Genomic DNA, 71,911 nt, shown 5'->3' on the forward strand with positions numbered 1-71,911 from the left:
GCGGGTGACTAAAAAGGGCTCTTAGAGAGCTACAGAGCCATGAACATCCCAGGTGGCTTTCCTTGGTGATGCACTGTGGATGGGCACACAGAAGCTGTGGAGCAACATGTGGCCCTGCACTGGCTTGCTTCCCAAGGGTACAGCTTGCAACCTCTATTCTCCATGGAAAACATCCCAGAATCAGGACTCCCAGTTTAGACTCCCAAGCTCCTGATTTGTTGCCTGGTTTGGATTAGAAGGATGAAGTTGGTTTTTCTTGCTGTTCTTTCAGACAGGGCTAGATTTTCTCTGAAAGTGGAAAAAGCCCTCAATGGCAGCTCTTTGAGCTCAGTGTCTCTGGCATTTTGCCCTTTGTACTCTTTGTCAACACAATAGTATTGGCTTTCAAGTCATGTTTGGGAACCTGGACACCTGGCTCTTGCTGATTTACTTGAGGCAGTGTTTTTGACATCAGGTTTATGGGACTATAGTTAGAGACTTGGCTACCTCCAGTTAGATCCCTGAGTAACCTGAATTCACAAGGAAAAAAAAAATTGTCTGATAATTCTGAGATTCTGATTGTTGGTCAGGTTCTGTGTTGGAAGAAGAGACCCGTGTAGACATGGTCTAAGATATAATTTCCTGATGGTTTGTGCTATCATCTAGCAACAGCTTGATTCAGTTTGCTTCATCAGGAGAGTTACTATTTTTAACAATGCTTAGCATTGATTGTTTTTTCATACCAGTGAAATGGAAGGCAATACAGAACAAGTAATGCTGACAGCCATTACCAACATCACTATCAACAAAGATTTCTCCTGAACCATGGTAGCAAGGAGAAGAAATCTGTAACACTCAGATATCTTCCAGCCTAAATGTACATACAAAGCCTACCACCAAAGGTGATAAACGTAATATTTAGCTCAGGTTGCTTGTTCTAAGGACACATTTTGCAAGGAGAGGAAAGAGTGACTAGTTCAACACATTTGGGCTGACATTAGTCAAACACTGTCAAGGTTTGGTCTGTTTGTAGGCTGAGGTTGCTTCATTGAGGCATTTGAACGCCACCAGTTTCCCATGCTAAGATCAGTTCTGTAACATCTGTGAATGTTTTGGGTTATCTTTTTTCTTTTTCTTTTTTTTTTTTATGGTTTTGTTCCTTTTTTGTTTTGTTTTGGGGGTTTTTTGGCTTTGAATGTGTGGTAAAACATATTGGAAATTTGTATAATTGAAGAAATCTATTTCTAGCTCATTTGAACTGCTGGTATGTTTTTCCAGAGCACTGCCATATTTTCCTAGAGCTAGAATAAGCTAAATTTAGATACTTGCTTTCTTAGGACCCAGCAATGGATCAGCACAGCTTTGAAATTGAAGATGCATGTGTTTGTGCCTGCAACAGTCACTGAATGCTGGTTAACCTCACTTGCAGAATTCTGATGTGACTTGGAGTTTCTTGTCACAAGTACATCTCACAGGGTCAGATTGAATCCTGTAAATTGAATAAGACCTCAGCCAGAGAGAGGAAAAGAAAATTTGCTGCCATTTGAATCTGTGCAATACCAGCAGAGAAGTGCTTGAGCGGGGTACTGGCAGTCTCTCTGCACAGTGCAGCAGTGTGGAAAACAGGCCTGGCTCTACGCAGATTTGTAAGCAGTGGCACATGTCACACAGGATTAAGGATTTCTGGAAGGACATGCAATTTGTGGTGCTGCTCCCATTCTCCCTCCCAGCCGCCCTCAGTTCCCTGCTGGCCTCCTGCCTCCTGTGTAAAACTCCAGCTGAAATGGAGAAATGGGATGGGTGGCAGCATGCCAGCTGCCCGGGCATCCAGCGCCGCTTATCTCTCTGATGGACACCCTGCCATCCATCCCTGGGGTGACTCACTTCTTCATCACTTCTTCAGGCACTTGTGCCTCCTGTAGCTCAAAGAACTTACTCACCCCTGGAAAAATCTGTGCAAATATTGATATAGCCGCCTTGTTTTACATTTTGAAGGCTGGCTTTTTGGTTTAGGCAGCTTGGCTGCTGATTTGCCACTATCGTTACAACCTTTTTGACTAGAAAGTTGTGAGTAGAAGTAGTTTCTGCTTCTTCTGTCCTAAGGTGCTAAAGTGTCTGCTTTAGGAAGAAAAACATTTGGAAGTGCTTTGGAAAGTTAAATTTAAAGTTGTGGTCTGGGTTCTTAGTGCTGTCTGAAAACCAAGAGAACGCTCTGTCAAAAGATGTTGTAATGATTATTTGTTTCCACTTTGCTGAGTTTAATTTACAGCTGTTTTTGTGAGTTTCAACTGAAATCAGATTAGTTAACTTTAATCTGAAACTTGTGTCTAAATACTCAATGACCTAATTCATTAGCTGTATTTTATCAGTGTTTACTAAAAAATACTAGCAGTGATTTACAAAATTTTAAAAGAATAGGATTGCATTGTCATAGGAAATATTGAAAATGTTGACAGTTTTTCCCAAAGAAATTCTGTGCTTATTTAATGACCATTTTGGAGAAAAATCTTTCTATGAAGAATACTGACATTGGATATTCAAATGAACTCACTTATTTGACAGTAAAACTGGTCTAAGTGAATAAGAGTGCATAATAAGTGGCATGACTTTTGATTTCAGTAAGATTTTTGATACTGTCTTATATGATTTTTTTTTATTGCCAAAGGGAGGGAAATATGTCAACTATCACAAGGAGTTGATGCATAACTAATTAAAAAAGAAAAGCTGCATTCAAAAAAGAGTTATCCAAGTTTGGTTATCATACCAGGGAGATATTGCAAGTGAGGTCTCTGAGGTCAGTTCTCTGTCACTTCTATTCACTATTTCCATTAATGAGCTGGATGATGTAGTTGTATTTATAAAATGAGTGCGTGACACCAGGAGTTTTCAGGCTCTTTGTAGGACATGATCAGAATTAAAAATTATGTTGGAAAATGGAAGTAATGGTGCAAATCAGTAAAATAAGTGCCAATAAGATTTGTGCTAGAGGAAGAAGGAACCAAAGACAAAAATATAAAGTAGCTTTTCAGTTTAATTGCAGAAAAATGTGAAAAGTGACAGGTTCAAAGGCAAACTAAGTGAATCATCAACACACAATGTCTGTTTGGGAAAAAGGGTCACCTGAGTGTTATTACCAGAGGTGAAGTGTGTAAGATCAGATTATTACTTCTTCCCAAGTTATGCTGGTGCAGCTTCAGTAGAAGTACTTTGCTTTAGTTTTGGGCAGCTCACTGGAGCTGGCAGACAAGCTGAATATGGTTCAGGGAACAGCAGTGAGCAGGACAAGCGATTCAGAAACCTATGAAAAAATGTGCAAGGGATTTGAATTGTTAGTGTAGCAGGGATAAGGATTGGGAGACACAATAGGGATGCTTAAGGTATTTATAGAAAGCAAGAAGTGAGGTAGCTCTGGTAAAATCTATGCCCATGTGATTTCATTACAAAACTTGTCTATTATTTTTTTCTCTCATGGAAATGTTTAGTTTTATCTTACATTTAAATTATATTATCATATATTTCCTTTCTTTCTCTTTGTTATGTGTACTGTTATTGGTTGCCCTTTTTTCCTACTAGAATAGCATGTGTAAGACTCACTTAGATCAGTGTTGGTGCATAACAACCATTCTTTGAGGAGAAAATTGTGGTGAGAATGTTTTATTCATTATCTCCTCTGTCATAAATCTCTAGCTGGAGCAAAAATCCTGACCCTGAATCTTTCTCCAGAACTCGTGAGCCCATGGCTATTCAGTTCTAATTGTGCTTCTCCAGTGATTTATGGCATGACCTTGGGTAAATTGAACCTCCACCTCAATTTCCCTGTCTTTAGCTGAAGATACTAATATTTCTCCTGTGGACAGCCTGAGAGTTAATATGTGTAAGACTGTCTTGACAATGTCCAGTCCTCAAGCAGAATCTTAAGTTTAGCTGTCACATGCCTATGACTCAGTAGTTGAAAGGTAGTCGGTATTTATGGTGGGACTAAGTTTTGAGAGTTTGGGGATTTTTTAAAGTACTTCTGTAAAATCATGTTTTTCAGTCTTACATCTTGGAAAGGAAATTTTGATTTTTTTATTTTTGGGGCTGGCACTATCAAGCATGAGAGTAAAAAGCTCTGGAAAAGGTCTTTGTTTGTAAAGGTGGATTACTCAGCTGTAGTTGGACACTATAACTTATTACAATACGCTCTACTGGCAGCTATAATAATAGAGCAAGCTCCACTGGAGCTCCAAAAATCTGGGATGGGAGTCTGGCCAGAAAAACTGAAAGCCTTGAAGTACGTTCCATGGCAAGGAAAGAGAGGTTACTTCTCCCCTCAGGTTTCTTGCATTCAAAAGTGGTAATTACCATCAAAACAGAGAGAAAAGATAAATGCTGGATAAGCTGGCAAGGAAAGGACCCAAGTTTCTGTCCTCTACAAACAGGAATGCCTGCCCAGCACATATGATGGTGTCTCAATTTGATAACAAAACAGAAATGTGTTAAAAAGTAGTTGAGGAGACCCTGCTTATTTTACACAACATGAGATAATAATGTCCTATATATAGATAGAAGGATCATGCTGAAAATCCAATGTTTCTCTCAATTGTAAGCACTCTCTCATTAAGGAGTGGAAGTATCTTTATTTTGAAACAGGACTAATAAAATCTATGACTGCTTAGGCTCTTGAAAAATTTGCAGACTTATATGACGACAGCAGGTAGAGAATGGTATTTCTGGTGGGTCCTGACCTCTGCACCTTCATTTCATCAATTCACTGAGCCGAATGTTTAAAGTAAAATAAATACTCTGGTACAGCTGGAAATGTCTCACTGATGAACAACTTGGCCTTTTCCCTGTCCATTTCTCTTCTCTTGTGATCTCAGTTGATGAATGTTTTGTAATGTCCTCACATTTTATCTTTGTGGGGGACCCTTTCTCCAGAACTCAGAATTAACAAGATTTCTGTTCAGGAAATTAGGTAGACTGTGAATGCAATGATTTGGTATACAGGAGGGAAATAATAGTCAGGAAATTAATTACAGCATGTTACCATGTTTTGGTTTTGTTATTTTCCCTACCCTTTCCCATTCCCACAAACTCTCTGAAAGCACCAAATCTACTCCAAGTATTAGTCAGAGAAATCACTTTCTGGTTGCTAGCAAAACATATTTTCTCCATCAGTGTTTTAGTTTCATGCTACATAGAGTACAGTAGTTTCACGAATACAAGCCGCATGGATTATAAGCCGCACCCCCGGTGCCTCGACAATGTTGCTGTCTTTGTCAATAGATAAGCCGCACCCCGAATATTAGCCGCACTTTCGTTCGTCGCGAGAATCCGTGCGCAGCTTTCACAAATTGGCCAATTAGTAACAGGATCGCGGCATAGCGGGCTTTACTGGCTCGGGGCGGGGCCAGGAAGGCTCGGCCCGCTCATGGTTGCCGACGGGGCCGGGTGGCCCAGCTCAGCGCCACGGCTCGGCGGGGCTGGCCGGGTGGTGCTGCCGCCGCCGCCGCCGGGCTCGCTGGCCCCCCTCTCCCGTCAGCACCGCCCCGCTGCCGCGTTCGCTCGCCCGGCTGGCAGGGCTGCCGCCGCCCCGCTGCCGCTTTCGCTCGCCCCGCTGCCGCTTTCGCTCGCCCTGCGCCGCGCCTCGCGAGCGCCGCGCCCGCCCCGCGGCGCTTTCGCGAGCGGCGGCGGCTCGCGGCGGCGCTTTCGCGAGCGCCGCTTTCGCTCGCCCCGCCGGCAGGGCTGCCGCCGCCGCCACCAGGCTCGCCGGCCGCCCCCTCCCGTCTGCACCGCCGCCGCGTTTCCTCGCCCTGGCCGGCACTGCAGGCCCCCGCACCGCCGGGCTCCCCCACGCTGCTGGCCCCGATTCTGCTGGGCTTCCCCCGCTGCCAGGCAGCCCCACCCGCCGGCCTTCCTGCTTCTGCCATGCTCCCCTGCACTGCTAGCCCCAGTTCTCCCGGGCTCCCCCGCCATGCTGGCTCAGGCTCTGCCGCCCCCCCTGCCCCGCCCTGCTGGCTCAGGCTCTGCCGCCTGCCCCCCACACTGCTGGCCCCGCCTCTGCCAGGCTTTCCCACCTCAGCCGGGGCCGGCCGGGCTCCAGCTTGGCTTGGGGCTGCCGCGGGCTCTCACTTCCGTGTTGGCAGCTTTTAGAATTTTGTTAATAGATTAGCCGCCCCGGAATATTAGCCGCACTTCCGGGTTTCCACCAAAATTTTGGTCAAATTGGTGCGGCTTGTATTCGTGAAATTACTGTACATGTGGATTTTATGGCACATACATAATCCCACTAGCCATTCAAATAATTTGGGTTTTGGTGTCAAATGACGGAAGCTGGACATTTTTTCTAAAGGAGTTGCTGATGCACAGCTGAGTGCACACAATCATTGCTTTTAATTGTCCACAGCGTGCTGCACGCTTCTCCCTGAGAAGGCTCCATAGTGCTGGAGGAGCACTTTAGATGCAACTTCCATCTCACACCCCTTACCCCAACCAAGCCCCTTTCAGCTTTAAAATGTGGGATTCCTGCAAGCAGAGATGTTTTTCAGCTTCACTGCTGGGCAAGTCTTGCTGGAGTCCCTGGGAGCTGCTGGGCTTCCCTGCTCTGGAATACCCTGACCAAGACTCTGATTTAGCTCTGCTGAGTGCTGGCAGCTGGACCTGAGAGGGTGTAAGCCAGAAGGAGCCCCAAGAGGCTGGGCCAGAGCAGCGCTGGCCCCTTGCCCAGCTCAGTGCAGGCACAGCCCTTCCAGGGTGCCCCTGGGGTGCTGCCCTTGCGCTGCCACTGCTGCAGAGTTAAAGTCAGCTCCGGAGCCTGGCTCCTGAGCCACTGGTGCCTCGGGTAGGTCATGCTGGCAGCACCTATTGTTCTGGAGCACTTGAAGGGCATCCAAGTTTTGGCATCATTAGATTATTGCCATGGTGCTCAGGCTGCAGATCCTGTACAATAAAAGGGGTTTTACTTTATGTTCAATCACTATTAGCTTTTATCTGCAGATTTCATCTAGTCTCCATTAATGAAAGAGCAAATAATTCCAGGGACTAAATAGATGTTTGACCATTCAAATATATGCAAAGTGATATGATTTATAAATGGGAGGAAGTTGTTTCACAAGCCTAGAATTCCATTTGCTGTGGAATTTCCATTTAACAATGTGAATCCAGTTAAATCCTGAAATACTACACTTATGAGAGCAGGTTTTGTCATACTTCAGCTCCCTTTCAGCTGAAGGCTTCTAATGGCTGATATTTCTAAATCCCATTCCATTTCATTAGAGGGTGATTATCTATTAATACTATTAACACTGCTGCGAAGAGGAAAACATCAAGCTATTCTTCATGATTTTGCTGTCTGAAAAAGAAGGAATAGGCTTGAACTCCAGCAAAGAAGACTCAGGTAAGACACTGAGAAAATATCATGTGAGGAGCTGAGAGATCTGAAGAAACTGGGCATCTCCATCACTGAAGAGTGTTTTCTATTTTTACAGCCAACAGAATATCCAAGACTTGCTGTTGCAGGCTCCTGGCAAGAGAAATGCTTTCCCTTTCACTGAGTGTGCACATGGCATTCTGCAAAGCGCGGGCTATAGAAGGCACGACTGGCACAGCCAGGCAAGTGCTACTGTGATGGTTGCCAGGGGATTGCATCACGGCCCGGCTCTCCAGCGCTTCCAGCCCCGCGGCAGGCTGTAGCTCTTGGGGCTGCAGGCTCTGCCTTCCCTGGAAATGCTCCTCAGGCCAGAGTGGGCGGCTTCACTCAGGGCCAGGAATGGCAGAGACTGCAGCTCAAGAATCCCCAACTCCGGGCTGCTGAGGTGTTTTGAGGTGAATCAGTGACTCTGACACCGGTGCTGAACTCCTGGTGTACCGGCACAACTGAGCATTTGTCCCCCATTCTCCCCTCTTTCCTCCAGACCTATGTGTTGTATTCTGTTTACCAAAATTGCCTTATTTACAGCTACAGAGGCTTTGGCAGAGCTGAGTCTGGGTTTTGTCACAGCTGGAGAGCAGCTGCAGAGCACTCTTATGAACTCTCCACCCTGAAAGCTGAGGCACCAAAGACTGAAGGTAAAAACAAGCCCAGATGTTGTCTGAGTGTTTGACTTCTCTGTCCTGCCATCACTCAGCTTTCAGTGGTGGGTAGCTGTCAGAATTTGTGACAAATTAGAGGGACAGTTAGTTCTAATTCAAGTTGCTGTGGAAAAACTGATGTTGGGGGAAAAAGTAACCTGCACCAAATAAACTTTCTGCGAGGTGAGAAACTGCGTGCTAGTGAGGTTAGACATGCACTCAGCATATGATTGGAGAAGGGAAAAAAAGCCCAGTGCATTTTGAGAGGGGCATTTTGAGGTATCAGGTGATGGCAGCAAGAAATAAGGACCTTTCCCTCCCTGCAACCCCTGTGGTGAGCCTGGTCCTGGAAGGCTGGAAGGACCCTTAGCTGATGGGTGGATTCCACAGAGGTTGTCAGAGAATTAAATGTACCCTTGTTAATGACAGCCACCTAACTAGAGAGTGAAAAGGAGGCAAGTATGGATAATAGTCAAATGGTAACGATGGACATTTTCTTTTCAATGGAAGGAGGTATACATAGCAGGAATGAGATGAAAATGAGAAGCAAAGCCTGGGCTACATGTAAATGGAAAAATCTTAATGCTGGTATTATGGAATCATCTCCTCAGGGTGGTAGTGGAAGCCTGTAGTTTAGGACTCGAACAACCAGCCAGAGAAGGAGCATGAGGCACCACATGGCAGGGAACAGTCCTGCCTTTTGCACTTGAATTTCCTCAAAAGGCTCCTTTGCCACCACTTCTCCTTGAGGATCTGAAGGAATGTTTAATGTGGACGGCTCAGCCAGACTGCAGCTTTGGGAATTCTTATCTATCCTCAAAGTCTTATCTTTTATTTCAGTTGTTTAGATTTGCTGACTTCCCGTCTACCGTGCTTATCCAAGTTTATTGTTCAGTTTTACTATTCCTTGCTAAACAATTGCTCCTTTGCTCTTGATGGTGCTTCTTGAGTGGTTTCTCTGTTTATCTTTACCACCTTGTTCAGGTGTTAGAAGTAACATGCTAACCTTGGAGCTATCTCAGCAATCCAAAGATGCAAATTTTCCCCACAAATTTGCTGGAGTATTTTTACTTGTGTAACAACATTTTTATTTGTAGTGCAGTTCTGAACTAGCTATGATTCTTGCATTTCCCTACTCATTTTATTCTAGTTGGGGTTATTTTGGGGTTTTTTTTTTTTGCTTTTTTTTTTTTTTTTTTTTTTTTTTGCTTGGTTATTTTTTTTTCCCTGATCCTTTTTAGGCAAAAAAGGGTTAATTAGTCTCAGTAAAACATTGACAGTCACTGGGGACTGCTGCAACTGAGATGAAAAACAAGACTGCACCTGTATGCTGGCAATTTCAGATAGATTCTGGTCAACTATTTTTCTCTCCTGCTTTGTTCTGCCAGCTGCCTCAGTGCTTTGGATGCAGGTGGAAGGATGGACTTTGCTATCTATAAAAAAATTAAATGGTGAAGACCAACTTCCGTCTCACCTCCCCGGGGATCAAAGTGATTGCCACAGAACATGGCAAAGCAGGAAGCAGGCTGCACATGGTCTCCATGTGAAAGAAACAAGCTGAGAAATTTTTCCCTTTTTTCCTCTCTTCTTTCTACCTCACATCCCCCCCCCTTTTTTTTTTTTTTTTTGGAAGAGACAGATGATGCCTTGGGTTTTAGCTTTTATACTTATCAGATTCTCTGCTGCTTGGTGTGTAACTCTGAAACTTCATATTAGCTGTTAGTAAGTTCTCTTCACAGACAAAACAATCCCTTCCCAGCTAGAGAATCGAGGACACCTGTTACCCAAAAAGCATAAACAACGGTGAGGGAGAGGGGGGCAAGCCAGGGGGGTGAGATTTCATGGCCTGGGACTGTGGTTGGACAATTGACCCCAATATATAAATATTGATATTGTAGATATGTAGATAGGTAGAACCAAAACTTATAAAAGTGTAAAAACTTGTGACCGGATCCATGTTAGATTTGACTTGGGCGCAACTGCAGCCAGGCTCTTGCACTGCCCAAGGTGTATCCTTTTCAATAAGAACCTATTTTATTCCTTTTGCTCTGTCTAGTCTCTGTTCCAGGTCAGCCTTCCCAGGTATCAGTGAAAGCATGAGAGGAATCCCAAACTGATTGACCATAGCTGAAGGAACAAGCCACCACTGTATAGTACACACCTGCAATGTCACTACTGCGGTTCCTCGACAGAGGAGCTGTTGCATCTCCTGCAATAAGCAAAAGAAAGGCAAAGATTGCTTGGGAGCTCTGGCTGTATGTCTTCATGTGTGCCTATGAAAGAAGTTCTCACAGAAACTGTGTAGATTTATTTCATAATATGCCCTTGTATGATGGAAATGAGTAGTCCCACTTGCCTGTGAAGGTGCCTTTGCTGCCTGCTGTGAGCAGCAGAAAACACATGGACTCTTTGAAGGTGCGAGATCTATTCTCACAACAATATTTTACTATTAAATAATTCTCCTAGCAGCAAATCTGCTTGATACAACAGGAACTTTCTGGGGTTGTGCTATGTTGTGTCTTAGATTCAGACTCTCTTTGACGTATTTTACTGCTGTGATAGAAATGAACAACAGGTAATGAGAACTAGTATCTGAGTAAGATCTGAGATATTTAAATGTGTGTGGAACATAAGACTTGCAGGATAACAGTTTCCATGAAAGGGCTTTCAGCATGGGGAAAACCCCAAAATATCCATTGGAAAAGTTAAAGAGTTATGCACTGTTGGCGTGGGTTTTGAAAATACTATCAGAAGGAAAAGACTGATTTTCCCCCTCTTTTTTCAGTGACATGAACAGATGCTTTATTTAGGTTGTTTTCTCGTGTTGTTGTTTTACATCGCTTCTCTGCAAACCCACGCCTTCAAAGTGCCATTAAAAAAAAAAAAGAAAGAAAAGAAAAAAACCCAGAAGTTGCTAAATGAAGATCAGTGAGTTACAACAGCTGAAATAAACCCGCATGCATATTGCAATGGAGTGTGTGGGGACTTTGGAGGAGGTAGCTGGGTTGGGTTTGTGTAATTTTATTTTGAGCTGCCTGTGACCTTCTAATGCTAATCTGTCTAAACAGTGTATATTTAAGAAAGATTAACTAAATCTCACATGTCAGGGCATGCAGTACCCCAAAAAGAACATGTTTACCTCTTTGACACCACTGCAGAAAATACTAACCTGGTCTGCAGATAGTTCTCGCCAGTCCCTACAGCAGCAGGTACCACCACGCATGGTGTGTGTGAGGCAAAATAGGATAATAACTGGATGGAGGGTCTTACCTGCTTTAGTACAGACACAGAGTGCTCCTGTGCCTCGGTGCTGTTTGGCCTTTCTGACGTGCGGTGTCAGTGCCACCCTTAACTTGGCATAGGAGGTCTTGCCGGCGCTGGCTTTGCACCACCACTTCCATGTGCAGTCATGGGACAACGCTTTGTTCCACGTGCCTCATGCAATTAGTGAGTGCTCCTGTGCCTCTGATTGCCCGAGGGTGCAAGTGAAGTTATGCTTTCTGCTGCAGAGAAAATCAAAGTCTGTGCTATCTCTGCATTAGCTCAGCCATTGATCTAAGAGGCTGTATCAGGCAGTCTAATAAAAATATTGCTCTCCTTGTAAACCTTGTCTGACTCTGTAGTAAATGAGTTACTTTTCCTGATAACTGATGAGAATTTGCTTGGTGCTTGAATGGGCTGATGAACTTTCTATCCTCACTGTGGAGTTTTATCTTATGTTGGGCAGAATATTGGCATCATTAAGATAAATGACTCACTGTTTCTCTTTGGTAGGGAGAATTACATAAAGCATTTATGATCCTACTCATATTCCTCATTTTACATCCAGATGCATTAGTAAGAGTTAATTTTGTCTTACAGAGGATGAATTTAGGGTTGTGTTTAGAGTCTGCATTTTTTATCAGTGGTGCTATTTGTAAATTGGCAATTTTATGCTGTTGTGAGCTCATATTTGACATAATCTTCAAGTTATTTCAAACTGTTCTCCAATGCAGACGTGTTCAGTACAAGTGCTGTAATCTGTGTAAAATGGTGGAGCTGAAACCTGAAATACTCTAATCTGTCAGCCAATACTGGTAACAGGGAAGTGAATGCTCATTGCTTGAATAAGTGAGTGAGATTTTACCTCAAACGGACTGAGCCTGAAAAGCAAGTGTGATTTCCTGAAGAGATCTTCTTTCTTCCTTTTTAGATGCACAAACTTTGCATGGGCCCAGTTAGTGGAGAAGGCCAGAGTCGGATGCTATGTTGATTTGCTGTTAGCCTTTCCCTTGGCAAAGCTTTGGGTTTAGACCGTGTTGATGTGTCTTGTGTATGGGGATGGGCTGGGCATGGCATCCTTTAGATGTGTTTTGTAGTGTGAATGTAGAAATGTTCTTGGCAGGCAGGTTGGACTGCGCATGTCTGATGAAGAGGAGGGGTTCGATACTCCACCTACTTAGCATGCTAATGGATTCCCTAGGTCAGCCCTTTGTGCTTTACACATTTTAGTCTCTCCTCTGAAATATTACGATTTTTTATTAGGCAGAAATCCTGGAGTTACTAATGTCATCCTTGCCACACTGAAAAATGAAACCATTCAGTCTTGGATCCCTGTAGAAACTTACACAAAACTTTTTGTGTGATGAAAAACCTAGTTACCATACTGCAATAAAACTGTTGAAGAAATAACCAAATCCATAGGAATGTTATGAATGCCATAATGCTGATTTTCAAAAGTAGAAATTACATAATGAATCTTGACATTGACTTAACATAAAGGGACTGCCACAGCTCTTTAAATCCTAAAATAAGATCAAGTGAAGGTGTCATGTCACTTTCCCTGCCAAAGGTTTGTTTTGACTGTCAGAAGACAGTAGTGCACAACCATTACTTTTTTTCTTAACAGTACTCATCACTGAGGCTTTCCTTTGTGTGGGAAAAGTATGTGTCTCTAAGTGATACGGAGCTGTATTTACTTTCAGTCCCAAAGTATAGAGGTTTCTGAAGTACTGAAACAGTATAGAAGTGCTGAAACAGCATAGATGTTTCTGAAGAGGTTTCAGAGATCTCATCCCTATCTTTGCTCTAGCTGCAGTTCTCTTTTAATGCTATTGAACTATTTCAGCAGCCTTAATATGATCAGATATGAACATGAGGAATAAATGCTGATCTTCATGATGAATTAAGCACCTAAAATATAAATAAGTGTGGTTAGTGAAGCTTTGCCTATATTAATATGCTTGTTCACTTTACCTGTGCTTAACGCAGAAGGGCATTTTGCATATCTGTTCAGTAAAGGCATTTGCATCTTTTCAATTACTTTTCTTAAATGTAAACTATTGGTGTCAAATGTTGCCCATCTTTTGAATAATCAAAAGGTAAAAATTATCATTTAAAGTATAAATTAAAAGATCATTAAGGCTTGGGAGTGCAGTACTTCAAAGTTAGGGGAGTCAGAACTGAGGTTTGACATGCAATTAATTCACCCTCCCCTCACTCCCCACTTTGCTGTATATTCATTACAATACTAATCTTAATTGCACAGTCACATTTGTGTGTGTGCACACACTCATACACATATTTACATCTGGCTCCTAGCCAGTAATTCCCATTGCTTCCAGCTTGCCTTTACACCCACCCTGCCCCATGTCCCTCTGCACTGGTGTTGGGTAACCTGGTCCTTCCCATGCTCAGGCTCAGCGTGGAGCAGCAGGAAGGACCAAGGCAGCTCAGCTGAGCCTGGTGTGACATCGCATCAGCTCTGCAGCACGGAGCAGGGTGGCAGATGACCAAATACAGCCCCTTACCCTCAGAGTGGTGGCATGTCCTGCCCAGGAGGGGAACTGCCAGGCTGAGGTGAGCCCCTGGTGCTCCTGTGCTGACTGAAATGCTCAGAGGGCAAGACTTGGTCAAGCTTATATGAATCCTCGTAGGAATGAGAGTAACGAGTTGCACTCCTGCCTAAAATTTTGAGTCCCTGATCCACAGCGTAAAAACCTGGAGAGTTTCTTAATTGAAACCAATATAAGAATATTTAAACTGGTTAATTTGGTTTGAGACCAAATGACAGTGGGGATCCTAAATGGGTTTTTAATCACAGTATATGCAATGCAAAACAAAAAGTCAGTTAGAGTTCACAGACTCATGCTATGCTAACTAGGCCTACCAGGGCAAGGAAAAACGAGTTTTCCTCAACCTCATTCTCAGAAAGACCTGAACTGTTTTTTGCTATGACTTTTTTTTTTTCTTCGATATTTCTCTTTATTTGTTTTCCACTCCAGAGTGTGTGCTCTAGTCATTCTCCTACCTGTGGTTAGTATTATTCAAAGAACACACACTGTAACTGAAACTCTGAGTTCCCTCCAGCTAGTCCAGTATCATCTCGATTGTCTGAGAATCCTGAAAATAGTTAAAAATAAACATGTTTTTCAAAGTGGACAAGGCTACCTTCCTAAAATCAGCAAAAAAATCTTAACTAAGAAGAGTTGGTGTTTTCATCAGAACCATGTACATGTACACCACCTTTCCAGGCATCAGACCAACTACCCTGAAATGTGGTGATAATGTATGTAAATGTTTTTCTACTGAAGAGTATTCACCAGGTACAATTTTGGCTGAATATCAGCAATTTTGTGGTGGGGGTGCAAGGCATAAGAAGATGCAAATGGTTTAGTCTTCTCTGTGTGAAGAAGAAACATCTGACTGGTGTACAAGTTCTGATTTTTAAAAAATCTTAAGCAGTAACTTACTCAAGCCTAAAATAACCAGTGCTCAGACTGTTCATGTTCTGCAGTATTCTTAGCAGCCAATAAGTAATGGGTGTGTCTTTTTTCACACAACCTTGATGAACAATTCTGAAAAATAAAGCTGTGTCATAGATTACAGCGGTCCCAATGAGAATGCAGCAGTTGTGCAGCCCTGAAAGCTGTGGATTCTCTGATACTCAAACCACGGTGGGAGGCCAGACATTCACAGGATGTCCTGGAGCCTATGATTTTTTTTCAGTCAAACTTTCTAAGTCCTCCTGAAGAAGATGGCTGCGACACAAGTTGACCAAGCATGCTGTCCGATCAGCATGGACAGCTGTGGCTTTAAACAATGACAGCCATTGTTAGGTCAATTTTAAAGTAGGTCCTTAAAGTTAATGTGATTATGCAAATGTTGCCCTAACTACCATGGCTGTCTTATATCCTTCACAAATGAGCGCATTGTCACTTTTCATTATGTGCATACAGCCCTGGTGGTTTGGTGGTATCATTGTATCTCTTAGAAATGGACCATGTAAAGGCCATTCACTTGTTGGCACTGCATTGTGATTTCCCCAAGCAGACCAACCTTGACCCACAAATGAGGGTGATAGAGATTTTCAGGCTGAAACCTATGTGTGTTATTCACATGATTACTCCCATTGACTTGACTGGAAACTCTTGCAGCATGCACGGAAGAATTAGGTTAAAATATGGTTGTGAATTTAGGTCTAGTCCACTCTAAACCACGATGTATCTGAATGAATCTCTGACAGCCTTACTTCTAAGATTAAAGGTTTTGTGTTAAATCGCAGCATAAATTGAAAAATTAGCACATTATTCATTGGAGGAAAAAAAACCCCAAACATGTCAGACGACTTCTGTGTATTATTTTTTCCATGGTGCCTTTATGATTATTATTATTATTATTAATTTGATTTTAACCATGAAATACCCTTTCACAGAAATCTGTGATCACAAATGAGGAAGCTGAGAAATCTCAGGATTTGTATGATCTAGAAGGTGGTGGATTTCAGACGACTCATCAGTTGGGGGACATGACTGATTTCAGACTCTTGGTTGCATTGCTTTCAATGAAAACCAGTGACTTGCAGTTTCAGTTCTCATCACAGAAGATGTTCTCACAGCAATCTCTTGTTTGGATGGTTTTCTCTTTTTCTGAATGCAGATTCTGAAGTTTGTCTGAGTTCTGTCCTTTGTGAGTTTTTGTTCTGGTGGACAAGAGTCTTCATAAAGCAAGCGCATAGTACACAGCCCGTATTAGATTCAGACTGCTGCTTGGGATTTGGGCGTGCTCAGTAAAATAGCCTTCTTTCATTTCTGACAAAATACACAATAGTTCTACATACATAATAGATATAACAGAGAGAGAGAGAGATTTGCATGCACTTACTTGACGTGAGTGTAGGTAAGGGAAAATCATCACCTCCCAGGGAAGTCCTTTGCTGACTTGCAGCAGTTGTCTTACGAATACAAACTTTCTCAGCACATTGAAGGACTTGGAAACTGCAAGGGCAGCACATTCTGTTGCTTGGTTGTGTTATTCTTCATGCAACTTCTGAAAACATCCTCATCACTGCAGCACTTGAACATCACTCCAGAACTGGGGTGTCCTTGGCCAGCCTGTGTGTTCAGTCAGGACAAATCTGGTCAGTCCAAACCTACACGTGTAGCAGTTGGGCTCTCCTTCTTTCACAGAACCTGGTTTTACTGGAAAGGTTGGATTAGGGTGTGGAAACCTGCTTTGATGGAGCAAGGCTGAATCCGCAGCACCCTCAGCATGGTCTTCAAGAAAATATAGGGCTGCCTTTGGGACATTCACCCTTCTGGAAAAGTTCCTGTGCTCTAGACAAAAGGGGATTTCTGTTATTGGAAATCTTTTGGGAAAAGCTAGTTATGGATGTTAAAGATGAAAGAGGAAGAGCTTGTATCACTGACAGGAAGGCAAATGAAGGCATCAAATAAATCTCCACATTCACTCTGTTCAGTCTCTCACATAAAACCCAAGATGCTCCATTGATCAGCTGCCAGAGAGGATGGTAATATGTGGTTTTCGAACAGACAGCACAGCTAAACTAAGTAATGACAAAAAGGAGATGGGACTGCTGAAATAATCCAGTACCTTATTTTAATCATCAGGCTTGCTACCATGATTTCTGTGGCAAAATCATGGTGCAGGTGTGTGTTGGGTTCAGTCCTCCCTGATGATGCTGGGTCTGGCTCTGAGATCCGAGCAGTAGCTACTCCAGCTGGCTGCAATGAGGGAAAGCCCTGGATTTCAGAGCAGTGTTAGAGGAGTGACTATCACATTGGTTCTGTAGTTTGTACCATACAGACTGCATTTGAGCTTGTTACGGGATTTCTGCTAAAGGATGTGGCCACAAATCAGAGGTTGGCAAGAGAAGGATTACTCTAAACTCTTTGATTAAAGAAAGTTAAGGGTGGTTCTGTGTCAGTGATAGCTCAGGAGGGAAGCCTGTGAGTTGCTGCTCCTGGACTGCCACTGTGGGACCTTTATGGGGCAGCAGGAGAATGCATCCCCTTCCTGGGTAGGTGGGAAGCTGCTGAGAGGGTGCCAAAACTGGGTGTAACATGGCTTGTCTTGCCTGTTCCTTGTGGACCTTCCAACCAGGAGCATATTGCCTCCAGTAAAAGGCTTTTGTGTACCTCCCTGACTGGAGGGTGTACTCGAGATACAATCAGAGCTCGCTTTTCAGTGAGGGTGATTCTGAACCTGGGTACCAAGAGAATCACTGTGAGAGTGTGAGGCTCCTGCTGAGTGGGAGTGGCAGAAACACATCAGCCACGGACAGGGAAATGATCCATGTCTTTGGTCCTGGACAAGCATGTGCTTGGGTTCACTGCGTTATGGAGATCAGAGACTTCTATCAATCCTTTTGCAACAGTGTTTGGGCCTGAACCCCATCAGGGCTGTGTGCCTTGGTGAAAGAGAGATGAAGTGGGTAGGGGTACAAAGGGGATGGCCAGTATGAGCCGAGCAGGAAAGAAAAGTAAAGTATCATCTCTTTAATTTATTATTTCACTGAAGGGTATTTTAGGCCTTTGACTATGGCAAACACAGCTGTTTCTTAGTTTATTTCTTTGGTGCAAGAAGGCTTGGCTGAGCAGGCAGGAGCTCTAACCTCTTGCAGATTTCCATTTCCCAGCCAGTAGCACAGGCTAACAGCACCTTTATCTGAACAGGAAGGCTGAGCCAGCACCTCAGAGGTCTCTGCCTTGAACTGGTAGGAGCACAGATATCAAAAACCCATCACTGAAATAGTGATAGGCTCCCTGCACCGTCAGATAACTCCTGTGCTGATGTACACTGATGAGAGAGTTAATGAAAGACAAGAGAGGCAGCGGGCAGGAAAGCACACCTGCAGGCACCCTTTCAGGGCTCTCTGGGGGCTGACTCTATCAGAAGAGCCACGGCAGGCTTGCAGCTGGGCTGGCAGGAACCGGGAGGTACAGAGGTGGTCTCTATGGTTAGTGTAGAAACCTGTCTGGGGAGAGCTTCCTGAAACTTTCTTCTTCGTCTTCGTCGCTTCTCTGACAGATGTGTGCACAGAGCGCGTCTTGGAGCTGGGGTGATGAGTAGTGATTGAATCAAGGGGTAAAGGTTGCTTTTTTTGCCCATGAAATGAAATTTCCTTGGCTGTGAGTAGAGTTAGGCTGTAAATGTGGATCTGCGCAGTCTGAGAAGTGGAGGTTGTTTTACAAAGATTTAAAAAGTCAGCAATTATTCTGATACTCAAATGGATTGGAAAAATGCCTGCTAGAAATGTCATGTATCAAGAGGGATTGTAAAAAACAAAAACAAACTCAACAACCTGATCACCAATAATTTATGAAAAAATAATACCAGAGTGAATACATTTTGCAGTCCTTAACAATGAGCTGTTTAACCACTGCCAACTTGCAAATACAGCTGAAGGCAGAATTTGGACCTCTCAGGTCTATCTTCATTATCTCACCTCCATCAGTTGCTGAGAGCAAAAGCGTCACAAATTTATGCTGGTAGCAGGGTCTTCAGTGAAAACTGCTGAAACATCAAAGTCAAGTTCAAAGAAAAGAGGCAAACAAAGGGAACAAGTGCATTTGGTCAGGAAACATGACTTCCATTTGAATTAAGACATTACACTGGAGATTGAAAGATGTGACCAGTGTCTTTCCTTGGCCACCCAGGCAGAGCTCCACCACTGCTCCTGAGAAATGTCTGCTCTCATGACTGACTCCACCCATGCTAGGAAACAAGGGCACAGCAAAATGCAGACCAGTGCCTCAAAACCATTCTTTCCCAAGCTGAAACATTTTAAACATGATCCTTAAACACAAAACAAACTAACAACCAACAAAACAAAACAAAAGAAAAAACAACCTCCCCTCCCAAAAAACTCCAAAACAAATAAACAAACAAAAAACACCCCCAAAAAACGTTTTCAATAGATTTCTAGGAATTCCAGGATTTCTTTTTTTCTGTGCTTTGCTGTCACACCTGTCTGCTCAGGAATGAGGCAGAAATACAATAATACAATTAAATGCAGCAGGAGTAAGAGGAGGTTATGATTATGATGTTCACAATGTTTCAGAAACACCCTTTACCTATGTGCCTGCCTGTGTGGGCTTGAGGGAGGGCTGATTGCCATTGACTTAGCTGGCACGGAGAAGGATCAAGATTACAAATACAGAGAAAAAAACCTTCTGGCTTTTTTGAAGGATCACTCTATGCTACAGAATACGCAGTGCTGTGCTTGCTCTGTTTTACCCTGAGCAGATTTATTTTGGCTCCTAACTAAAATATGGCTCTTTCATTAAAGCTCTAATAATTCTTCCCAAAATCAATTCAAACTCTGGCCCTTTTTCAGTTTGGGTTTATAGCTGTCACATGGATCACACCTGAGGGAGTTGAATCCCCAGGATTCCCTGCTTACAAAGCTGAAGAATGACAGGGAATTGGCTGGGAAACACCTCATACTCTGGTACTTTTCTTTATTTTTTGCCCTGGCTCTTTTGCCTTTTCATTTTTAATTAGTGGCACATGCTGAAATGATAATTTAAATTCTTTTCAGAAATCAAAAGAATTCCCACTGACAACATTATTAAGTTATAATTACAGAGGATAAAAAGGTTAATAGGAATTTGAGCCAAATATCTACTCTCCATTAAATGAGAACTTGACTGAACCTGCTTTCCTTTCATTTTGGTAGGTTACTCTAGGTTTAAATGGGTCCAGGATGGCCATACATCTGTGCAAAGGGCTACTGCTAGGTCAGGTTGCTGTCACCAAGACCATTCCTATGGATCTGTCTCAGGACAGCTCTTCCTGAATGGCTCAAGATGGAATTTTGAGTCCCAGAGAGGTGGGACTCCTTTTGGTCCTCTGAAAGATGCGTATTTCAGACAGTGAGGGTCACACAGGGATATTTGTGTGAGAAAGATATGTAGGAGGTGGCACTTTACTGCAAAGGAAATGCAGCCACTGTTGGTGGAGGGAAAATAATCAGCTTCCTGGGCCTAGCGTCCAAAGAAAGTCTCTTTCTTCACCCATGCTGGGCACTACATGCATGCAAACCAGCCTGAACCTACTGAGTGTTTTGCATTTTCAGTGAAATGAGAAATGGGGAAAAGAAACATTTTCCTCTGTATTAGCTCTAAGTATGCCCATCAAGAAGACAAGTACTGTAATAGTTATATATGTTTGGATGTATAACTAAAATGAATCTTAAAGCAACTGAGGGTGTAGGGGAAAAAAACCCCCACTCCTTCTTCTGGGCACCTGCAGGCTGAGCTTCCATGGTTCCCAGCACTGGGATAATGGTGTGTTTAAGCTCAGCCAGGATGTGTGCAGTTACCACTGGAGCCATACAAGGAGCTTTGCCTTGAAGTCCTGTTGCAAGCTTGGTGTTTCTTTTTCCTTTTTTTTTAATTTAAAAGCTGTAACACATTGCCTAAGCTGTGTGGTATGCCTCAAGGCAGGCTTTCCCTCTTCCCACATTGCATGCCACCGAGTCCCACTGGGCTCTCGCGTCTTGCACAAAGGGTTTTTACAGCATGAGCCCGGCAGCTCTGGCACAGGCAGGGGCTCCCCCCGACTTCCCCTTCTCCGTAATCCATGCCCAGCCCCGGGTAATCCATGCCCTGCCTGTGGTACCCACTGAGAAACTGCTGGGGCTGGCTCTCCCTGGTCCCCAGCACTGGGTTGAGAGCCCAGGCTGCACAGGGGGGAAGGATGTGAAGCACACAAAACAGTTTGGAGGGGGCTGCTGCAAGCACTGGTCCCTTCTCACACTGAAAGCTAAAAGCACACGAGCAGGGACCTGTACAAAGGGTGGAAAGGGCCTTTTTGCTTCTCCTTTTCTGTGCACTGCATGGTTTGAGGGCCAGCCAGCATGTGGCTGCACCTGGGAGGACTAGGCAGGTGCTGGGTAAGGAGCAAAAAGGACCAAAAGGCACCTTTGGGACTCAGCACATAATCTTTCATTATGGAGTTGAAGTCTCTCATGAATATCAATATGACTTCGAAGCACTTGCATTGACTCACATTTTAACAACTTATTTCCAAGCTACTCAATAATTTATTTATTTATTTTCTGACAGGATGCCTTTTATTTGTTTGTTTGTTTTGTCAGGAATTGCTTTTATCTCTAGCCTTCCTAGGGCTGAAAGTCCCTCAGCATGTCAGCTGCGTGAGGCTCTTGCAGGTTTGTCCAATTACTTGCTGTGAAGCACAATGCACCAGGATTTCAAAGTATATTCTCACCTCTGTTTTCTTAAGACAAACATGAAAAGAGCCTGTTCTACAGTTATAAGAACTCCAGAATATTTTTCTCTTATTCAACTGGTTCCTGACCTGGTTGTCCTTAGATGAAAAAACAAATTAGCCAGCACTGCAGGATAAGGGCAGTTTTGCACAAAAGGTGCAGTGAGTCTCCCACTGACTGAAGCTGACCTGGACTTTGGTGTCAATAGAGAAGTGCCCTGAGACCACAACATGCTCAGTACTCACTGTTTTGTGCTGTGTTCCTTCCACTTCCTTAACCATCAATGAGAACCGAGGATTTTGAGACTATGGTGTGCAAAACTCTATTCCTCGCTTATCTAAGTGTGCTGGGAAAAACCTTCTTGGCTTGATTGTTGCCTTTAACACCACCGCCAAAGAAAACTGAAGACAAATAAGATTAGGAGGCCATGCAGGTTTAAGTAAAAAAGAACACACTTTATTTATCTACAAGGCAGTACATTGTTGTATAAAAAATTAAGTGCAGATAAAGCTGCACCAAATGCTATTAAGGCAGCAAAGTCAGAGGCTATTATAAAAACACAAAAAAATAAAAAAAATATAATAAAATCAGTGTTTTGCCATATCAATAAAGATCTGATATGGCAGTACAAAGAACCATGTATTTCTAAGAACCTGATTCAGTACACAAGACCCAAGTTAGGGACCAACTAGCTAGACATGGAACAAAAGAGACAACATGAACGAGACAGTGTTCTCCCAAACATATGAAGGTGCAATGCATGCTCTTACAAACCAATGAAAAACAAAACAACACATCCACACAAATAAAAATCTCCCAAGAACAGTGTTCAAAAATATTGCTTATAAAAAAAGGGGAAAAAACATAAATGATATTAAAAAAAATTAAAACAAAAAGGTCTGAAATGCTAGTGCATAGTCAATTAGCTAACATCAACATTTGTTTTTTTCCATATAAAGCTCTACTGCTCCTTTTACACTAGCAGCATGTCTACACGCTAAGGTCTGTAGCAGCAAAACACAGTATTCATTTGGCATTTACAAAATTAAATTACTGAATAAAAATATAATTTTTCTCATAAATCTATGTTTCATACAGTAATATTTTTAAAGCAAGCTAATTACCCACCCCCCCAACAGAAACACACAATGTATAATGGCCTAGAACCAAAACAGAAAGGAGTATTTCAAGAGGATGGATGTTTGAGTATTCACAATCTTGATCAGCTTTCCCATTTTGCACAGACAAGCGTTTGTAGTAATGCTTTTCACTTCGGTATTTTACACCAATTCATTTTGCTCAGTGATTTAAAATACATCTGTTTGAGTACCTGCTCTTTTATTATTAAAACACAAAATAAAAAAATAACAAACTAAACCCCGCCCCTGGCTAGCACATCACTGAAATAACAATACTGGTGTATTAAGTCTGTTTGATCTCAAAAAGTACAAGAAAAATTATCTTTATTATAAGACTGCACTTAAGATCATTAATTACTGATTCAAACTCAATACCTAATAATTTAGGCAAGTATCGTTAAAAAAACACAAACTCTTAAGTTGGGTGAAATCCAACAAGAATATATATGCTGAGTGACTAAATGCACTTTGTGCTGCTCCCAACTGTTGTACCACAACAAAGATAGGCTCTGCTCCCGTTCGTGAAAAGTTCTCATGCAGAGGAACAGGAATTTCCCAGTGGAGGTGAAGTGTTCTCAAGACCATAATGCTTCTCTGTGCGTCGACCCTCTCACATCACCAGAGTCCGGGTGGGGAAGGTGGCCATGTATTTGCGTGCCTGATCCGTCAGAGCCATCTGATCCTCGATCTTCCCGCAGGACGCTGACTCCCAGGTGTTGCTCAGATGCTACATTAGAAGAGAGAGAGATTTATTTTGAATGCTGTGTGGTTTATCCATAGTGCCAGTCAAAGCTGGGCCTGCTCACAATTAACTGTTCCATGAACAGACAGTGGGATGTTTTCTGAACCCTGAGAAACTGAAATCTCAACACAACAGGCAAAAAATGTCACCCTGACTTCTCAGTTAGTGACTAGATGATGTGCAGAGGGGACACCACAAACGATTCAAACTTTCCTGCTTCTCTCTCAGACAGTGTCTTTTCTATAAGGCCATATCTGTAGCCTTGCCTTTAATCCTTCAGGAAGGTCTAAATGAGAAAGTACTTGGCAGGTGACCTTTACAACAGAGCACAGACAGGCTACAATGCACAGTTAAATATTCCGTGTTATGACCATGCACAAATTCCTGCAGAACCTCCATTGTAAAAATGCAGCTGCTCTGTCCCGGAGTTCCCTAAAGGAACTGGACAACCCTGACAGCCTGAGCACTGCTGCCCGGGATTCCCGCGCTCAAAGCTGCTTTCACCTGTGTGCAGCGATCAGCACCCGCCCCAGAGCTCAGCTCCTCTGCCAAAGGAGAAGGGAGGGGGCTCGACTCTCAGCAGAAACAGCTTTTTAATTATCGTGTGAGCCATTTCACTTCTTGTGGTATTTATGGAGGTTGCAGACACCATTTAGTATAATGCTAAAATGAGATAAACCTATCTGCAGAGGGCTGTGTGTGCTGTATTTATTTACTCACTACACATGTGAGACATTTCTCATTGCCTTGAGCTATAAACAGCAATGAAATTTCAAAGCTCCTGGAATTTACCAGGATACACACTTTTATTTTTTCTATTGAACTCTCTCACTTACCCAGTGTGTCTGCCTTTCCACAATGAAATTTTGTGTAAGACTTGAATAAAACCTCTATTATCACACAGTTAGCTGTACAATACTCTGCACTCCAAAAATGCACACAATTGTGCTTATCTTTCCACAAGGGGATCCCAGTACTGCTGAATATTGAGCAGGTGTATGCTCAGGCTCCACCAGTATAGACAAGTCAGGAGAAACCTTTCTCTGTTCTCCATTGCATTCCAAAAGGATCATACTTGCAGTACAACAACTACATTGCTCAAAGAAATGTCCAAAGCCTTCCCAACCTCTAGGACACTGGGTGAATCATAATTAGTGGACTGCAAACCATCTGCTAAGAGCAGAACTGTGCTGGCGTGCCCATGGCTCTTCCTGCCAACTTCTAGTTGCTACCTTCAGCTTCTAGTAGCTAACTTTGCAAGAAGATCCTTAAATTATTCTCTGGCCTAAATGTTTACAGAATGCTCTTCTGAATGTAAACAGTGTTATCTGAGACATATGGATAGCAAAAGGCTGGGCAACTATGAAATACAGATAATTTCACATAACATGCCCTAATCAGGGCACCAGTACAAACACAGGGACCGAGGTTCCGGCCTTGGAGGGCTTACAGTCTAAAAGGCACAAACCCAGTGAATAACTAAGCAAGCGTGTTAAGTCCTCTGCAAACTTCTGCTGGGCTTCCCTAGACATGGTTTTCTCTTCTCTGTAGAGAAGTTCCAGATACTGCCTCTTCTCCTGGATGCCATTTCACAAGCAGAACTGCTGAGCTTCAGTAGAGTTCCCTTTCTGAAGGAGAACCAAGTCAGGCCTCAAATCATTACATTTCTGCAGTTTTTGTGGGAAAGTTACATCTGTGAAGTGAACAGACACACCATACACCTCTTTTCTAGAGCTGTGTACCTTGTGCTGTGGCTCAGCTGAGGGCACATGCCAGAAAGCAGGTGTGACACACTTTCTGCATGCCACAGACATGCATGCAATACACCACAGCTTCCTTCATGTTTTGGTTAAACAACTTCCAGCGTAACTTTTTCAAAGGCACCTACAAAAGCTGGGAACCTACAACTCCCTATTGATCCTCACTGGGACTCAGGCACCTGTGCGTATTTGCCCTGCTGTTTTAGAGGTATTTGCATGAGGAACCAAATTAATGCCTGGTATAATGCTGTCAGTTTTACTCAGAAGTTGGATTTGTTCTGTACGCCTCAAAAGCAGGTGATAGTTCCTGAATAGCCATAATTTCCACGGACAGAAATGCGTGTCTAACCAGAATGTTCCTGTGATCCCCCAAAGCTTCAATGCACCAGTCTAGAAATAAGAGATCAATTAAATAACTGAAAATATGTAAGGAAAATTTGTCACAGTATGTCAATTTCTAAAAAAATATAAGTAATTTCAGGTAAGGAGTGTCCCTATTTCATAAATTAGGCTTAATTGTTCGTATCTACACTGAGCTCTTTGTATTAACAGCCATGTGCTTAGTAGAAAAAAGAATCTGTATCCTGATATCACCAACATCTCAGCAGGCTGTTACATGTCACTCATTCCACGGAAAGCCTGGTCTTCATCTTTAACCTGATTGTCAGTGTGGCAGAAGCTGCTCGGGCAGGCAGTAACCCTGTGCCCTCTCACTGGGCTTGGCTGCCCTGGGGAGCACTGGGCAGCAGACACAGCAAGCAGAGGAGGACCAGCTCCGCCCCTCATTTGAGCCTGCTTGAAACAACTTCAGCTTTGCTGTAGAGACAGAAAAGTTTTCATCCCTATATTAATTTTCCCAGAAGATTACACTACTTACACATTTTTCCCCCATCCCTACTGTGACAAACATGAAAAGAGGCTAACTTTGCAGCTCAGTGATGATGGTGAGAGCTCTGCTCCAGTGAAGAAAGAAGAATTGGACCCAAAGTAGTAGGTTTTCATATTTACAAACATAGTTTTCCATTCTACCCTTAGGGAATTCAGATAACATTTAAATGGGTATTTTTAATAAACATTTTCTGTCTGAAGCCCTGACTCTCGGCAGCCAACACAAAACAAAGCACAATGCCTGTGCCTTGCCAGCCCTGCAGCTCAGTGCCAGAGGCACGTGTGAAAGTCATCCTGATGGAAGCAGTTTTCCTTCCCTCCTTGGCAGGGAGTGCTGGGTCCTACAACCCAGGCAGAGTGCCTTGCCAGGCCTGGTTATACAGCTTTGGGATCTTTTTGTAAAAAGGGATGGCCACAATGCCTCCTTCCACACCAGCACCGCAGCAAGTACTGACAGGGCTCTGTTTCAGGCACTGCCCCACACACAGCAGTACTCAAAAGATATATCAAAAGAAAAGACTCAGGCAGAAGGCTACAGGCATGCAAGAAAACAGCACAGAAACCCCAGTCAGAACACTTCTGTTGCAGAATGCTCATTGCACCCTCCTGACCACACTCAGAAGTCTAATTCTGCAAATCAATAGGTGGATGGAAACAAAATCTTTGCAACCAGAAGCCAGAAGGCCCTGACCCAAACTCCACCAAAATTGATGGGCATATTTTCACTGATCCAGTGGATTCATTCCAGCTTAAATTCAGTCATCTTAGAGTGAGGTATTCATTTTGCTACCTGAATTCCAAGCCAGTGAGGAGTGAAAGGGATTTCCACAGTAAATTCTTTCCACATGTACAATTTTTTCATTGCTTCACAGAGTAAGAGACTAGTCTTAATTTTGCTGTCAATTAAAAGAGTTTAAACCTATTCAGCTAGCACTTCAACTATTTTTCCCTTCCAAACACGGCAGTTTCTCTCTAAGTTAAATCAGGGAGTGAGGGGGGAGAAGAAAGTATAGTACTACAAGTTCCCATAGGATTAAATTACAGATCCATGGTACAATTCCAGCTATGTTAGTCTCCCTGTCCCCTTCCTTTTTCTCTCACTCTCTTTTTTTTTTTTTAACCTCAATAATCCTACCAGTACATCCTTCTCCTGGCAGCAAAACTACCTTATTTATCCTGTAATATGCCTTCAGCTGCCCTCAGGCAAATGTGAACTGTAAACAAACTGTCAAAGCTGTAACTGGGATATCCAGTTAAAGCACTTTAAATAAAAACTTGGACCATCTAGAGAACACAGACCAGAGTAAGGGAAGAAAACAATGTGGAAAGGTGCTTTTCTAACAGAACTAGTCCTTCTGCTCTTGTAGCCCAGACTGCTTTTTCATGTGCTGTCTCTATAGCTTAAGAAAGCTCCTGTGTTACAACACCTTTTGTGTTAGAGGCCAATGCAAAAACCAAACACTGCTGCAGTCCTGCAGTGCTGAGCTCCCAAACTGATCAAAGTCTAGTAGAAATCCTTGGGCAAAGAACAATGCTAGAAGACAGATTTTATATCTCTGCTCTGCTGGCAGGTAGCTTCAGCAACTCCAGCAAAGCTAGTGGTGTTACAAACATTCCCACTAATTTATCCAAGCTTTGCTGGTATTTAAATAAATTTTTTAAAAGTTCGTGTATTTAAAATATTTTAAATACTCAGACCATTAGAAGGTCTCTTATCATGTTTCCCTGCTGCAAAAAGCTCGATTTCTTGTCAGCTTTCCCTTAAATTACATGGTATAGATTGTCTGCAGAATGTACCACTGAAAAGAAGGCTTGCAACAGAAACGCAGCATTCCTGAAACAATGCACTAAACAAAACAATTTCCTAGCAGAATACAATAGACAGCATATGAATAGCATGGCTTTCTATTCCGTAAGGATGCAGAACTAGCAGAAACCCATTTACTTATCAAGACCAGACAGTAAAGACTAATTAAAAACTAAAGTGACCATAAATGAAAGTTTTATCTCATTTGACAAGACAGACCACTATTTCTATCCTTGTTGCTTTCCTCTGGGGCGCAGGACAGACTTCTCCGAAACTCTGGAGCTTTCTGAGTTGCTCAGAAATATAGCTTCCTAAATGTGAAAGAATAAGATGGTCCAACTTTTCAGCTTTTGTTATAAGCATCATACCAGAGCTAGAAAAATCTATTTGATGGCATTTTTAAGAGTTTTCTTGCTCAGATATAAAACTCCCGCTCAAGATGTGTGAGCTTTCCAAGTAAGATGAATGGATGAGATATGGAAGTGATCTAAGCACCTGCAACTCATGCTAGGATATTCTTCCCCTCTCCAGTTTTTTCCATAAGTAATGTCGCTTTTTTGGGATTTTTTTCCCCTCACAGATTAGAATATATTGCTGCAAATGTTACTAATAGTTAAACCGTGACTTTTCTTCCTGAGAGGCCATCACCAGCTCAGGGCAGCTTCCCATCTGTTTGCAACCCAAATTCTGCTGACTTGGGAGGAAAACATGCAATGGCCTGTAACTTTGAACCTTGTCTGGCTCCCTCAGCTGTGGCAAACATATCTCCTTCCTGTACACATCAGTCACTGGGGAGAGAAGGGGCAATACCAGCGAGGGAAACCCATGGGGCTACCTTCCCTTGCTGTGCAAATCTCAAACACAGCTTGCTTCCCCCTCTCCCTTGATTAAACAAAGAAAAGTATGAGATTTCAGGACCTTTTTCCCCCAAAAGAAGGAAAAAGAGAGAAAGCCTGCTGTTACAGGACACCATGATGCCTTCCTGGCCATTTTGTCTTACAACCAACTGCAAACAAAACATCTCACTTTCTAAACTGAGAAAATTAACCTTCATGACAGCTCAAACACTTGAAAAAAGGTTAACCAAGTAACTGTTTTAAAATCCTTTAAATTTACTCTTTGAAGAAAATGGCTACATAAACCGCTGAAAGTCAGGAAATTCGAGCTGAAATGTGTCATTCTGTGGTTAAAAAATGGAAAGTGACAGGAGCTAGGGGTTGAAGAACATTCTCTTTAGCTTGCAGGGCTTCTACCTTGTGTTGTTTCCTTTGTTACTGGGGGAAGAAGATATCAAAGCAGTACTATTTTCTTAAAAGGCTCCATTTCATGGCGTCTTTTGATAGCCTGCAGGGTTAGGTGGAAGGTCTGTGATTTAGCCTACTTTTCTGTCTGTTAAAATGTCTATGTTAGGATAGTTTGCATTATGTACCGCTACTGCTACAGAACATAATGTGAAATAAAATTCAACTTTTACATAGGAAGGGCCAGAAACAGAGGGGTTTTTATGTAACCTCTTACAAGGCAAAATTCAAGCACATGCTCAGTACAGATCACCTTTTTGTCTTGGTATTGGAATATGCTATCCCAAAATCTTAACGCTTTGAAAAGTTCCTAGTGAGACCAAAATCTCCCTGACATGCAACTAAGCGACAAAAATATAGGGTGAAAAAATACAGGTTTTAACTAACCCCATGAATACAAAGCAGAAATATTTGGGATCCATGCAATGGACTGTAAGTCTACCCCAAGGCAACATGTGGGTTTGATGAGACATTCCTGTTCCTGCCAGTCTGATAATACTCAATGCACAACCATGAGATTTGTCACACAGGGCAAAAGAGCTGGCTGAAAGATCTTACACAAAACTGCCTTTACATCCAGTGTCTTAGGGAGACTTAACAGGGGATTGAATGAGGATAAAGCCCAAACTCCTTTTGGGTCTGTGGAGGCTTCCTCTCCCTTTGCTCTATACAACACTGACAGCACCAAACTCCAGTGGCTACTTGACCTCACATGCCAAATGATGCAACATGCTGCTCCTGCTAAGTGATGGTGAATCACGTTGTGCTATCTGATTCGGTCATCAGCTGCTATTTACTAAATGGCATATGATCAGCTGTGTACCCAAAATGCAGTAAAAAATACCATTAGAGATGTCTTTGAACATTTGCTACTCTTGTTGTCTTTGGGATTTAACGGCAAACCAATAAGTAATCAAGGATTTTGATCAGTTTATCCATAGCCAAATATCTTTTTGTAAATGTAGTGCAAATTATTAAAGCAGTGGAAAACTGTGGGCTGGTAAATATATTGCCTCCCTCTCTTCTAAGTTCAAATTTAAAAGAAAATGGAATTTTAAGAACCAAGCTTATTAAAAAAACCCTTAAGTTTAGTGCTTTGTTTCTCTCTTCCCTCTCCATGCACAGATCCCAAGGGGCAGAGATTGCTGTAATTCTTTCTTGGACTGAAGTCAATGAGAATTTGCCTAAGTAAGAACAGTTGGATTGGGCCCAAAATATTAACAGCAGCAATGTCAACATATGCAGACACAATTAAATTTCACCCATATGAGTTCCCTCATGCTTAATGTCTACTTTCATGGGATCAGTGGATTTAGTCCAGCATTTGTTTGTGTCCATGCATGTGTTCATCTATAAGGCTGAGATACCAAACTCTAAACCAGGAAGGGTAGAAAGCAAAGGATAATAAGGTGCTAAAATCTGATCATGTACAAAATGCAAACAGTAAAAACAAGCACAAAGGCTAACATTTTCCATGGCTTTGCACCTTTTAGGCATGCTATGCCCTAGTCATAGGAGTCCATTTACACTGAGGTGGAGGAGGGGAAGCGTTAGGGACAGAGCAGCAGCAGTTTCTGCTGTGAAACAGAACCAGACTACATGTCCTTTCTGAGCTGCACGGGGCCACACTCCTCCCCTCTGACATAAGGCCAAGCAGCTTTAACACTACTTTTAACCACGACACCAAGTCCAAACCAGAGAGTGCAACCATTGGCAGACAATACTGCATTGTTATAAAAAGTCTGTATTTCATTCTGAAAAAGCTCTGTGCCACCCTCACAGAAACCCCAAGCCTCATTCTTCATTTAAGATTGTATTTCAGCTGAAAAGCTCAATGTTTCAATATTTTACCGTCATACTAGTACACCAAGAAGCTGCATACTAACTATTCCTTTTGAGGCTTTTTACAACTACTTTTTCTTTCAGTTCAACACACTTTAAACACTGAGAGGAGTTGTGAAGTCCTTTATAACTCAGTTCCTACTTAAGAAAAGGTCCTCTTTATCCAAACAATGAGCATACCTGACTTTAAACATGGTTTTTCTGAGCAAGGACTGAAGAATTGAATCCAGAATGATCCACAAATTGACTCATGTAAACTTCCTGAACAAAATCAGCATGAGTGAGGACAGAAGGTTAAACAAGCCCTTTCATTTACAGCAGCTCGTAAAGAAATTATTTTTAGATAGCAGGAAACATAACACCGGTACACTAAAGATCAAAAGATCCTATTTTACAGACCTCTCAGATCCTTCTTTTTTATTACAGCCAGAGTGCAGGCAACTACCACTAACAGGACAACACACAGCCCATGCTGCTTAGCTACCTGAAAACCTTGCCTATAATCTGTGAAGGAGCCCAGAGTTTGGCTGGGGTCGTGGTTCACAGACAGGTGCTGGGGCACAGCTGCCTCCTCCTGTGCACCCACCAGAGAGCTCCAGCACGCCCTTGCACAGCTGGAGACCCAGGCTCCTCTGCTATGAGGTGGGTCTGAATTCAGCCCCTATGTACTGCCCTAGATCAGGGGCAGTGGATCTGCAAATGCTTCTCTTGGCTGTCTGCCACACTGCAGCCAAGAAACACAGCCTCTGAGGGAAGAGCAGATAAACAATATGGAGTGTGAGTCTTTGGCCCCTACAGACACCCCCATGCCCAGGGGAGCCCTAGTCCCTGCTCTCCATTTCATCAAATGATTCTGCAGCTCAAAATACAAGCCTACTCCATGGCAAACTGTGCCAAATGAGGACACATGTAAAATTTTACTATCTCCTTTTTTAATGCCTGACTAGAAATGCTTAATCAAAACCAGTCTTTAGTCATTCCTTCCTACTGTAAATAAGCCCTAATGTAAATTCTAAATTCTGGAAAGAGGGAGGAAAGAAAGGATTAGCCATGTGGACTATCTGTCTGAAAGTCAGGAACTATGGAGTTACAATTTCCTTCCCGACAGTGACTCACACTGGGGAATGAGACACTTTCCTTTATTTCTCCCATGTGGAGAAGGGCTACAAAATCACTTAGTCATCTACCTCGGAAATACAGAAATTATGTTTTGTTTTCTGAATGACTTGCTGTGGGTTCCACCTAAACTAGAGCACACTAGGGTTGCCAAACTGGCTGCTAATGACTTTGGTGGGCTTTGGATCAGCTCCTGTGCAACAGCTCTATTTTAAAGTAGAGAAAATGTCTATGTTTGTTAACACTTGGCAAAAGCACAGACACATAAACCCCAGCCTCACATCTGACTTGCATTACAACAATTACACATTTAGCCTTCACTGGGGAAAGGCCATCCAGGTGCTGGGCAACACTGGCCACATCTGTGCCAGCCAGCCAGCGATAGTCTCTCCTCTCACCCCAAGGCCAGTCAGGTTCTGACCACCACCACACCACTCAAATCTCCAAAACAGCAGTGCCACCTACAAGAAATCCATAGAAAAAAACAAACCTCTGGTCCACATAAGGCAGTTCTACCAATTTCAAACTGCACCCAGCTGAGTTACAATACCCCACACACAGGGCTGTGCCCTCTTTAGCTTCCTGGCTCTGCTGCAGCCACTGTGCCCTCATGCTCCACAGGCAAAGTGAGATCCTCAGCCACATTCATCAGAACATTTTATTCTTCCATACCCAAAACTTAAAATCGGTCTGTGAGAAAGCATTTTATATATATGTGTGCATGCATATACATATTTTTTTATATACAGAGGACATGTTTATTAAAGAATAATTACCTGTAGAGGACTAGCTAGTGGCCTGTTTCTAGGTACTGCAACTGTTTTGTGAAAACTATCATCATCTTCAGACACAGGCATCTTTAAAATGGAACTGGTAAGAAGATTCTGAATAGGAAAAGAAAAAAGAAAAAGGTTTTCAGCAACTCATGAGAACAATCTGAATTGGAACGCATTGTAAGTAAATTCAGCGTGACTGCAGAAGTTGCTACACTGGGCACAGCCACAGATGAGGAGCAGACCTCAGCCTGGTGTTCCTGGGACTTGGCTTTGCAGGAGCATTGCCCTGTGCAAAGGTTTTCCATGCAGTGAAAATCCCAAGTTCAAGAATAATAGTAACACTGAATAGTCCATAACTCCTGGCAATGCAAAGAGAACTGTGCTCACGTAAGGTCTCCTTTGCAAAAACCAAGAGAGAATCTCTCTCTCTCTCTCTTTCACCAGTTTTTAACTCCATGATCTAGTCATTTCTACACACAGGTGCAGGCATCCTCCAAGTGTAGGCTCTTCAAAGTCTGTGGGCTGCAAAATGACTGCAACTTCTGCAACCTTTTATAGACATCAGAGTGATAATTAAAGAGTAGCATTTTGCTTTTTATGCTTAGTACTGGAAAATGACACAGAAATAAAGAAAATTGTGAAGAAAATCAGAAAAAAATATTCTCTTTGTCTTGCACTTAAGAATGAAACTGGGATGTAAAACAAATAATTCCTTTGATGGTGTGAAAACTTATACTTACTGGCACGTCTTCCATAGTAGACCCAGGTGTAAAGAGCTGAGTGTTCAGGTTTTCTCCATCCCAGTGATTTGAGCAAAAAAAATTTCCAGCTTTATCTGTTGGGGACTCCACCTGAAAGCAGAAAAGGCATGATTCAACTACCTCATAACTGACCAGGATATTTCTGACAGTTGCTTAACAAGTTGAACAAATATTCTTCACAGAGATGCATAATGCATGTTTATAGTAACATCTTTTACAGCAGCCTTGCTCTTTGCAGGAGAAAAAAGTTCAAGGTTCTCCAAAAAAATCCCCATCTAATAAAACTTTGAGTACTTGCACTCAGTGCTCTGTCAGTATTCAGGAGTTTAATCCCCTAGAAAGGATTGAGAATAAATGTATTTTTAGAACTTTAGTGACAAAGTAATATAATGCAATGTCCTCAAATGTTCAGGTTTCTAAGTCACTCCATGGAGCTTGGTCCCCATGGGGTTCTTCTATACTTTTCACCAATATTTGAAAGATTCAATCCAAATTCATGTCTAATTTTTCTTTTCTTTTTAAGTTTCAAACGAAAACTGCATTAGAACGGCCCAAGCAAACCCCTGCTGAAAACAGCAGAAAGACTTCTATGGAAATCAATGGGAGATGAATTAGACATGCCTAGTGTACTATATGGAACCGACACTAAGATCTTGGGGCCCACATGAAAGCAAAACAGACACAGCTATTTAATAGAAAAGGCATTGCTAGAAGTTTCTCAGCAAAGAGTTCTGAATTAAATTGCCTCAGGTAAGTTTGAGATTTACCTCTTGTTTGATTTTCTTCAGCAAAGGGGGTCCACTTTCATGTAGCCCAGCCACTATTGCAGATTCCTCCGACTCCTGCTTGATAACATCCTGCAGATCTTCTACAAGATGAGTTGGAGTTTGAGGCTGAAAGAAAGAAACGTTATATCCAAGTCCCAGAACATCCCTCTGCACTAATATCAAAGCAACTTTTATCATTGTTTCCTTCTTACCAGCATCTTCAAAGGACCGTATTTGATTTCCTGAGCTGCAAGTGCGTTTTTGAATGGAGTGGGTGTTCTTGGAGAGCTTTCTAATATCGACCTCTTGATTGCTGGAGTCCTGAAACTTTAAAAAGAAGGAGAGGAACTTTAAAGGAAGATGCATGGAAATACTACCTCTTTACAGAAATATGTGCATACAGGCAGTATTGTTGTAAGACTTCGGAAAATATTTCTCTGCGATCCTATAATCCATCTTGCTTTTACAGCAGAACATCTATTTGACTGTGATAAGGTCTAATGTAACTTTATTTTAAAAACTGGTGAACCTATATGCATTGTTTAACATACCTCAATAGTCATAAAGTGGAAGTTTTACTCCCAATTAAGAAAAATCTGAATGTGTGAGCAAGCAATTCTGTAGGAAGCATAGAATCTTAGAATGGTTTAGGTTGGAACAGTCCTTAAAGATCATCTAGCTCCAAACACCCCGCCACAGGCAGGCACACCTTCCAGGAGATCAGGTTGCCCAGGGCTTCATCCAGGGATAGGCCATTCACAACTTCTCTGGCCAGCCTGCTCCACTGCCTCACCACCCTCTCAGCAAAGAATTCTTTCCTTGTATCTAATCCAAACCCACCCTCTCACAACCTAAAGACTATGCTGACCCAGCACTTTGGTTGCAAAGTGCTGAATGCAAATATGAAGAAACGGACTCTTATGAGTTCGACAAGACAACAGACTTACACATGGTTTTCCTTTTGAGCTTTGAAAGCCTGGTCCCTGTGGAACGGGCTGGAAACTGCCATCTTATGGCCACAGACCGGCGTGGAGGTAAGGGCAGGGTTGTCCAGGTTCAAGTTTTCGTGATTGGATGAGGTGTTTAAGAACTGCAGGTGTGGAAAGAAAAAATTAACAGGAATGTCCAGATTACATGGCTGAACTGTTAAGGTGACATTATTGAAGAAAAGAAAAATAAATTATTTTCTTCTTATTGACATGAGTCACTCTCCTGACTCTATGATGCGAGTAGGGTTATGTGGGATACCTGACTACATTCTGAAAAAATACTCAGTGGTTTGGCTCATGAAGCTAGAGAGGGAAATTCTAAAGGAAATTATACTCTGTTCCAATGAGAAACACTTTCCACCACTTTCAGAGCTTGATTTGGATTTTCTCCAAATAAAGTTTAATTAAGACCAGTGTGCCCAAGAAACTGGGTGAAAATGATCAAGGGATGTTTCAAAAACAAACCCACAGGAAGCAGGGTTAAATTCCACACATATTTACATGGGGCATCTAGGGGCTATTAGGGCAGTAAATAAAGCGTTTATGACAGGAAAATAAATTTCCTATCATCTCCCTCAAAAGAAAGTACTTCATTTTCAGAGTATGAAGTGAAAGCTGCCACCTATGATGGGTGCATGGAATACTTTGGAATGGAAACTGCTGACTGAAAAAGAGGCAGCACTATTTGTTTGGAGAAAATTGCTCTTACATGTATTCTATCTAGTAATCTAAAATATTGTTTCTACTTCTAGTGTCTACAAATCTGTGAGCATAGCGGTATCCTTTATTCTGATAACAATTCAATGTATTCCATTCTAGATTCAATCTGGCACTTTATAAAAATGTGGTATGTAAGAAAATCTGGCTTTCACTGGAAAAATAACATATTATTAAAATAGCTAATAGGTAATGGGAAATATGGCAGGAAATCATAACATGAAATCTTTTACTGTACTTCATGAAATAGTGTTTCTTTGACATCAAGGACTAAAGCAAACCAATACAGACAAATAAAAAATCCAAAACACTTTTAAATAGTGCTACAGCTGTGAAACAAAGCAACCATCATCAGGAATTTGAAAGTGCATGCCAGGCCATTTTAACAGGCCATTTTCCACCTCATTCCTATTCCACTTCAACTCCCATGGCCTGGGCAGAGGATGGCAAGTGTGATTTGAATTTTCTGGTTGTTGTCAGTTTGTCTCACAACCTGAATGCTATTTAAATGCAGTTTGGGGTTTTCTAGGTCAATGAATCATACTGTAAGTGGACAGAGATGGAAAGTATCACAGATGATCAGAAATGTTAAACTCTACCAGTGGGAGTTAGCAGCAAGAGTAAAGCAAGGAGTCACACTCCCCTACAAAAAAGGTCCAAAAGGGCAAAAACCCAAAACACAAAAATCCAAGCCCCACAGATGAATTTAAAAGACAAGAATCAACAGTTAGCTTGCTGATTAACTAAACTCAGTGGTGAAGACCAGGAGCAGTGAGAAGATTCAAACACGGAGCGAAATCAACAAGCACAACGGTAATTAGTCATTTGTTCCAAAGGATTAGTTTCTAAATTGTTAAGACTGGGGTGACTTTTGAGAATTAGTAACATCTGTGCAGAAGTCTTGATCTACCTGCGAGGGAGAGAAGGGCAGGCTTTTGACAGGGGAGCGCTTAGGAGGAGTTGAGCTGCTGGCGTCAGCTAGGACCAAGGTGCTACCGTGGCCACTGGCTAAGGGGCTGCAGTGCCCTCTCCTTTTGCGAAGAAGGACCCACGGAGCTGCACTGCCCTGTGAGGCAGATAAGGTCTTTGGTGAGCCAAGAGAGCCCTGACTCGACATGACTTTGCTCAGATTTGTGGTGGGCTGTCCTTGAGGTCTACAAGCACTGGCCCCTCTTTGCTGAAGCTGCGTGACTGTGCCTGAGGGAGCTCTGCTAGCCGGAGTGTCTGTGTCTTCAAAGAATTCAAAACTGCTGAGATCACCCCATGATGAAGGATCCTGAAACAACGTGGGAGGCACGGAGCTATAAGACAGTGTATAGTGCCACCTCATGAAAATACAGCGCTAGGATATGCCTGTAACCAACAACAACAACAACAACAAAGTCTTTTCCAGTTCAATTCAGCCTGACCCTGTTCGTGGGAGCAGCAACACTGAACACAATTTGTGCTTTCAATACATACCTTGATTTTATCAAACTGTCTGACATCCTAGAAGTGTTGCTGGCAACACTAGTAGTGCTGCCGAGTTCCTAACGAGTGAGTCAAATTATGTCCTTTCTATTTGCTTGCCCACTGTTTTCTGCTTGGTATGATGATGGTGCCTTTCATTACAAAAAAGATGTGTGCTCTAGACCAAGACTGGCCTCTTCCTAACATGCAATGCTGCTCTGGATGTGCTAACAGGGAAATGATACCACATGAAGCAGACACCTCTGCTTCTGAAGGAGGTTGCCACCAACAAACATAATTCAATGTGCTACTTCTTTACATGTAGCATCCCAGAGACTGCAATAAGAAAGGGTCCATGTCAATGTCATCAGATACCTGACATTTAAATGTGTGTTTACAGTCATTCACATATGTCAGGGCAAGCTCCTTAAACTTTGAGAAGCAGCTATTGAGGCTACAACTAAAAATTCTAGAAAATGATGCAGATAAATGAGCAGCCACACACAAACCTATGGCATGTGTCCCTTCAAATATTGTCTCATTGTTTGAAATTTTTCATGGTATCTCTGATTCCATTTTAAGGAGACTGGAAATTGAGAGATTGCTTCAAGCTCCTACTGTGCATCTTGCCAAAACTCACACTCCCATTCCAAGATGTAGCGGTAAAGGGAGACACCCACAAAAAGCATATGCATCCATGCTTGAGGGCTTCATTTACAAGCAGCTGCATTTTGTCATGTCAGAAGATAAGCTTTGGATCCTGGAGCAACTCAAACCAACAACCACATTTAGGACAATCCCAGCTCCTCACCCCTTACTCCTTGACCATGCACAAATCCACCTGAGGCGGCAAGTCTACTTACGGAGTCTATTAACTGGAGTGTTTCAGCAAATTCTAAGAGATTCTTAACATTATCCAGGATGTTGCTCTGGTGAACAATCATGCACCGTGCAGGGGATGCACTTTCCTCAGGTAAGCAACCGTGATCCACCGGTGGAGATGGAGTGCAGTGGTGATGTTCCCCCAAACAGGAAACGGGTGCACTGTCACCACTGGTCCTGGTGCTGTCAGCAATTGTGGTGCTGTGCCAGCCGGGGTAGTTTGATGTGTGGTTCTGTGTCTAAAGGAAGAAGAAGGAAAAAAAAAGAAGAAAAGGGAGGGGGGAAAGGCAGAAGGAACTTAGCAATGAAATTGCACAAGGTGTCAGATGCCACTGGAGGAAAGATAAAAGTAGTTGCATCATCATCTAAAAGCTTATGCCTATGAAACAATTGTCAAGATGTTTCCTTTCATCAGTGTAAGATCTTGTTTTAAGTAATACTGGCATTGTACTTGTTATCCCAAAGTTACCTCATAATTTACTTCCAGGATTATAGGCACATGTTACTACTAGCACATAATCAATTCACACTTTGTTACTCCAAGTGCTCAAAAAGTGTCTGCAAGTCCTTTTCTGTAAGAAGCGAGAAATGGCAGGATTTCCCTACTGAGCGCTCAGCACTGTAGAAGGCTAAAAGTTTTTAGAGTTAGAGTTGCTTTTGTCTGCTTATCTCCTTTTCTTCTGCTATCCCTGTCTAACGCTACAGCTTACACCAATGCAATGAAGAGGCTGTCAAATCAACGTGGTTAGGAAAGCAGAAGAACAAATTAACAGAAGTTTCTTTCCAGTGTGATCATGCAACAGAAGAAATTGCAAAACATTAACTAAAGTTAAAAAGTGGCCAAACTAACGTATCATGCATGCAGTTCTTTTACTATTAATTTAAATATTACCCAAAAAAAAAAAAAATCTGCTGGCTATCACCTATCTTCAAAAACGATTTTGGGATTCTTGCCTTTGGTGACGGTGTTAAGTAGTTACACAAGGGTTTTCACACGTTACTATCCAATGTCATATACAACAAAGTATGAGAATTCAGTAATAGCCAGCACTTTCTCCACACATGCAGTTATGAAGAATCTAACATTATTTGGAGGAGTAAAACAAATTTTCAAACATGCACCAAGTCTGAAGCTTACGGAGTGTATAAAACACAGCTGAAGGAAAGAATGCAACAGAGAAGAAAAATCTAATGCATAGGCACTACATTTTCATCATATGAACCATTGCACACTTTCAGAAACAGATCCCATTACTGATTGAAGGTCTGTAGGATTTTCAATTTTTGTACAATCATCATGTCTCCAATTTTACATTCTGTTACAGAGCCCAATACTGCTCCCACTTTGCAAAATAAGATACCTGCAAAAGTTTTGGATTTTTTTTCAATAAAAGAATTTACAAAGCAGTTACAGATTACATATATGTGCTATGTTTCATCCTTTTAAAACGGAAATATAGAGCCTTGATTAGTGCTGAAGGCAGAGGGGGAGTAAAAAGTTAAAAAGACAAGCACTGGGGTAAGGCTGCTATCCCTCCATCCAAGCACACAGTGACAATCTTACTGGTAATGCCTGCTGCCCTTTCAGTTCATTCTCAGTCGACATTAGTAGCAACTCTAATTCCTTTATTCGCTTTTCTTTCTCAGGGTCTTCATCATTATAGTGTCTCTGAAATTAAGAGTTAAGGGAAAAGAAAAGATAAAGGTCTGATAGGACGTAGCAACTAAAATGCTCATGGTTTGCCGACCTGTGGTTATAACAGCCAAATTAGATTCAAAGATGAAACAATTGTCAATTGTGTTTTCCACTACCAAAGTCTCTGCTGAATTTCAGTATAGATATTTGAAATTGAGAAAGTGAAAGCCATCACACCAGATGTCAACTACTGCATTTTAAATCCACTTCAGAAGGAGCAATTATTAGCCATGCTAGAACTCCCCAACCTTCCCCATTTTCTCTTTTCACCAGACTTAATGCATTAAAATGTTTCCTTAATGTATGATGTCTGCATCTTAGTTTATCAAATATTTAAGAAATTGACTCTTGAAATGATGTTCAAGTTATCTACCTGGATAGCTGCAGCAGCTGGCTGAGGTACATTGACAATATTTACATGCAGTGCTACTGGATACGGGATCTGACCGGGAACCTAGGTCAAAAAGCAAAAATTTATTATTTCCATCATATTATATGTTTGCACTGTCAATTTGTGTTAAACACACTTTGGTTTTAGGTATTTAATATTTTCAGTCTGTGGAGATGAAATAGCAAAAAAACTAAAAATGTTTACAAGAAAAGTAATCAGGTTTTTAGGAATATGACAGCAAGCATTAGAGAGAAGAAAGAAATTCATATATGAAATATTTACCCTTCCTGAACAAGAAAAGATGAATAATTTATAGACACATTTGTAAGGATTTTCTAAATTGAAGTGAAAAAGCAAAAGATGCAATTTATTATCATCTAAAACTCTACAATGCAACTGTCTGAAGCAGAAGCCTGTTTCATTATTAATCATTAATAGAGAAGAAATCTGATTAAAACCAATACTGTTCACTTGGTTCCGATAGGCAACCCACAAACAGAATACTACTGAAAAGAATGTGGGAGATTTTGACATGGGACACAGAATTATCAGATTCAACTGATATTCAACAAATTTAATATTCACAACTCTAAGAAAAATATTAACTACTGATATTCAACAAATTTAATATTCACAACTCTAAGAAAAATATTAACTACTCCCAAGGCATTAAACCTGCTGTACGCGGTTCCACCACCTGAATGCCCCCAGATTGAAATGTACTTATTTTCTCCACTGAACAAAGTCAAAGAAATCCTCATCTGACATCAAACACATCCAAAGTCGACCAAGACGAAGAAAATCCTTCATGCTAGAACCAGGCATGGCTAAAGGAGGCAGAACAAGCACCCCATTTCCAGGCACTTACGTTCTGTGGCTCGGGGATGTGGTAGTAGGGGTAGTCACTGTTCAGCGGAGGCTGGCTGGCCACCGGCAGCTGGCCAGGTGGCGATGGGTTGTGAGCAAAGGTCATCAAGTGGTTGTTCTTCTGAAAGCCAGCAGCTGCTGAGGAGTGGCAGGCTTTGGAGGACTCCTGCAGGTAGCCCTCCTGCTCGACCTTTCGGCGCATGGTGGAGTTCCAGTGGTTCTTGATAGCATTATCAGTTCTGCAACAGAAATACAGACATTTGAGGAGTTTTGAAAATGAGCATTTCCAATCCAGAGACAGGTCAATGGGCAGGGAACTGTTGTTGGCATTTCTGTTAAAACCCTCTTCTCTGACCTTCCTCCTACCCTCACCACTACAAATGCTACTCCCAGCTTCTCAGAAAAGATGCTTGGTATGAAGGTTAGGGAAAAAGAAAAACAGGCTATGGTTGTTTACGTACTTCTTAAAGCATTATCTCATCCTCTATTCCTCTCATTCTCTCATCTAAGTCCTCTAACTAATTAGATCCTCAAATTGTAAGAAATTACTACTTCATCTTCATCTCATTCCCATAAAGTGAGGAAACAACAATGGCTAACATCCCTTTGAGGCGATCCTAGAGGAATCTTCCTATATCTTAGTATTTCAGCGGAGTCTTATTGTGTCTCATTGCTGGAAGGACAGTGGAGAACAGCTGTGAATAGACTAACTTCCAAGCAAGTTTCCAGCTGGTCACCTAGACAACAACATCATCATGCTGTACACACAAACTCAGTAAACAAAACTGTTGGGATTTTTCTTAGATGCAGAAAAACTGAGATTCAAATCCTCACATATATGAGTCAGGAAAAGCAAACTTCCCAAGTTTGTGAGATCTTAAGAGTATACTTTAAAATAACTCTGCTATTTGAAAAACATTACCACTGCATGGTATTTTTCATAGTATCTTTCAAAGTAGTATCTGTGAGGTGTGGAAGTTACAAAAATATTTCCAAGGGCTAATTCCTTTCTTGTTATCTTCTAGAAGGTGAAAGCAGCCCAGGGAATAACTGCTTAAAAGACTATCATGATCTTAGGCCTTACATTTAGGTCTTGAAGATCTTTTATGAAGTAGCAGGAAGAAAATTAGGAAGAGAAACCTCTCCCTTGCTTACATTATTTGCTTGCCCACATTTTGAGTCACTTTTAATCACAGCAAATAAGACACTGAATCTTTGAGCTTATATACAAGCTGTACAGAAGCTTTCAGTGAGACAAGTATTTCCAGGACCAGGGTTTGAGGAAAAAGTTTCTCCTGTTTTACACATGCTTTTCTAACAGGTCAAATCATCTGGATGATTCAAGAGCAAACTTCTCTTACATAATTTTGAATAAACAGACTGAATTTCATGTTGTAGGCATACCCTTAGCTGAATGTAAATTATGTTCCACTTGCAGAGCCTGATCCCTCCCTGTTAAATCGATTCAAATTTTGACAGTCATCATAGGCACAAATAAGACTGCACAGACATTTAGGAAACTCTTATGGTCTTGCTCCAGTTATTGGCTTTTTTATCTATGGCAGAATTAAAAGCCTGTAAAAATAGCACACCATTGCATGTACTGACCAAGCAGTGAGCAGTGAAGTTCCCCACAGAGAAAAATGCACATTGGTGTCACTGGCTTCTGGTTTTGATTCCAAAATTTTTCTTGATTTTTACAGTGCAGCCTGAGGCGACTAAAGCAGACTGCTCAGACCTGCAGTTTTTCCTTTTTTTAAGAGCTAAAAGCATATGTCATTACCGTCCAGGCAGCAACTTTGCAATCTCTGCCCATCTGTTTCCCAGCCTCTTGTGTGCCTGGTAAATAATTCTATCTTCCTCTTCTGTCCAGGAGGTTTTCTTCACTTCTGGATTCAAATGGTTGTGCCACCTCTCCCTGCACTGTTTTCCAATCCTTCCCTTCAAATGCTTAGCAATGACAGACCAGCGCTTTGGACCGTATTTCTGCACGAGCTCTATTACCTTCAAAGAAGGACATAAAAACTGCCTGTATTTAATGATGCATGATGAATCAATGAAATTTTTTTCTTGTGGTGAAGCAATATTTTCAACAACATTTCTCAAAACTGCCACAGTAAAACTAATAGCAATTAAGGCTCCCCACTTCCCATTCATATTTTTACCCAAAAGGAAAAACCTGGTAATAGTTAAGGCATTTCTAGACTGCAATTTCTACATTACGATGCTGTAAAGCAACAGTAATTTATTTGCATAGCAAACTTAGAAAGCACTACACAAATACAATCTGCCTTTGGCCATAATAATGTTGAGACCACCAAAGTTTCCAGGAGTTTTACCCCAACACCTGAAATCTGCTAGTAAGGCATTAATCAGACAGAAAGAAAAACTGATTACCCTTTGATCCTCCTCTTTAGTCCATGGACCTTTAATAAGTTCTGGATTTAGTACCTTCTGCCATCGGTGCTGGCACTGAACATCTGTCCGATTCTAGTGAAATGTGAAATACATATAATGAATAATCCTTTAGACAAGACGAAAGTAGAGTGAGAATGCTCCTATTCACATAAACTTGTTTTGATGTATTTCACTGCCAACTAAGACTACTAAACAACAGTGATAGAGTAACTCTGAGAAGAGGGTGGTCAACTATCAATTTGCTGACAGAACAGATAAGATTTCCATCACTTCTGCATTGAGGACTCCATCACCAAAACTACACAAACTTTATCTTCCCCATCTGCACAACAGCTGGCATGCTTTCACATGCAGTATTTTAGCAACAACCAAACTGTTCACAAAGCAATTATCTTCAAAATCATACTTACAATTCACCAAAGTTATTTTTTTTCGCTGTGCTGAGACATTTTGTTTCATTGTCACATTGATCATCTACTGTGCAAGTCCCCACCATCCCCATGTTTGCTTGTTTGATTTTTTTCCCAACCCTTTCTGAGAACCGAAAGGAAAAATAAATGTAAGGGTTTCCACAGTAATCTAAATAAATTTCTATGGTCTCCATTTATGGAAGTTTTATATCTCCCTGAAAATGTAACTATAAAGCAACCACTCCCCTTCCCCTTCATCAAGGAAACCCCTTGATAAAGAGTTGCTACTAAGCCTGGAAACAGAAACCAATATCCACTTACAGGAAGGAAATTGGCAATGACTTTCCAGTCTTCTGTGCCATTCTGCTCCACAAGCTTCTTCAACTTCTCATCCTGAATCATAAAAAAGCCCCCCAGATATAATTAATATTGCAATCTCTTATAATACAAATGATTTTTTTTTTTTAAATTCATTCTTGTAGCTTCTTATGCCCCTACTTCTGCTTTCTGAGTGTAAGGGAAGGTGGTCTGTAGACTCCTCATGCTTTTAATTGCCTAAAGAAGAAATTTTTTCTAGTCCTTTGGATTTTGGTAGGTTCTTTACCATGCTGCAGGAGAAAGCCTAACTTCCGTGCAGTTCTTTGACTCACAATATACATTCCCATTTCACTCATCAAAGCACTGTAACTGTTATTCTTGGACTGGATTTACAGGAGGAAATGGGTGTTTAGATGCCAAGCATCAGAATAACCTTGAAATTCCGTAACACTCAGGCATTCAGCTACCTGGGGACCTCTGAAAATCACAGCCTTAAGCTTTATAGGTATTGCAGGTAATGGGAGAGCCAGTGATTTGCTCACAGCCTATCCACCTACAATAAATGCACAATAAAACTAACAGCTCCTTTTTGCTCCTGTTCCCTGTGAGGGAGTATTGGCCCAATCTTTCTAACGATAAGGCCAGAAACATAGACCCTAAAGAGAAAAGATACCAATCTTATGTACTGGGAAGGATCGGGATAGCGTAAAACAAACCAGAAATGGCCCAAGAGATAACAGGAGAAGAGTAGCCCTCTCCTTCCCCAGTTAGCACCTCTCATTATGCTCCCAGTTCATGTAACACGACAATGGCCATTGGACTTCATGGCCATCTTTTCCTCCCCAGACACATCACAATCACATCCACCCTTGTAAGGGCAGACTATGATTAAAAATAAATAAATAAAAGTCTTACAAGGGGTGACCTGCCATTGTTTTTACATCAATACACATTGTTAGAGAAAAGAAAGTCAAAACACAACTCAAGAGCTGTATTCATGTATTCCACAACAAACTCAGACCAGTTAAATGGCCAAAGGAGATCCACCTGGCAAGAGAGTTTGATACCACAATTTTTGCAGAAAGTCAGCACAAGGGTATCTTGACTAAAACACATTCTGACCTTGAAAAGCATAATACATTTTGAATGGTCAGTTTTAATACTGCTGGATTTCTCTCCTCCAGCTTTTACTTTATTTCCACTTGGAATTGTAACACTGCAATTAAAGTGCAAAATTCCAACAGTACAGAAGGACTGCAGCAGTTCCTGCCACAGTTGTTTCCTGCTGTGGGACACTGAACACACAGAACCACTGAATGTGGTTCTCGCATAGCAACAGTTTCCAAACAGAAAGAGGCAAGTAGCAACAATGAAGTGCTGCTACAGGTGATTCGGAATTTGCTTCTTCAACAGGGATTACACAGAGATTCACACATCAATTACTGTAACACAGAGCTTGGTGCAAATTAAAAAGTTGTGTTTATAGGTTTTATTTAAAAGGTAAGAACTATGCTCAAAGTGTAGCTGAATGTAGCTGGCGGGTCAAAAAAGTTATCCTCAGGTATGGGAGTATCACTGAAGTAAATTTGCAGATTAACAATATGGTGAAGAACATGAAGCAACTTGGAGAAGAATGTGATCCATGCTCTCTCTTATCTTTTTACATGCAGGAGAGGAATGAACTTGGATTTACCTCTTCACGGGTCCACCTGGTTTTTCCTAAGTGACGTTTTCCAGTCTTCGGAAGCAGACCATCATAATCGTGATCATACACCTCAACATCTTCTTCATCATCATCACTACTATATATACTGCAAAAAGAAACACAGCGAGACAGAGTGGAGCATGAGGACTTGAGCTACTTAATTACAAAACACAAAAAACCCCCCACTACAATCCTTACAAAGGTTACACAGATAAAAGTTTTAAAACTTGCACAACAAGATTTTGTTCTGCATTCTGTTGTTCTAGTATTCTGAACTGGTTCTGCTGTTTTTGGTATCCACAGATACAGGCAAAGGGCTGGCAACCTTCGTATTACTGTGCATGTTTAGACCTGCTCCTAATGTTAGATCAGTGGTGAATTACACATTTGGCAAACTTTCAACCAATGAAGGTTTCAAATTAAAATACAATGTTTGGGACAATAAAGACAACTAGAGGCTGTGTCCAGTACATGAGTACATGTTTAAGATCTTTAACTCACATTCTGAAAAATATTAGTGGTTTTGTATGTTTAATACATACAAAGCAGATTGTTGCACTGTTCCAAAATAAAACAGACTGTGTAGCAAAACAAAAAGCTAAACAATAACCTTGTTTGAGAAAATGTTTATGGACAGTACAGGAGAAGGGACAAGTTTTTACAATTAAGTAGACAGAAAGTGGCAGCATTAACATGCAATAAGCTCTAATACGAAATATACACTCCATTTATGGGTTTGGACAGATAAGGACTGAGGACAAGTTTGTTTAATATCCTGCAACCAACAAATGAATAACTGAACTCTTCCATACTCTCCATTTCTACAACTTTATTACTTCTAATCCATTTCTTAATCCCTCATACAGTTTTTGAAATACTCTGTTCACCTAATGCATGACTAAGGGATTTCCCCAGAGGCTATCTATGGGTAAAAAGGACTCCATGACTCTTTTCACAAACAGCACTTGCTCTACCTAGTTAACTAAATCTAAAAGAAAGTGTTTTGCAACAAGACATGCCTTCCTGGCGGACAGTATTTTACTCCTAACTTTTAAGGTATGAGCAGCAGTTCTGATACTTCAGCTAAGAGATCCTAGCCACAAGCGTTAGAAAGGAGTCAGTGTCATTAAGATAAAAAATTGCTATATATCTAAAAGTATGGTATGTCATGGTATGTAAAAAGTATGACTAAGACATTAAAATAAAGTTATTTTGTAATAAAATTAACAGGCGCTGTTTATGCTAACCTGTTTTCAGGAGATTATTTTAAATTAAGTCGAAGTGAAGCGTGGTGATTGTTAGTCAAGATGCAAACACTTCCAAAGGGCAAGCTGCTGAACATACATTCTTTAAAAGTACTGGGCTAATCCCATCCTACATCTTCCACCCTGTTTTCTGGCCTGTGTCAGGGGCCATGAAAGAACATGCTTACATGCTACATGTAAAATGTTTTCCACAGCCTGCTGTGATGTGCGTGGTCTCCCTGCAGCCTCTGCCGGGTGCCCCTAACTCACCCGCCCAGCCCATCGCTGCCACCCCCAACTCGCACCCACCGTGCTGCAGCCCTGCAGCCCCATGTTTCACTCCCTATTCCCCAGACCAGGTAACCACTGGGAGTAAGCCCCGATGGAAGCTCCCGCTCCGCACGCACCCCTCGCTGGCAGCTGGAGCCTCCTGTGCTTGAGCAAAAGCTCCCACGCTCCAGCTGCCACAAGCGCGGCTCCTTCCCCAGCCGCCGCTCAAAGCAGATTCACTTTTCTCAGTGACACACGGAGACAGCTGCGCTGCTGCCCATATGCCAAAGGAAGTTTTGTGGCAGAGTTTCCAAGTATCATTTTGAAAACGAGTTTTCCGTAGACTGCAACCGGCAGGTACGCATCCATCGGCGGCGCTTCCTGCGCGGCGGTGCGAGCCGGGCACCGCAGGGAAACGCCGCTCTGCAGCAGCAGCACAGCATCAGCGGCCAACACGTTAAAGGACTTCAGTGAGGGGCCAATTCTGTAACAGGGTTATTTAAATGACTGGGGCCCCGCTGGCACCGCAGAACCGAGCAAACTCCACTGTACTACCTGTGTCCTCCAGCAGGAGAAAAGTCCCCTAGGATTCCGGGACGCTCGGTAGTTTTTAGGGCCCTCAGCGGTGCTCTAAAACTTTATTTTGCACCTCCGGCCGCAGCCCCGAAGCCTCCCTCTCGGGCGGCTCGGCACGGCACGGCGCTCCGCCCGGCTGGGACAGCGGGAGTCCCCCGGCTGGGACAGCGGGAGTGCCCCGGCCATCCATCAGCGCTGCGGTGCTCGCCGAGGCAACCGGCTTGTGCAACGATGCACGGGGAAAAGAAAATTTAAAAAAAAAAAAAAAAAAAAGGGGGAGAGGTTAAAAAAAAAAAAAAAGAAGGAAAAAAAAGAGGAGGTGTAGAGGAAATGACTCGCTGCTGTTACCGTGACTGAGGGAATTTGGGCACCGGCCCCGCGGGGCAGAGCCCGAGCCCGCGCCTGCTCCCGCCGGCGCCCCGCCGGTGGCTCAGGCGGACACCGCACCGCGCTGCCCCGGCCTCCCAGCGCCGAGCGGCGGACGTGTCCCTGCGGGAGGCGCCCGCGAGGCAGCGGCGGCTGTCCCTCTCTTTCGGGAGAGACGGGCCGGGTGATTCACCGCCAGCCCTAGCGACAGCCCCGATCTGACACTGAAAGTACAGCTCGGCGCTCGCCCAGCGGCTCGCCGCCTCCTCCCGCACCGCAAGCCCCTTTTCCTCAGAAAGAGCCCACCAAGCCCCCAGTCGCACCGGACGGGGCTGGCGCCCGGGAAGCCGCAGGCACGGCTGCGACCTTCTCCCCTGTCATAGGCAGCCAAAGGGGAGGGGAGGAGGGGAGGATGCCGGGCTGCAAAGAGAAAGAAAAAAGCCTCCACGTGTCCGACCCGCCGTCCCCGGCTAATTAGACAACAACCCCGCTCTGTGCGCCCGCCCGGCAGCGATGGCACGGACGCGGCCACGCGGCGCTGCCGCCCCGTCCCGTCCAGTCCAGTCCGCTGCCTCCGGGGCACCGCGGCCCCGGCCCCCGGCGCGGCGTGGCAGGGATCGCCCCGACCCGGGTGCGCGGCAGGCGGGCGGGCACGGGTGACAGCTCCGGCAGAGCGCTCCGTCGGACCCGCAGCCCCCCGCCCGCGCTGCCGCGCTCCCGCATGTGCCGAGTGGTGTGTACAGGGAAAAAGCTAAGCCCGGCAGGCGAGAGTCACGCTACCAAAGGCGAAAGGGCCGCATGAATAAAGGAAAAAAAAAGCAGAGAGAGCGAACCGAGTCCCCGCACCCGCCGCCTCACCCGGCCGGGAATGAATGAATGAACGGGACGGGACGCGCTACCTGCCGCCGCCGAGCCCGCCAGACATTGTCCCGCCTTGCGGCCGCGGGGCGCGCAGCTCCGTGGGGCTCCGCGCTGGCTCCTGCGGGCGGCGAGCACCGGCCCCCCGCGGGCGTGCAGCGCGGGGCCCGAGCGCCCCGGCACCAGCGGCTCCGAGGCGCGTCCCGCTGGGCTGCAGCTCCCCCGGCGCCTCCGGAGGAGGGGAGCGCCTCGGCACCGGGGGCGGAGTAGACCAGGTGCACGGAGGACGGGGGGCTGCCCGCCCGTCCGCCGGGCGAGCCGGTCTCCTGCTGCCGCTTTCCCTGTCTCCCGTCCGCGCCCCGTCTGACAGGCGCGGAGCGCAGCCGGCCGTCCCCCGCCCGCAGACAGCGGGTTACCTGTGCCGGGGTCTCCGGGACATCCTCGTACCGGCCGCTGGGGGAGGAGGACGGGGGAGACCGAGCCCGCGCCCGCCGCCGCGCCCTGCTGCCAGGCTGCGCCTGGGCGCTCCGCCGCCGCGCACGGGAGTGCCGAGGAGCCGCGGGAGGAGGAGGAGGAAACAGGTTGAGATTAAAGAGTAAACTCTGTAAACAGAGATGCCATCAAACAAAGGGCCCTTGGACACTCCCCCTCCCGCCAAATCTGGCGCCCCTGCAGTGCGCAGGCGCCTGGCGGGCCCGTGCCGCGGCGGCGGGGCGCGGGGCGGGCGGACCGGGGCCGCGCGCCCCACGGGGCCCTCGCGCCCCGCCCCTCCCGCGCGCCAGCGGCGGGAGCTCCCCGCGCCAGCGCCGCCGCCGCTCCCGCGCCGCGGGCCCTCGACAGCGCGCCCGCAGCCCCCCGTGCCCTGCGGCTGTCGCTGATGGAGCTGTCGGGGCGGGCGGCAGCCCCTCTCCGCTGTGCACGGCGGGTGGGGAAGGCGAGTCTCGCCACGGGGCGAAAACTCTCGGGCGAGACCCCGCGGCCAGCCCCCGGCCCACGCAGGTGCTTCCCTGGTGCCGACGGGGGGAGGGTGGGCCTGGCGCGGTGCACCTGCTCCGCTCCCTGCGTGGTGTGCGGGCTGCGGCGGCTGCGCCCCTCGGGGGGCACACAAACCCCGCTGGCAATAGAAAAGGAACTCGGAGGGGCCCGGGGCTGCCCGGGGCTTGGCTGCGGTTGCCTGGCCGCGGGGGATTTCTGCTATAGTTCCCCTTGCCGCTGCCCGGCGGTGGATGCTGACTGCCGCCGTGGCGGCGGGAGGGGCGGCGGGTGTCCGATCAGCTCCAGAGAACACGTTTTTTGATACAGAAATGAGTCAGGATGTGAAAAATGGCGAAACATGCAAAGTTCCCAGGCTGCGCTGCTGCTTGAAAAATCATGGCTTTGCAGCGGTTTCGGTGCACTCGCCCTTTCCTCAAAGGCCCGCGGCTCATCAATGAGCTGCCGACGGGGCGGGCCGGCCGGGGCGGGGCCGCTGCCGAGCCCGCGGCGCCGCTGCCGGAGGGCGCAGTGGGCTGCGAGCGGGGCGGGCCGGGGCCGAGCGCCCCGCTGTGCTCCCGAAGGCTCCCGCGGTACGCGAGCCAGCGGCGCGGGCAGCGCGGGCATGGACACGCAGCCGGGCTGTGCCTCCCCGAGCGGACGCATCACTGCTTGGGATCGCACCTCGTGCTGAATTAGCCGGAGGGTGCGCGTCGTTCCTGCTTTGCCCTACCCAAACCTCCGGTAGGAGGTGCCGTGCCTGCCTCTGCCTACCTGTAAAATGGGTCTGCTGCACCGGGGACCTGTGTTAGTGCAGAGTGAGGGGGCTTTGTACACTGCCGTGTCTGCAAAGCATTTCTCTACGAGGAAGGGGGGTGTTAATACTAATCTGGAAAATTGTAGACTGATTCAGCTGTGTTCTACACTTTTGTACAAAATGCATTTTGGCGTGAGCAGAGGACAAGGCTACTCGTGTATCCGTTGGATTTTTAAGTTATTTTGTAGTTTGGGGTTTTTTTCCCCCAGTAAATATGTATTTGGGCAGTGAAGGAAATCAGGAGGCCAGAGAAAATACAGAAAGATGTCTTAGTGTCCACAATGTTGCCAGGTGTTGGGGATAGTATTGTTGCAAAATCAAAACTGTTGATAATCCACAGGAGAGTAAATTTTAAGTGCACAAAATGTTCCTGAACCCTTTAGATAGTTATTTAAAAGTGAGTTTTCTGAGTACTGCTCCAAGGATAGCGTTGCTTACATATGCAGAAGGCCCAGAGGTGGGCCTGTCATCAGTGCAGCTGTAAGGATATGACAGGATTCATTGGATCTACCATTGAGGATATGTACTACTTCTCTGTGACTGAAAACGCACGTTTCACTGAAGCAGTGTGGTCATTTTGCCTACAGTATCCCAGAGAGGTACAAACAAAACTGTGCAAGGTTATCTCTTCCTTCTTCTGCAGGAAACCCTTTCTCTTATTTATTTTTGCAAATATTTCGGTGTTAACTGAGATAAATCCAACATCTTCCCGATTTGGATGTAAATTTGCTAAATAAATGCAAAGAATGTCTATTATTGCTCTCAAGAGAGTTGTTAAAATGCACAATTTTCTTCTGACAGCTTTTTTGCAAGACTACATTTCTTTTCCAGTGACTCTGAAGAAACAGATTTTTTCATCCCAGACTGAAAAAAGAATCCACTACATTTGGTTTGTAAGATTACATAAAAAAATAAAAAAATAAAACACATCTTACTATGTTCAAAACAGAGAGTGAAATGACACCTCTGCTCCAGGTTTAAAGGTCAATCTTCACAACTCATGCTGCATATACAAACCCACTAAAATCAGTATGGTGTGTGCATGGACTCCACTGATGTTGCTTCATTCTTAATGTTTAAAATTTAGCTAGAAACAAGCCACAACTCTACTATTTTGCTTTATTTCCCGAGCGTCTGTAGCCTGGGGGACTTTGATGTGTGAGGGTTCTTTATAAAATACTCTTGCCAAAGCCCAAAAGAAAAAGAAATTACCATTCTACATCTCAACTTAGATATCATATGCCTTAAATGTGAAGTAGCAGACTTCTTCTTACATTACCCTTCCAACTTCATTAATTAGTGATGTCTCTGAGCCTATTTATAGTAATTGCATCAACTGACAGAGTAATTGTAAACAGTGTAACTGCATGTTCTGGAGATTTTTTTTTACTTACACAAATTATATAGGCAATTTAATAAAAGTAATTATATAAATGGTAAATAAAAGTTGAATTACTCGGTTTCCTGCACCTCCACTACAAACATAAACCTGAAGTGTAAAAGCGTGTGAAGAAAGTTTCAGGAATCCTGGTTAAACATTGAATCTGAGCTATATTGTCTTCTTTATTTTCCTGTTGCGATCTGCTGTTTAGCTGGTGTGACTTGGGCTGAGTATTGCCAATGTCAATTAACTAGGCATAACCAAGCAGAAAAAAGAATCATGAAGGAAGCTCAGCTGTGAGAACAGTAAGCCTGAACACCAGGATTTTCCAGATGTGCAGGAGATAGTTGCACACATTTTTTTTTAGACTTTGGAAAAGCTCAGCAGCAGTCTCCACGTATGTGTTCCTATTTTTTCTGTGTTTGTCACAGAATCTGCAAGGAATACTGTGAAATCAATGACTAGCAACTTGTATGATCACACGTGTTTTTTTCCTATCAAAAGTCTTATAAATTGCCACCTTTCCCTCTGGTGCAAATATTATCTTAGAATTTGAGGAGCATTTTTATAAAATGTATGTTTGTATGTGCTTTTTTGTTTACTTTCTGCATTTCTTTCAGCCTGTGTATCATAAAACAACAAGCAACTTTCACTTTTTTAGTTTCACTTTTAGACTGTAGTTACGGTAAAGTTTCAAATGCTGTTCTGGTATTTTTATAATTGAACATACGGTGATTTTTGGTATTTTGGCCAGAAATGTTTTTAATAAGTATTGTTAACACATCTGAAGCAAAATAAAAATGTATGTTTTCCTTTGATGTAGACTTCCTTACAAGTTCCTCATAAAAGGAGATAAGAAGATTGATTAAAAGTTCAGGGGAAGGAGGCAGGAGACCAGGGTTTAATGCCTCTTTTATCATGTATCAAGTCATTTAGACACAGATATTTAGCCACATTTCCCTGCCTGTGGATACAAGTTATGTCCAACAATGTGCATTAACATTTTTGTTCCAGTAACCTGTTCAGTGTGTGAGAGCCAGGCTGGTGTCTTCCTGAGGGATACCTGCCTCAAACATAGCTGGATATGTTGCCACCCATCTTTGCATGTGTGCTGGGACTCCAAGAACAGCAAACACTTTGGTGTGAGTGGTAACCACCTCCCGTGCTGAAAATGGACATAACCTGGTCCTGGGTAAGGCCAAACAGATGGCAACAGATGTGGGCCAGCAGGAGATGCAGCTACCTCCCCACCATCATACTCACCTTTTCTTGCAGCCAGGCTGGAAAGCAAGAGAAAGGGTAGGAAGCTGACTGGAAACTTTTAGCAGCTGGAAACACGATTTCTCCTAGGATATGCTTAGATGTGCTCCCTGTGCTTAGAGAAAGAAGAGGTGCTCTGCTGGCTCCTACTCCAGCAGTGTAGATGATGTAGCCTAGATCTTTAAGCCTGTACCTCTGTTTTCTGCATATGCAGGTTTAGAGCCCTCTGGACCACTGTTAGCCTCATTGTAGCAGAGCACCTACACTGAAAACCCAGTGTGTTCTGGTGTACAACAGAAATAAGATAGCAATGGTTCAGACTTACCAGTTGATTGCATTATATCTTTTTCTTTATTAATTTTGAAAGTATAGTTGACCTTAGGTCAGGTAGCAATAAAAATTCATTGATAAGGTGAAACTGAATCAATTGAAATTTTGTAGAACTTGATGAAATTAGGATCTTGAGTGAGGGAGCAAAGGTAAACCTTACACTCTTCAGCAGAGGCTCATTTTTTGTGGTAAACTCTTTTTGTTTGTGTATGGCTTGGAAGGATAGTAATGCCTGAGGCCTTCAAACTGCAAAAATAGCTTACTCTAGCAACTGAACATATGTTGTACAAAAGCTGTTTTTTCATTTGTTCTGAAACAACAAGGTACAGTAGGTGCAAAAGGAGGCTTGGGGCAAGTGCCACCAGATCTTTGGACACCAGCAGAACCCCACATCCAGCTGGCTGCCCAAGCTTGGTGTGCTCTTGGTGTTCTGAGTGCAGGGCCTCCTCTGAAAACTAGCCTTTCCATGTAATGCTCTGCATCATCACACAGAACAATCTAATTTCTTTTTAAAACACAGTACTAGCAATAAGAAGCATTAATTGCACTTATTGCAGCTTCATCTTTTTAACCTCCAGTTGAGAACTGACATTCAAAGTAATAGAAAATTTGGGATATGGTGGAGTATTGACATTGTATGTTACCAGAATACCTGGAACAATACAGCCTTTTCAACTACTTTCATCACACATGAGACCATGTAATTTCTTGACTTTATTTTATTGCTAGCAACTACTACTTGAAAGGCCATCATTATGTTTATTTATTTATTTTTTATATAAAATGTGATAAAAATATTAGACAAATTTGATTAGTAACAGAGGGGAGGACAAATAAGTGTAAACATAGGCAAATAAGCTTATTTCCTCCAATGATTCCTTTAAGCATACTAATATGTCAAGGAACAGCAATATGCATTTCAAAATTATAAAGTAAACTCTATTCACAAAAGAAGTGATTTGTTCTATGTACATGTTTACCTACAAGGGTGTGGTTACTATAATGTATGCCTGGCTGGCAAGCAGAGAGGCTTTTGTTCCGTGGTTGCTTTTAAAAGTGTCCTCTGACGGAGGTGCACTTTTGCACCGGCTTAGCTGAGAACTCTGTCTGTTCCTTCTCTCCCATTTTTGCTCTTGCAAATGCAAAGCAACTCTGGCAATGTTTCTTAAGGTTCTATAGATATACCTGGCTCTACCTGAAAGCAGAGCTTAATCTATAAACCATAGCAGTGTAGCTGAGAGTAAACACATGTAAATGAGTTTGAACTCCTATTTGTGCAATGCACATAGCAAGGTCCTACAGACACCAACTGCTTACATTTAGCCTTTTTTTCACTGCCATGCAGTTGGAAAGGCCTGGTTCCCCATTACAGCAGTCTTCTTTCTTGTTCTATTGACTTGATAAATTGGAAGGAAATACAAGGTGATTTACACCAGTTTAAATAAAAGCATGGGCAGACTCTTGTCAAGTCCATTGTTTCTAAAATTCATTAATTTCTCCTATTACTGGAAGATATGTAAAGGAGATTTGCCTCCTGTGGTTCTAACTCACTGGTTGCAGTAATTTCTTACATGTTTTCTTTTAGATGCTAACCCATTATTAATCTCATTTTTTAGATTTGTCAATGACACACTTCTCACACAAAGCCCTATTTCCCATGTAGTCTGTTATTATCTTATTAAAATATTTTGTATTTTATATGCTTATAACCTTGCTCCTTTCAGACCTTCTCCCATCATTTAACTGAATGAATATTGTGAAGTGGAATCAATCTCTTCTTTTTCCCTCTCCTACACATTTACTGTACTGCTGTGATAGTCTACTGCAGGCTAGCTACTAAAGTTTTTCATTTCACCATATCTGTTTTACATCCTCAGGCCCTATGTCACTCCATTCTGAATTAGTCAGTAGGAGGTGCCAAAATATTGGCAAGAAAAGTAAGTTTTTCAGGCCAAGACAGAATTAATCACCTCCATTTCTGTATCTTGCAACCCTTGTTACTCACTGCTGTTTAAGAGGTAGTCAAATTATGTTTGCAGTAAAGCTGTGTATACAAACACAGCAGTACTCCTTCCTTTCTTCCTTGTGCCCATAAGGAAGGCCATTCCTTGTGCTGCCGTTTAATTCCATTAAGTTGCTCCTACATCACACTGTTAGCTTTTGAAGAAGTTTGCTGGATCTTAGAAGCAAGACCAAGTGGGTGAACAGGTGGTTGCTATTACTTAGATAAGTCTGAAGCAGTCACTATGTTATTACTAAGCATTTGTGTCCAACAAAGTTTAGGTTTGAAAATGTGCTCACCAAATATTTTTTAGCCATAGTTCTTCAAATTGCATGTTTACATGCGCTGTTTTTTCAGCACTGGAAATAACTTCTACGACCTGCAAAAATATTTCCCAAGGTATCTTGTAAATGGCAATTGACAACATCAGGCAACTTGTGCTTTGAGAGCTCAACCAGATAGGAAAAGGATATTCAAAAATATTGAAAGGCTCGTGCTCAGCTTCTTGAAGAGAGAAGTGCTGGGTGTTTAGTTTTCTTTAGGGAGCCTTTCTTTGAGCCTTTATAGGGTTTACATGGCAAAGTTAGCTGGAAAATTATCCTTGGTGGCTAGTTATAAAATGGAGATGGTTTAGTGGACCCATAAAGAAAGTGAATAGAACACCAGGTCTGTGGCCAGAGAGACTTGCTGGCAGTGCTTGGCTTTTTGCTGTGCAGTAACTACAAAGATAAATTGTGAAAATGAAATCAGCTTTGAAAGACAGGTGTCAAAGTGGAATTTTCTGTGCTTTCCTTTACTTCTCCCTTTAGTGAAGCCTGGTGAGTTATATAGAAAATGATACTTGGAAGACTCTTTCATACGTTTCTTATTTAGATACCCTCTTCTTTTTCTGCCGTCTCTCACACGTGTAAAAAGCCATTAACTTTCACATTCACCCTTCCAGTGCTTTCATTGCGTTCATTACTAATGACTGCACTCTCTGGACACGATGGTGTTTGTATCCCTATTCTTTAATGTTTTATTACTTCTGTTTTGTGCTTCCCATATGTTTCCGGGGAGAATTCCCTTCTTTCTTTTACTTGTCTTGTTTCTGCTTGCTCTTTCTGTGTGTGCCAATTAATAATGAAGGCAATGCCCGTGCTTCCCCTCCCTATGGCACAATGTGGTTTTCTCTAGCTCTCGCTTTTTGTGAAAAGTAGGCCATCTACTGTTGCTTTCTAGTATGGATTACAGATTCTCCAGCAAATGGCCATGCCATGCATATAGCTCCAAACTGGGCTTCACAAGTGCATATTCTCCTGTTTATTGGCACTTCTTATTTTGCAGGCATATTGTGATGTAATAGTTTCAATAGCAATCTGAAATCTTATTTCTTTTTTCCTTCTTTTGAATAGTAGCCAATATAATTGGCTCATATTTATCTGCCATAAACCAAGTTTTTTATTTTGCAGTTTAGATAGTATTCAGTGTTCTGGTTTGCTAATCTAAAACTTTTCCTCAAATTAACATTTTTCATAGTTATACATCAAACACCTTTCCTCTTTCCCATCCCCACTGAAGTTAGAGGGAAAGAGATGACCATCTATTGATTTATGCAACTATTAGTGACAGTTTTTGTCAGTTTAGCACATCTTTGTTGTGGGTTTTTTTTGTTATTGTTGTCTTAGTTTGGGTTTTTTCTTTTTTCTTTTTTCTTTTTTCTTTTTTCTTTTTTTTTTTTTTTGGTGTGGTTTTGAACAGAAAAGTGACTTTAAAAATTGAATATTGGTAGTACATATTCTCCATATGTCTTCTGAGTCATATCTGGATAGTACACTGGTGAAAACAAGCTCCAGTGTTGTCAGCACTGTAAAACACTGTAAAGAAAGGGGAGCCGGCCCATCATCTGCCTGTTGTACCACCAGGTCTGCAGTTGGGTTATGATTCCTCAGCTATTTTTGGAGAAGCTACAGAAACTGAGCACTGACAGTGCTCAACTTCTTATCTAAGGTGAAGTTGCTGTGTGGGCAATTGTTTATACTTCAGTTTGATGGGGATGTTAGTGCTAGATTAGAATCATATGCAGCCAAATACAGCTTTTCTGGTCTCTACTTTTAGGTCAAAGTTGGATATTTCTTCATTTCCTTCCAGTCTGAGGGGTTTATCATACAACATTACTTCTGTGAAAAAAATTTCCCTTATTTAGTGACCTATTAGTCTTAGTTCTGCAATGAAATATTTACTACTTGGTTCATTAAGAATAAAGCATAAGTATAATAATTTTATTATGCTCAGTTACTTTTTGTTCACTTGAAATTACATATAATTTATCAGTGCCTTATCTCTCTTTTCACATGAAACTGTCATTAAAATTTTTTATTTCAGTTTTAGATAAGTTGCAGTTTTCAGTGATGATCCCTATTCTCAGTTAGAAATATAAGGAATTACAGTTTCTCTGGGGAGTGATTTTTAAAAAATACATAAGGAAAATTACAGAACCGTTTCATCTTCTTGAATATCTGACTCTTTAAACTGGCCACTAACAGGGAGGCAGTCTTCCAATGGATGCAATGGCTGTATGAAAGAAAAGTAAAAATAAAGTCGGTAGAGGCACCTTTAGTAGCTCTGAGAATGATAAAATTACATAGATCCTTAGTGCTTTGTGGGTAGAAATATAAGGCAAGTGGAGACAACTCACTTTTCTTAGAGAAAGTGTCTAAGAAATAAGACAACTAGGGAACCAGCTAAATTGCTGAGAGGTTCATATGAATAAATGAAGCATCTGTCCTCACTGATCTATCACTTGTCAGATGTTGTTTTAATTTGATGAGGAGGCCAATATCTGCTTATGGCCCCTCTCTCTGCTCAAATATGACTGGAGAGCAGGACTCAACTCTTGGGGTGAGGCACTAGAACTCAACAATGGCAGCACACCAGCTAAGTGCCACTATTGGGCTGTGACAAATGACATTTTGATAGACACGTAGGAGCTATCTGATTACACTGGAGGAGGCATTAAAATTAACCTCAGATGCCCCAAATCTCAGTGTGGTAAGCTAACACACAGGCACAAATTCTCTTTCCTGGAGCCAGTGCCTTCTAGAGGTAGAGAATGAAGTTGAAGACATTTACTCTTGGTTGGAAGAAATCTAAGTCCAGAGGAGTTTGGACAGAACTGAGAAACATTTTTAATGTTTCCAGTATAAATGATGAAGTATTCGATGAAAATGCCTAAATGGTCCATCTCTAGTTTTCAGACTTAGTCAAATGAATGTCATGACCTTATCACAGGACCTGCTTCTTCAGACTGCTTTAAACAGAGGCATAAATCCCATACCAGTTCAGGCTGTTCAAATTAAACACCTTTGACTGAAGAAAATACGTATGAAACCTATTTTTACACAATCAGAGGTTGTTTTGATGTCAAATCATGTGATTTTTTAAAATCTCAGATACCTCTTTGCAAGAAATACAGGCAATGTTGCTGTTTCTGTTAAATATACAGTTTCAGGTACTCCTGATAATAACAGACATCAGCATTTTTTGTAGAAAAGTACTCACATGATTTTGAAACAATTTGGTTTTGCTCCTCACCTAAATTCTCATCTAAGTGTTTCAGAAACAACTGGACATTGTCAACATGGTCTGTACAGCCTCTGTCTTCTGTGAATAGGTAGGCAGATATATAGAGCTTTTTCTAGTGTCAGTCACTGAGAAGGCAAGTGCTTCTCTGTGAAGTCTGTTTTATTTAGCTGACATAACAGGAGCTGATCTGTACGTAACTGTGCCAAGGAAGGATCATCTTGTCTGCACATTTCTTCCAGTCTGTGCCTTTGCTTCAGGACATTGAGGGCTGGTGATAATGCAGTAGAAATTATATCTTGCCAAAAAAGCTTTGAAACCTTGCCCTATAAACCCTGGCCTTTTTTATTTTTTTTAATTTTTTTTTTCCCTCAGTAATAGTTCCTCTGGAATTCCCCAGTAAGAAAACATAGTCTTAACCTTCCTAGTGACATTTTAGTTGTACTTGACAATCACACAGTTCATAAGTGTTTTGGCTAATATTCTAGCCCAGCTGGCTATTTCTCTCCCTCTAGCACACAAAGATTGATACCCACACTTCTAGTCTCCTTCAGACAAAGCTGGTATTATCAGAAAATCACCTTTTTTTTCACACTGCCTTACTAAAGTGTCAGAATTAAGAGATTCTCATGCTTTTTTGACATGCTGTAGGCCACTCTAGAAATAGTGAGGTTTTCAGCAGTTTCTGAAGGCCTCAGGGCCATCCTGTCTTCTATTTTCAGCTTCCTCTCTAGGTTTTAAGGATTACCCCTAAACCTACAAAAAATATGCTTTTTTTTGCTTGTAGCTAGCAATTCACTGCTGTTTGAAAAGGCAGGCATGACTGTTTACTCTACTCTGTAAGGTACTGGTCAGGCAAATGTAGTTCTGTTGGTTTTGACTTTCTCAGAGATCAATGGCCTGTAGAGTTCCCTGACCCTCTGGCTTTCTTCTACAGCATAAATATGTTAAGACTTTTGTTTCTGTAACTGGGTGACAGGTTGGGATATCCATTGTTATCAAATCTTTCCACAAGAAAAGGTTTGGAGTAATTTACCGCAGTACTGTATCAACAGAAATTTTTGTGTAAGGAACAAGTCAGAAAAGCATCACATGATTTCATATAAGAGAAAAAAAAAGAAAGAAAGAAAGAAAGAAAAAAAGAAAGAAAGAAAGAGAAACAAGAAAGGAAGCAAGCAAACAAACAAGCAAAAAGAAAGAGGACATTTTAATTTTATGTGGATAGGACCAATACCATTCTTTGTGTTACAAGAGACATTTTCAGCCAATTTGGTACACGACACCATTTTTTAATGGGTGTTGGAAGGGCCCCATCATTCTGTATTCCTTTCCTTTCTGATACAGATGAGCTGACTGCACAGAATGACATCAGCACTACAGTAGTCAGCAGTGAAACTCACAAATATTAATTTGTAGAGTAAGTGTCTTGCACTGATCTGATATGGCAAAACAGCACAAAGCCCACCAGCTACTTCCCTTTGTATGAGGAAAATGCTGTCCACTTGCAGTGATCTTCTTCATGTTGAGGAATAAGATATGAGCACTGCACCACTGCTGCACCACTCTCCAGTTTTTTGTCCTTCTTGACACTTTCAAGAGACCCACATTCTTCAGGTGTCCCCTTCTGCATCAGCTGCATTGGTATGAAGTTACAGCTTAACAGACTGCAAACCTCTGTCTGTCCTGTGCACGGGGCCAGCAGCCCCAGTGTGTTGTCTCCTCTGTAAACTGCGCTTTGCCTTCCAGGGTTCCTGCTGAGCTGCTGAGGGCATCACTGGCTTATTTTAGCCTGGATTGGTGATGAAGGTAATTGTATACTAGCTCTGACAGTAGAAATACCAAGCCTGTTTTAAAGCTCCTGTGCTTGCCATGAAGTAGGAAACCTGCTTTCCAGGATTCATCGCACTTAGCAACACAAGCAATAGAGCCTGAGAAGAATGGCTCTGCATGCTCCTCCTGGATGCCTTTTGTTCAGCACACGACTGAAAAATGACCCTTCCTCTGTAATTTCCTACATTTTCCATTTCTACCACATCTGTGATCAAGAGCATTCTTTAAGTACTGCCTACTGTTTTGATCACATGTGCTTGCTACACTTTTCTATGTCCTTTCAGTAGCTGCAAATACTTTTGTAGAGTCTGTCTCAAATACTTTGTTTAATGGCCAGCTTCCTATTTCTTAGGATCATCTCAGTGGTGCTCCTTGAGTGCCAGTGTCACAGTGTCATGTGACTAGAAAGCCATCCACCAACCCTTTTCAGAAATAACAATTACCAGGTTTGTCTAAAATTTGATTACTTTCACAGTTGCATCCTAGCAAGCACTTTGCACTGTCCCTTTTGACTGTATTACCATCTAATAAAGCTTTATTTAGACATTGAGCTACAGCTGAGTTTCTTGGTACTTTCAAGACTTTCATCTTTTCTTTTCTTTTTTTTTTCCTCCCTCCTTGATTAGGAAAGCTTTGATTGTCAGACCAATATTCTCTTCCTACACAAGTGCAAACTGATGGATTTTTCCCCTACATCTAACTATCACTATAAAAAGTTGGTAGCTGCCTGTGACAGCTCCTTCTATTTTAGCTATTTTGCAACTTCATCAGTGTTTTAGTGCTTCAGAATACTAAGGCCAGACTTAGATTTTTGTCTTTACCAAAGTTAAAGTTGTTTATCTTTAAATTACACTGGAAATGGAGTGAAAACAGAGTGAAACGTGGTGTAAAAGATATTCCTTTTGTTCAGACTGACTCATTAATTTAGCTCTAACTATCCTATTGGGATAAAATTTATATGAATGACACATTTCAATTCTTTGTACTTCATCAGTTTAACTGAAAATGTTATTTTTAAATTGTATAGTTTTTCACACAGACAAACCTCACACAAATAATACTATTTACTTTCATTTAAATTTCCTAGCTATATACACTTCTTGATGTACTGAGTTAGTAAAACCTGCAATCTGAAGCTCTTGGAGAAGTTACTAGATAATTATTAGAGATAATACATGGCTGAACTCAGTGTTTATTGATTAACTACTTCATTCCTGTGTTGAGGTTTGGACGTACAAACAACAGATTTTGGCAAGCTCTCTTAGACTGGCAAAGATGGAAGGGTAAGAGGGTAAGAAAGAGGGTGAGGGTAAGAAATCAGTGAGAGAAAGTAAAAGCGTATAGTAGTCTAAGGAGCAGGTTATTAGATATTGATAGAAGAAGATATGTACAAATATAAATATATACATCAATTTAGACAGAATTCAGACTTACTCAGATGCAACCCTGAATTTGGCTCTTGAACAGCCTCTTTTCACATCACATTCCTGCTCCTGTTCATAGTAGAGTCAAAAGGATTTTTCTATTCATCTAAATGAGAAAAGGACAAAGCCCAGAACATAACATTGACTGCAAGAGCAATGGCCAGCAGAAATTCACACAGGTACAACTTCCTCAGGTGCTCAAGTGCAATCTTGGGGCTGCTGAGCTCACTTGCCAGAGCTTAAGAGAAAAAACTGCAAACTGCAATTGATATGCTGCATGGTCCAAAGCGTACAATCTATCTTCAGCAGGCCCACCTTATGGACTCTTACAAGGGTTAATAACATCTCCATTCTTTAGAGGACATTACAGAAGTTAATCCATTGAAGTTCATGACAGTCACTGAAATGATTGTGATGTAAATCAAATGGAAAATTACTGAAGCAAAAGAACTCTGAGAGATATCCCTCTTTTAAAACAGTTTTTTCTGTTCCACTTCTTTCTTTTTTTTCACACAGTAGAAGTCAACAGAGACATTAATTTTTCTGATATCTACAGATTTTTATTACACATTATTTAGGCAATTTTCTAAAAGGAAAGCAGTATTTATGCCTGTTTTTAGAGTCTTCCACATCTCTGGCCTGAGAAAGTTCAGCTTAGGTTCTTCTGTCAGATACTAAGATCTGTTTCATTCTGGAACACAATGCAACATGAAGGCTAATGGTACCACTGTCACCCATACAAGTGATTAAATATGATGGGACCTCTTTCATCTGGATCATTCCAAACTATTTTTTTCCTTTACAGATTAATCATCACAAGTGCCTAAGCTATTTATGAGAAAAACTTCCTTGTTGAGGCTTGAGAGATTTAAAAAAATGGCGAGGACCTCTAACATCTGATACACAAAAACAGCAAAGAAAACAAAGCAAACAAAAATTTGCATGAAAATAATATTTTTTTGAAACAGCAGAGGGAAACATGCCGTGCCATAGCTGTTTCCTACTCTTACAAAACATCAGTGCTCAGAGCCTCCGTTACAAATGATAATGGCAATATTAATGTGGGTCCTTATCTGAGACCTGCTGAAGTCAGTTGAAGGGCTTCCATTGATTGCAGGGAATATTAGATCAGGCCCTTTCAGAACGTATTTTGGTCAACTCTTGCCCAACCGTTACTTCACATAGGAGGAATGGGGTTTATCTCCCTTCTGCACTCTGGGCTTCTATCAGCAGGGTGACATCCAAGTGAGGGATACAAGCACAAGAAAAGTCCAGGCTGTCCCGGTGGTGAGGTACAGAGGGTGTGGAAGTTTTTAAAGAGTCTCCACATGATGACACATGAGAGAGAAAGGGAGAGTGAAACAAAATAAATCGTAGGGCAAGACTGGAAGGCAAAGATGTAGAAAAAGTATAAAAGCAGTTTTTTCTTCAGTTTTTTACCAAAAATAGCCCAGTCATGTTAAGACGTGAACAAGTGGGAAAGTACAGCTTTGCAGCTTTAAAATTGTATATTGTTTTTCATCTGTAACACAAAAGAGAGTTTGAAAAAAGTGAAAAATGTTCCAGCAGGTTTTGGAACAGGAAGGAAATCATGCCAAATTATTGCTGATGTTCAGTCTTTACAGGTGTGCTTTCTCTTTCACCTTGTTGGGAAATCCCCTCATTTAATCTCATACAATGTAGCAGAATGACTGTATGCAACTTCCTACCTGCTGTCCTTTTCTTCTGCTTTTCTAACCACAGCGAGGCAACAGGAGTTAAGACCCTGCAGGTTATGGCATATGGATGAAATCATATCAGCTTGCACAGCATCTCTGGCAGTGGCGTTCTGGAGGGATGCTGGCAGCCCTGTGGAAGGAGACATTTAGCAGAGCAGGGGCCAGCTTGAGCTGTCTGCTATGGTTTGGTGTTCCTCTGAGTACCTGCTCCCATACTTTCCAATAAAATTTGCTTTTCTCTTGTTGCATTTCAGTAGGGAAGTGTTGACTGTAGGTGTGATGAGCATTTGTTTTACATTACTTCAAAAAAAGATGATTCATGGGGGAAAAGACCTTTGAAACCATATCCTATCATATCCTGTCACCGTTATGCAAACAGAAGTAGGTACTAATACCGCTGTTGCACATTTTACTGTTCAAAAACCAAAATGACAAAAACTAAAAGGACTAGCATAACCCAAAATTATAACTTCCCTGATAGTCAGATTCTTTCAAAATATTGAAAAAATATTAGAAGACACTGATAAAATACAAATAATTCACAAGACTTTACTTAACTTTAAGTACTTTGAATCTTATGATCATTATCAGCTTCCATATGTTATTTTATTTTTCTTGTGCTATTTAATTTTTATTTGATTTTTATTTTAAGTTTTTAAAAACTTCTATATTAGGGCTACTATGATGTCTACATTCTTTTAAACATTAGTGAGAAAAATAACACTTTGTGCTACTGAGTTGACATCACGTAGCAGAACCATTTCCATGTATAGTCCTTTGGTACAGCTGCTTTGTGTTTTTTCCAGAAACCTTTTGGAACTTTTTTTTTTTTTTAAATAAAGCATATTGCAATATTTTGACACTTTGTCCTAAATTTGGAAATGCAGCTTCTTCTTACCTGGCACTAGGCTGATCATCAGCCCAATTCTCTTCTCAGTTTTCATGGAGTGCGTATAAAATCAGATATTCTTGTCCGTGCTCATTCCCACCCTGATTGCAGAACCATGAAACCAACACTAGCCCTCTTCCCTGTGCACTCACCCAACCACCTGAGACTAGAGCTGAGACATTTTTCCCTTCCTGTGGGAACACAGACTCTGGCACCCTGATAAACCTAGAGAATTAGAAAAAAACAGGGCCACATCTTATTCCACATCTTTTTAGTAAGATGCTGTCTTTTAATTTTTTTTTTGTGATTTATTTGTATAAAGGACAGAATGGGAGATGAATATATCTTGCATTAATTTTGTAAACATACCACAAGAAAATGTACGCCACAATTCACATATACTTATGTGCAATGAAAACATAAAGAATGGTACTGTAATTTAGAAAATGTAAATTGTTGAAGAGATTGTTATACATAGAGAGAAATATTCCATTAATTTTATTTTTAATCATTATTGGTTTTTACCTTTTTTTGCACTCAATAAAGTGTTATAAATTAAATATTTGACTAGAGCAAATTGAGTAACAAGTTAGAACAAGCCTTGAGAAAAAAAGTTTTTTCATTACTTTTGATCAATTTCCATATCTTTAGATTTTTAGTGTTGATTTTTAGTGATGAGAGATATATTTAAACAATTTTCAACAAAGGCCTGATCCAAAACTTGTGAAAGATAGTAGGTACCATCACAATATCATTAAAATTAATTGGCAAGTCTCCTTCATTAGAAGGAGCAAGATTTTGAGGATGGTAACTTGCCTGAGTTTTGAAAATTCAAGTTTTATGTTTTGAGACTAAAATTCCTGTTCATACAAGTACAGCCTGTAAAAAGTAATGAACAGAAAGTAGGGTGGAAATCTAGAAGTGCATGTTCAATTAAACAAGGAAGGATAATGCGAATTAATGAATTTTGTAGCACTTTGGCAAGAAATTACAAAAATGGTCCATCATTTGAATTTTCACATTCTGTATATTGCTGTACTAAACTGATCTTCATATTAAATATTAGAAAAATATTTTTTCACTGAATGAGTGATCAGGAACTGGAACAAATTGCCCAGGGAAGTGGTGGAGTCACTATCTCTGCAAGTGTTCAATAGGTGCCTGGATGTGGCACTTGAGGATATGGTTTAGGGGTGATTATGGTGGTGCTGGGTTGATGGTTGAACTAGATGATCTTGAATATCTCTTCCAGCCTGGAGCATTCTGTGATTCTGTAAACTGGCAGGGTATCCTACACTTACTATTGCCGCTTTTTCTATCATAGCATTAGCCAAAACCTCAAGGCCTAAACAAAGTATATTTCAGAATATAATAGAGTGTTTCAGTTTGAAAAAAAAAATCAAATATTTAACTTATCCTGCTGATTTGTGAAGAAACCAAGTGTTGGTATCTCAAAGCTGCTCTCAGAGTGACACTGAGTTGCACACTGATGGTCGCTTTCTGCAGCCATGTGCATGGCTTGCCACTCCTTTGTCTTGAAGTCAGTGGAAATTTTGCCACTGAGAAAAATAGGATGACAGCTAAGAGTTTTACTTTCTTTTGAATAAATATCTTTTGCAGCATTTCTCTTCACCTCACCACCACCTTTTTCCTCATGCATCCCCACAACTATCTCTTATTTGATATGGCTGCAGCCATTTCATCTCTGACAGACCACTGTGGGCTCAGTCCATTGGTTATGTGCCACATGGACTTTTTGTGATCAAAGTGTCTCCATTTCAGGGACTGCTGTCTAATTGCAATGCCTCTCACAGCCCCACCTCTCTGTGATCAAAATCTATTCTTCTTATGTGATTTCAAGCTGGTTCTGACCAGCTGGGAGGAAGGAGAAAAGAGGAAGGACGTTGGTGCGGTTATGGTGTTAGCCAGAGCCTCTGGGGATGAAGGTGTATTTCCCTGTTCTGCCACAAATGGCTGTCGTGGCTTCAGGCAAATGACTCGAAGTAGTACACAGGTCCCTAAAATGTTGCTTAGGCAGCAGAATAATGGTTCAAAAGGCACAGGCGTGAAACACACTGATGGCTGTACTGATGCACTGATGCATCTCTTTGCCTTTGTGAGAAATGCCTCATGAGGACATGACTGAACAGTTTGGGGCTTGACTCATGCCTGAGCTTGCCTGGCCAAAGAGCTTTGGTGCTTCTTCACCTGCTCCTCCCGCTGGGACAGAGCCTGGCTGGTGCTCCCATCCCATCTGACTGTGCTCCAGGTGAGGGACACGCAGGGCTTTCACTGCCCCTCACAATTGCACCTTCCAAGGGAACGCCCTGCTCGTCCTGCCCCACTTGCCCTGTGCCCAGGGAATGCAGAGGCTGGGTGTTCTCTCAGGTAGAAGTAAGCTGGGAATGCCTGGCAGGAGCTTTCAGGACCAGGTGCCAGACTGCAGCTGCTCACAAACTGAAACCCCGCTTAACATCCAGCGGGTGGACATTGGATTGTCAGCATCAATGTGCCATGCAGTGCATCCATGCCCGTTGGGCTGTCCTGCCTGCTCACCTAGATGCAAGAGTGGGAATTAAGAGCAGAGATGCTCCATGGTATCCTTTTTGTACCTTACATCCCAGGGCTCTGCAGCACAGATCCCCACCCAGAAGGGAGGATTTCAGACTTGCTTCAAGTCGGGTATTATCTTGGTTGAGTAGAAATTTCATTTAAAAACATATAAATAAATTCTCTCTTGGGATGAAAAATATTAGGCCAAATCCTGTGCTTAGTTGTATGCATATAATAACCAAGAACTTGGGAATTTTCTTCCTCTATCTTTGTAGAAGAGTCAGCCAACCTCTTAATCAGCCCTGATTTCCTTTACTAAAAGTCAGACAAATACTTTCCTCTATTATTTTAACAAAATGGATTTGGAAGGATGGGAGTTATGCAACCTGTTTTCAGTGTCTTACAGACTTTTACATTTCCCTATTTTTTCTCAAGTGAACTCTTCCCCACACCTACTTTCTCACAGGTGTGAGAAACTGATGTACATTTGACCTCCTTTCTCCCCTGTGTTTGGACTCCACTACTGTCAGGTGATTAGTCTAACTTCTGCAAAACTGTCTTTCTGTCTATATTGTTAAAATATTTTATTTTCATATCTTGACTCTCCTGCTGGTAACTTGAAAAAAATTAAAATACAGACTTTCTTTCATTAAGTAAAGGGGTGCATTGCAAGCCATGTTAATTAATCTTTGACAAAATCTTGACGATGACAAGAGAACTGAAGTTTTTGAACCTCACTGGCCATTGAGGAGGGGTGAATGATTTTACAACAGCTGGAAACACACACACAAAAAAGCTAAAATACTTTGAGTTTTTAAATCTTGTGCAATCAGTCTTTGAAGGAGATGAAAACTGAAGTAGAACTCTAGAATACTTCTACAGCTGGTATCCAAGGGCCAATGATTTTTCAGAAAGTTTGAGAAAATTAAAAGAACTAGGTACAGTTTCAATGTACTAGTCAAAATAACTACAGTACATTCCTCCGGCATTCCTTGACTAGATGAGAAAGATTAAGGATAAGGTTTTTTACTTGGTTTCAGGATTGTAACATAGATCATGAATGAAATTGATCAAAACCAGCTCTCACTTTGTTTTTCCCTTCTTCATTTTAGGGAAGACAAGGTCTCTATAGGGAGCACATACCAGGTGCGTACAAAAGCAATATACAGTTTCAGTATGAAAACTATCACCTCAAAATCCTGTCACATATGTATCATACCTCTTAAGCTGGTGTATGTTATGATTGCCACTTTCAGGAGCACGAGAGCACAAGGGAAATAAAAGCTAACTGTGTCCTTCAGTCAATTTTGGATTGAGCCCTTGGCTGTCCTTTCTGAATTGAGGACTGGGTCTCATTCAAAATCCTTGTACAAGCCATTTGGGGAAATATTTTCTAAAAAGTCCCCCACATTTTGAGTTCTTCTTCTTTTTTTAAGATAGCCTAAATTAGACACCTGCTGGTAAGTCTTTAAAGCCAGACAACCGTAAACAGAGGCATGCAAAGTCAGTGAATACTTTTGAGCCCTTTCAGCCTTTCCTCTGTATGGCTGAATAATTTCTGGTGTGGTTTGGGAGGCCCAGATGAGTTCTAGCAGGGCTAAATTGTGAAGTTTGTGTTTATATGTATGAAATTTGTTGAGTTTCTTTGATGAGTTTCTTTTTGTTTGGTGTTGTGTTTTGTTTTGTTTTTCCCCCAAAAGCTCATAATGATCTTCATACTGAAGGTAAGTCCTCAATCTACTTGCATGCCTGTCTGTGCAATAGGGCCTGCTTGATGAGATGTATCTCTTGACCAAAGACAAAAGCAATACACATTTAGATTCTATAACTTTAGGCACTTAAGACTGAGCTGAACTTCTCACTCCAGTGTTATTGCCAATAAGAAGACATGATCTGCAACTTAGTTCAACAACGCAAAGGAAGGTAGTATGAGGAGAAAACACATCTGGTGGTGTCCTTTATACTGCTAAACTTATCTCTGTCATAAGGAATTAAAAGGATAATCAATAAACAAAACACTGAAAACTGAGAAATCCACAAGAAAAAAAGAATGTGACTCATGAAAGGTATGGTCTTAGTTTCCCTTATTGGTAAAAATGAATCACAACTGTGTGTCAGAGCTAAGTGAAAAAAAAAATCAACTGTAAACACTGCTTTCTTTTTCCAACCTTTTATCCTGCTCTTGTACCTACAAAAAGGGTTGCTATGAAAAAGAAATTACATTTTCTGAAGCAATATTCACAGAGGTAGAGTTTTCACAAAACGCAGACAACTACCCTGGAAGTTAACCTAGTTTCACTTATTTTGTTCAGTTGCCCAAGCTTTCGTCAAAGCGAGTGAGACCAGTTTTTAAGGTTCAGCTCATCTGTCCTTGTACTTAAAGCCAGTATTTTTACTTTTTTGGGAAGCTCCTGTAGTCAGCTAAGATGGAGAGGTGGTGTTTTGTCTGAGCTGGCTTTTGAATCTTTGATTCTGAAACCTCGTGCTTGCAATTTTAGTTTGCTGTGTTTGATCAAACCTTCTTGTGTCTTGGTGCCTGTGAATAAGCCTGGCCTTTCTTCTGGGCAGTCTGTGATCGAAAAATAAAGAGAAGAAGTAAGGGTGATTTGACTTTGAAGTTAACAAGAAGTATAGGTATGATTCAATAACTAAAATAAATCCTGCCCTTAAACTTGACCTTAGTGGTTATTGGCCTTTGATATAAAATTCTGAGTATGTGATATATACCAATGTTCAGTAAAAACAAAAGTAAACCCAATTCTATTGAATAAATGATTTAAAATTTTTTTTACAATACAAGGTTTCATATAAACCAGAAATGTGTGTGTGTGTGTGTGTGTGTGTGTGTGTGTGTGTATACATATATATATACACATATATAAAATTCCTATACATACTCCCAGGTTAAATATTCACACAACACTGGTGGATACATGAACATTTGAACAGGTAGGGCGAGATCCATGATCTCTTATATATCAGCCAAACTTATTTTTTCCAAGTAGTGCTGCAACCAGTTTTCTCTCATTGAGAATCAGTACTACTGTAAATTAATGATGGAAGTGCGGAGCTACTCCCGGAAGATTACTGCCACTAAAGTAAAAACTAGTGCAGTTGTCAGATTATTGTCCAACCTGATCTTTAAATACTTCAGTCATTCTTCTAGGGAAGTGAGTAAAGTCTTCCAGAATCTGTCCAAAAGGCTTTTATCACCCATCTGCATACCACTACCACTTGTACTATCTGAAGTGGTATCTGAGTCAAATCCATAGATCCATTTATCAACTTCACAATACCATATGCCTCCTCAAAACTACCCAGCACAAGCAATATCCTTCCACCTTGGATTTAACTGGAGAACCAGAATGGATGCCAGGCTTGGCAAGAGAAGCAGAATGCATCTAAAGTACAATATAGATGTGACTGGAATGCTTTTGGGGGCCCATAGTACTAGCACAGGTGGTGAAGGCACCATCAGAAATACCCTCAGCCCAGAATAAACCAGTATTTCCCTTTTTTTCCCCTAGCCATATGATATGTCATCTCTCTGCTGTACTGGGCAATTTCTACTGTAC

At 42.1% G+C, this 71,911-nt stretch overlaps 1 protein-coding gene across 5 annotated transcripts; it reads right to left on the minus strand.

Annotated features, from left to right (window-relative positions):
• Positions 1–22,888: 22,888 nt before the first annotated feature.
• On the minus strand, positions 22,889–50,177 carry MYB (MYB proto-oncogene, transcription factor). Of its 5 annotated transcripts, XM_033056298.1 has the most exons (16): positions 50,016–50,104; positions 46,274–46,391; positions 44,584–44,655; positions 43,832–43,924; positions 43,218–43,438; positions 41,436–41,673; positions 40,550–40,630; positions 40,045–40,149; positions 38,462–38,719; positions 37,060–37,215; positions 35,391–35,533; positions 34,656–34,770; positions 34,444–34,569; positions 33,656–33,766; positions 32,916–33,023; positions 22,889–23,410 (listed from the first exon to the last, which is right to left on the minus strand). In XM_033056298.1, exons 1-16 carry the CDS (start codon positions 50,036–50,038, stop codon positions 23,294–23,296), a joined length of 2,085 nt encoding a protein of 694 aa, XP_032912189.1. In that variant the 5' UTR covers positions 50,039–50,104; the 3' UTR covers positions 22,889–23,293. The 5 variants fall into 5 exon arrangements, with proteins under 5 accessions (XP_032912189.1, XP_032912186.1, XP_032912185.1 ...); XM_033056295.1 differs by lacking the exon at positions 37,060–37,215 and having other exon boundaries at positions 50,016–50,177; XM_033056294.1 differs by lacking the exons at positions 37,060–37,215; positions 50,016–50,104 and adding an exon at positions 49,641–49,681.
• Between the last annotated feature and the right edge of the window lie 21,734 nt (positions 50,178–71,911).

This window comes from Catharus ustulatus, chromosome 3 (assembly GCF_009819885.2).
Source record: "Catharus ustulatus isolate bCatUst1 chromosome 3, bCatUst1.pri.v2, whole genome shotgun sequence".
Classification (NCBI taxonomy): Eukaryota; Metazoa; Chordata; class Aves; order Passeriformes; family Turdidae; genus Catharus; species Catharus ustulatus.

Excerpts from the sequence above, each read along its gene's own strand:
- MYB (XM_033056298.1), bottom strand. The coding sequence starts at position 50,038 with ATGTCCCGGAGACCCCGGCACAG. Across the intron at positions 40,631-41,435 it reads ACATCCCCGAGCCACAGAAC|GTTCCCGGTCAGATCCCGTA; the intron begins GTAAGTGCCTGG and ends TTTTTGACCTAG. Across the intron at positions 38,720-40,044 it reads AAGGGCAGCAGGCATTACCA|ACACAGAACCACACATCAAA; the intron begins GTAAGATTGTCA and ends TTCTTCCTTTAG.